Raw genomic sequence first — 72,089 nt, 5'->3', positions numbered from 1 at the left:
TATGGATGCATGGATGTTTGTGTTATTCTTTGGATTACTTTCTGATATGGCTATATTCCAGCACTACTTTACATTTTCCTTGTTCAAATTGCACCTGATTTGGTCATTGGGAGCTCTCAGTTTGCTCCTGTGTTCCTTTGATACATCTTTTTCATGTATGGATCTCTTTGTTTTGTTTTGTTTTTGTGGGTTTTTTCTTTCTTCTTCTTTTTTTAATTTCCAGTTTTGTGTTTTCTCTTGGTTAGCATTTCCCTATGTCCCAGCATTACTAGATAGCTCTGTCTCTTCTGGTCTCTTACTGGCCCCAGTCCTAAAGATTGTTGTTTCCCCCAGAAACCTTGGTTCCATTTATTGGAAAGTGGTGTTAGAAACCAAGGTCTGGGTGCCAGGTGTGCTCACTGTTTCAGAGGTGTTGTTGCTTGTAGTTCTCAGCTGGCGGAGCTGGGAATGCATGTAAGTAAACTAATCAGTATGTGTGCTTATCTATGACTATTTCAATTTGCACACATCTGCATCTGCATCAAGGCAAATGTCTTTAATTCAGAGCCATCACCACTGGAGTCACCTTTATTCACCTGTAACCTCCTCTCCAACAGCAAGGAGCCTGGCTCCTCTCCTGCCACCCACCACCCATTCACAGGACTGTGCAGTTCCAGTATGCATGTGTGCTGGTTTCAGAACTGTTAACCTGCACCCCATGGGAAATCAGCTGTCATTAGAAGCTGTGTCTACGTGTAGAACATTTATCTGTAGTCTTCCAGGTCTTGGCTGTTCTGCTCTGTGTTGTTCATTCTATTTGAGTGTGTGACTCAATCTGAAGTAGCTACTGACCTATCTGCAATCTCACTAATTCGACCTCCACTGTGTTGAGTCTACTCATTAGCCTCCCACCACCGCCCCCCCACCAAAGATTTCTGCATCTCTTTCACTGAGTTTGGTTTCTCAAATTTAATTGTGATTCCTTCTTGGACTTCCACTCTCTGTGCTGACAGCACCCATCTGCTCTCACATATTTTCTCTCTTCCTATTAGAGTCCTTAACATATTAATCACAGTTCTTGTATGGTGATGACTCCAGCATCTGTTCCATATCTGAGTCTGGTTCTGGGGACTGTTCATCCCTTGCCTTTGTCATGCCTTGTATTTTTTGTGTTGAAGCCAGACATGTGGTATTGTGTAATAAGAAGGGACCTCGGGCTTGGTGTGAGGATTTATGTCAGTCTGGCCAGGACATGTGCATGCTTAATGTTTGCTGTTCCCCTGGTGCCCTCGTCTTTGCCTAACCCTTGACCCCAGGCTTCCCTGAACACTCCCCAGAGAGAGAGGGTCTGTGTTGCCACATAGAAGCCCTGCTCGTGTGCAGTGAGGTTGGAGGAAGGCAGGCATGTTTTATTCAAGCTACATCTTGTGTTGGTGCTGACCTGCATCTGGGGCTGTGGCTTTCACATAACTTCCCAGTGCTGCAACCCATTCTGTCCTGGGCCCCACATGCTTGCTCTGAACCCAGGCTCCTTCCTGATCCCCTCATTGTGTTGACTATGATGGTAGGAAACATGTATCTTCTTTGAGTGAGATGGGAAGATGAGGGGACTCTAGAGTGGGAGAAATCTTTCCCCAGCTGCTATGACAGCCTCCTCCCCATGGGATGGGCTTCTGTTGTGGAAAAGGTTCTGAGCATGCTTCAGCATGTTGTTCTTCCCCTCCTATGGCCAGAGCCAGAAAAGATCTTGACTGTGAAAACCTGGTGGAAAAACAAAACAAAACAAAACAAACAAACAAACAAAACAAAACAAAAAAAAAAAACGGTGGGCTTCTTAGCCTCCTGCAATTCATCAGAACGAATGTGTTCCTACCAGTGGAAGCTTAAGTAGCTGCTATTTGGGGCCAGCTCAACCTGTCTGTCATTCTCCGGATGAACCTCTCTCTGGACTTCTGGGTACGATTTGTCCTAACCTTCCTTCTCCTAGTTTCCAGGAAAAGTCTTCAGCTTGTCATTTGTTCAGTTTGATCTTATTGTAAGGATGGGAGTGATGATTTATAGGTTCCTTACGTGTCAGAGTGCCAGAATTGTGTTGTAAGTGGTGTTGAAGTTTTGCTTTCAGGATACATTAGCTTCTTCAAAGGAGGAGAGAATGTTCTCAATATTTCCAAACCATAAATCCAACTTTGCTTTTGAAGTTAATAAAGTTGAATTTATGAAGTTATGACCTTAGGAATAATAATGAAAGCTTTGGTTATTATTTGTTTTAATAAAACATTCTGATTTGATGATATGACCTCTAAAATCACCCCAGAGTAAATTTAATTAATGTTTTCCAGTCTATCCTGGTTCTTACTTTGTTATTCTAAGTATATTTTTTTCCAATAAACTTTTAAATTTTAAAATATTTTGGTCTAAATTTTAAATTGGATTACCCAACAGACTGTAGGAAAAACTCCAGGGTAATTTTGATAATTGTGCAGAGGAATGAAGTTTAACTTCCTGGAGGAACATGTTTCTGTTCATTCATTTCAATGCAATTCAATTCAAAAAATACACTGATCTCTACCTTTGAATCATTAATTGGTTGAGTCATTTTTTTTTCATGTATCCACTATGTGCTCCCACTGGAGACACAAACATAATTAATATTGTTTCTCTGATCCAAAGGAAGGGTAAGAAGTGAGGGAGAAAGTGATTTGCATTAGAGGAATTTAGTTGAATCTACCATTCAAGGACATGCTCATTTGAAGAGAGGTGAAGACAGATTTTGGGGTAGCCAGCTTAGTACTTAGGGTCAGGAATGGAGTATTTGCCATAATTCACCTGACATGACTGATGAAGGGGTGAGTGAGATTCTCACAATACATAGGATGGGGAAAGAAACAGGAACAGAGGAAATAATTTTTGTGGTCAGGCACGAAATGGTGCAACAAATCCAGGGTCTTTAAGTACAGCAGAAAGGCTGAACTAGGATTCGTGGGAGAAATGACAGGGGATGATGCTGGCAGAGATGGAGAGGGGTGGTACAAACATGGGACTTCTCTGTCCTGCTAAGTAATTTGAGTTTTATCTTGCAGGCAACAGGAAATTGTGAATGTGTTTCAAGCCTGAATAATCTAAGCAGACTTGGATGTTAGAGAATCTTCCTGTAGTGGTGGTCATGAGGGACAGTTCATGGTGGGAGGGGTGCTTAACTCTGTGCTGATGCATAGAAATAATGAACAGAAGATTTTCAAATAGTATGAGGAGTCCTAATAATGTTGACAAATAATTAGACCACTAGACAATCTGCAACAAATGTTAGAGGAATAGAATAGGAGAACATGGACATGAGAAGGTGTCCGTTCAGTTGGATGATAGGGTGTCATGCAGAGATATAGCTCAATGATATAAACAAGTAAAAGGATCCAAATGGGAGAGAAGAGGAAGCCCATTCTTATGGTGGTAGGAATCTAATGAAAGCAGAAGAGATGATTGACCTAAAATATCATCATCTGGCAACCGTCAGTGAAGATTCTTTAGATAAGAAACATCAATGGTTGTCAAAATTATTAATAAAGAAGAAGAAGAAAAATATGATATCTATTTAATCTCAAAGTATCTTCCTCCAGTGATTTGTTAGTTACCAAGGGCAACATAGTAACATTATAGCAGAGAGCGTCTTGATCAAGGGGTCACTTGATCAAATGCACGTCACCTTAAGGGACAAGTTGAGACCAAATGCCTTCATATACTACACATGGGCAAGACTCCAACTTGATGTCTGTGATATCTCCTCCAAAAATGCACAACCGGAATCTAACCAGGAGGAAAGATCCCATAAACCAAAATGGGAGGGTTCTTCACAGTAACTGGCCTGTGTTCTGTAAAATGTCTTGGTCATGAAACGGTTGCAGACTGTGGGGAACAAAAAAGACACGATTCAATGTGAAGAGGACCTTAGGTTGAATCTTGCATCAGATAAGAAGCATTATGGGATAATTGCCCAAATGAATAAAGTCTGTAGGTTAGACCACAGGGTTAGATCAATATTAACTTCTTGATTTTGATAGTCACACTGTGGTTAGGAAATAGAAAGTCATTATTGTTTTAGAGATTACATGCTGACATTTGAACAAGTAAAGAGTAATCATGTCTGCAACTTAGGCTCACGCTTTCCTCAAATACGTACGTACAAGCACATACACACCCCTGATGGTAGAGTGAGTATAGTAACACGCTATCATGTGGCGATTCTTTTTTGGCAACATTTTTTGTAAGATTGAAAGAAGTGTGTGTGTGTGTGTGTGTGTGTGTAGATCTTTGCAATTGTATCCCCTGTAGTTTCGCGTGACTGTCACCAACCCAAGATTCAGAACAGTTCCACCTCAGGGATCTTCATGCTCCCCTCTAGAGCAGGGTCCTCCCACCCTCCTCCTCCCTCACACCTGGCAACCACAATCTGTTTTTCATCTCCATAAAATTATCATTTTAGGAGCACATGGGTGGCTCAGTGGTTGAGCGTCTTCCTTTGGCTCAGGGTGTGATCCTGGGGTCGTGGGATCGAGTCCTATACATTGGGCTCCCTGAGGGGAGCCTGCTTCTCCCTCTGCCTGTATCTCTGCCTCTCTCTCTGTGTCTCTCATGAATAAGTAAATAAAATCTTTAAAAAAAATGATAATTTCAGGGAGTGCTATATGGATGGAATGGGACAACGGGTAACTTCTGTGATTGTCTTTGTCCCTGACGTTAGTCCCTGTGACATCCATCCATGTTGTTGCTTACACTGATTGCTCTATTTTACTGCTCAGTGTTGTTCCAGGCATGGTATGGAACCTCAGCTTGTTTAATTGTTCACCCTTGGAAGGGTGTTTGGATTGTTTCTAGTTTTGAGCTGTTATGAATAAAACTGCTATAAATGCTAGTGTGCCGCTTGTTGTGTGAACATATTTTCCTTTCTCTGGGATAAATGCCCAAGAATGCAACGTTGAATGCATTGTCATATGGGAAGTGCGTCTGTAATTTTGAAAGGAGCTGTCACACCACTTCCAGAGAGGCCTCACTGCTACATTCCCCTGAGCAGTGTGCAAGTGAGCAGTTCTCCACCTCCTCAGCACCTCCTGGTTTGGAGGCTGTTTTCACTCAAGCCAATTCTGATAGGTGTGCACTGATACCTCATTGTGGTTTTATTTTGCATTTTCCCAATGCTCCACTGCTGAACATCTTTTCATGAACTTGTCACCTGAGTATCATCTTCAGTGAAATTTATTTTTATATACTTTGCTTATTTTCTAATTGGATATTTGCTTTCTTACTGTTTAATTTTGAGATTTATTTATATATTCTTGGTATCAGTCCCTTGTCAGATCTGTGGCTTACAAATATAATGTCCTGGTTTGTATGTTGTCTCTTTATCTTAACAGGGTACTTCACAGATCCAAACTGTTTGATTTTGATGAGGCCCCATTTATCAAAATTTCTTTTTATACATCATTCTTGATGTAAAGACTCAAAAATCTTTGCCAGGCTCTAGATTCCAAAGATTATCTTTTGTTTCTCTTTCCCCTAAAGTTGTATATTTATATTAGGTTGGTGATCAATATCAATTGAGTTAATTTTTGCATAAAGTATGAAGTTTATTTAGAGTTCCCTTTTTCTTCTTTTTCTTTCTCTTCCTCTCCTTCCTTCCTTCTTTTCTTTCCTTCCTTCTTTTCTTTCTTTCTTTCTTTCTTTCTTTCTTTCTTTCTTTCTTTCTTTCTTTCTTTCTTTCTTTTCTTTCTTTTCTTTATGATTCCAGTTAATCCAGTACTATTTGTTGAAATCTACCCTTTTTTATTTTATAGAATTACTCTGTCCACTGTTAAAGATCAGTTGGGCATATTTGTGTGGGTCAGTGTCTGTCTGGGTTCTCTGTTCTGTTCCTTCATCTGTGTGTCTGTCCTCTGCCGATACCACACTGGCTTGGTTACTATAGATGTATATAGGTTTTAATATTGGATAACATGATTGCTCTCACATTATTCTTTTTCAAGACTATTTTAACTATTCTAGGCCCTGAATCTTTTTATATAAATTTTAGAATAGGGTTGTTTATGTCTACAAATACCTTACTGGGAATTTGACAGCAATTGCATTAAACCTATAGATCAATTTGGAGAAAATTGATGTCTTTACTCTACTGAGTCATTATCAATTATTTATTTATTTATTTTGCCTTATTATTCTGGTTAGAACTTCCAGGAGAACATTGAATAAGTGTGGTGAGAACAGACACTCTCCTATTTCAGGAAAAAGCATTCAATGTTTCATCATTAATATGCTAGTTGTGTGGTTCTGTAGACATCTTTACCAACTAAAGGTCTGTTCTCTGTTTCTAGTTTGCTGAGAGAATTTTTCTTTGTATCATGAATGGACATTAGATGTTTATCAGTGCTTTTTCTGTTTCAATTGATACATGTGTATGATTTTTCTTCTTTAGTCTGTGGATCTAATGCATTACAGTGATTGCTGAATGTTGAACTTGCCTTGCATATCTGGGAAAAATCCACTTGTTCATGGCATATAGCTTTTTGCACATTGCTAGATTTGATTATCCGTGGCTTACAACTTGAATTGTTAGATTTAACTACTTCCAGATTAATCGAATCTCTCATTAGAGGATTCCATTACAAAATGGACAACTTGAAACTAAGTGATAGAAATTTTACAAAACAGGGTCCATGTATCAAACAGATGAGCTAGATTAAATAGTTCCTTTCTAGCCCTAAGATGTCTGTCATACTGTTATGTTAGAGGGGAGTACATAACACCCTTAGAATGAGTGCTCTCTTAAAATCTTCTTGAAATAACTTAGACAAGAAATTATGAGTTGAGCTAGGGATCACTGAATTGAGGTCCTACATGATCCCTGGAAGAAAGTTGTTGGGAGCAGTGGTATTTTTTCCTGTGAGACACTGTAGCATATGAGTGAGTTAGATGCAAACAGTTTCATGGGAATTCACAGTGGAATCAGAATATCTGATGTCCAGAAATGCAGATATGGAAGGGTTTGGCAAAGAGAAATCTGTGGGCCCGTTGGAGGAGAACAGGTATCATATCTGTATCATATACTCATACTATTCATCCATGGGGGTAGCAGCAATGGTGTATGTATTTTGACCTTAACAACTTTATCTTCACATAAAGTATTTAATGAAGACATCTGGATTCTTTAACATGAAATTGAAAAACTCGAACTTTATCAGACTGTTCAGGAGGCCCATAGGATGATCTATGTCTCTATCGAGGATGGTTTTTGTTTTCTTAAAACAGCACCCAAAGGGTTTTTGACTCTCATTCAATTAAGACAGAAGCATAACTGAGATGAAGTTTTTTATTTTATACATTTTTCAGAAGAAACATCCTTACCATCACCTGTTTGAATGACTCATTCTCTGCATCATCAGGGAACCAAAGGAACCCCACTTGCTTTGGTCCCTGGAACACACTGGAAACACTCTCCCCTCTAATGTCCACATGGGTCACTTTCAAGATTTTTCTCATCACCTTCTGGTAAACTCCTTTTTGATTGTGTAACTTTAAAGCTATAATACTTTTAGTGTGACTGACTGTCTGACACACTATATTTTAATTATTTATCTACTTATTTCTTATATCCTTCCCTTCCCAATTTAGAGTTAAGATCCACAAAGGTAGGATTTTTGTCTGTTTTGTCCACTGATGAGCTCTCAGGATTGAGAACAGGCTGGCAGCAAGGAAGGGTGTCAATAAGCATGTTTTGAACTAATGACCAAACAAACGAATTACCAGAAATACAATAAGCCAAAGTATGAATAATTTTTTGATGGGAAGTAGGATTTATTGGAGGGCATGAATAAGGAGGGGGTAGCACAGAGGTTCTCATGAATGCAGAGCCCACCACTTGTTCAAGGAGCTATGATTAAGAATGTATTGGATCCCGTAGCCATCTGGATGAACCGTTTTTCAGCCACCATGTTGTCAAAGTCATCTGTATTTAACTGAGTAATGCCCCACTTGTTGGAGATGTAGATCTAGGGAGCAATGGAAGGAATGGCATCAGAAAAGGTAGGACCAAAGCACAGCTGACATACTGGGGCCAGGGAACTTGCCTTGGCCCTGTGTAGGGCCTCAGTCACATGCTCCTTGTTCTTCAGCTTGATATGGATGGGCATGATGACTTGGCCAGTGTGGACCCTGGCCACTGTGCCCTGAGGCTTTTCAGAGATACCCTGTATACCTATCTGTAGCCCACTGGGGATGGCATGAGGTCAGACATGAAGGTCCACTCGAAAGGGCTGTCTCCAAGGTCCCTTAGGGCAACCCATACAATCAACTGACTGCAGACACCACCAAGGAGGCCACTGTCTGTAGGCATTACTCGCTGGGCCCCCATGGAGAAAGAGCTCCATTGGTTACAAACAAAGTGTGAGTATCCTTAAAGTGGGCAGTATGATTCTCCTTGCTTCTTCCTCAAAAACTGAGGCAGAGAAACAGATGGTTAATTTTTATCAGTTGTTCAGTTTGCTCCTTGAAAACTGAAAATACCAGTAGTGCTTGGGATATAAAAAAGCCTACATGAATTTGAGCAGGTTTTATACTTTAATGTTGATATTCGGTGACATAATTCTTACCATTACTCTCATGGTTAAGATTTTCCTTCATCAAATAAGTGAAGAAGTAGTGTTAGTTCAGAAAAAGCAATGTATTTCTATGTCATCAAGATCTGTAAAAAGTACTATTAAAAAAAAAAGTGTAAGTTTTTAGCAAAAGCAACCACATGATTTAATGAAATTTATTTTATCAGTTCTTCACTGGATGAGAAGCAATGGCCATTTTGCACAAGTTCATTAAGATAAGTAGAGATTGGGGGCAGCCCTGGTGGCGCAGCAGTTTAGCGCTGCCTGCAGCCTAGGGTGTGATCCTGGAGACCCTGGATCGAGTCCCAAGTCAGGCTCTCTGCATGGTGCCTGCTTCTCCCTCTGCCTGTGTCTCTCCCTCTCTCTCTCTCTCTCTCTCTCTGTGTCTCTATGAATAAATAAATAATCTTAAAAAATTATATAAAAAAAAGATAAGTGGAGATTGTACTCAGCCTCAATTCGAGTGGATCTCTGGGGGAATTTACAACAATGTGTCCCCTTTATGGACTTCCAAGTACCAGCCTCACAACAATAATGCATCTCACAATTGGACTTGAACTGGCTTCTTTCTAGAAACTGTGGGAGAAGCTACATTGATGATTTTGCCTGTAGGTAGGGATACATCCCAGTCTGTGCAAAAACAAACACTTCACAACACACTAAAGACTCCTTTTATTGGCCTTATCAGTACTACTTACTGTTGTTGCTGTTGTTTTAGAAATTTTACTTAACTCTTTCGAACCCAGTCTCCACCTCTGAAACAGGGATATTGGTCACAGTGTCCTGCTGCGAAGCGAGAGGGCAGACTCCGGGATTCCTGGAGGTACAACTCTGTGCTGGGATTCCTCCCAGCGCTTTCGGGTCCCAGGCAGACCTCCTTCCTTCCCTGTTGTCTTCTTATTTGTGCCAGGACCCAAGTAAAAGATCAGTAAGAGTAAGTGGCTGTGCCCAGGTCAGGAGTTCTCATCCATGTAATTGGCTTTTGGATTATTTGAGGTTGTAGAGAGCCAGATGGAGTCACAGGATCAAGCAGTGATGTAAGCAGCCAAGACCAGATATCACAGAAACCAGAACAGGCTGGAGGTACCAGGAACTGATAACCAGCAAAGCCAAGAGAGCCTGGAGGAACTGGGGACTGCTACTCTCTGGAACCAGAGGAGTCTAGCAAGACCCAAGGCTGGTTAAGCCCCTTTAGAAGGGAAGAGTTCTGCAACAAACTCTCAGACTCCCCAGACGCTGTCCCTTCTGTTGGGCTGGCGAGACTCGGGACCTCAAAACGGCCGACCCCAGGCCAGCAACCTCCCAACAACGCTGCCTTGCTGCCCTACCTTAACTTATTATTATTTTTTATTTTATTTTTTATTTTTTTAGTTTTTATTTATTTTTATTTATTTTTTTAATAAATTTATTTTTTTATTGGTGTTCAATTTACCAACATACAGAATAACACCCAGTGCTCATCCCGTCAAGTGCCCCCCTCAGTGCCCGTCACCCATTCATCCCCACCCCCTGCCCTCCTCCCTTTCCACCACCCTAACTTAGCTTACAAGACCTGTAACCCTTGCCCTAATCGGAATGCTGCCCTGCCCCCATCTTCCCACCACTGAAAACTCATTATAGACCCCCCTGCGGTTTGCCTGGGCATGACTTCCCTGGCCTGAGACTTGCCTGTTCTCTCCCTCCCCTGCGGGTCGTGGAGCCTAGAACCTCGCCGAGAGTGCGTCCCATTAAAAGCTTGTTTCAACCAACTTTTGCCTGGCCTCTCTATTCCATTTCACGACCGATCAGATTAAACCTGACACCTTCCACATCTGACCTCATGTGCAAGGCAGCTGCCCCCACAGCTCTGCCCCGAGACCTCTGCACAGACATCCTGCACAGCCCAAGTGTAGCAAACAGTAGGCAGGGAATGCTGAGGCCTCACCTCAACTGTGCGCTCAGGGACTGACTTCATGTCTGGCTTGCTACTTTCCTACCTCTTGGTATATCCTGTTTGTTGCATGACTTTGTCTTGTGCTTTGCTTTGTGTGATGGGTAGGAACCCAAATCACATGCCTAGTGAAATGCCATTGAATTTGGGATCCTGAACCTGCTTTATAACTGTGTTAAGTTTGTTTTATGTCTGAATAAGGCAGACATCATCGAAAGACACAACTCAAATCTTTGCCTTCATAGTGGGCTTGCAACCCAGGCAGACCTCTTGCTCCTTTCCCTCCTGCAGCCTATAAGCCTGTGCCAGGGGGCAGTCCCTTAGAACACCGAGCTCTTGGGCACATGGGTGGCTCAGCAGGTGAGGGTCTCCCTTTAGCTCAGGGCATGATCCCAGGGTCCTGGGATTAAGTCCCGCATTGGGCTCCCCTAAGATTACAAAGATATTGCTCTGTTTTCTTCTATAAGTCACAGGGCTTTAGGGGATCCCTGGATGGCTCAGCAGTTTAATGTCTGCCTTTGGCCCAGGGCATGATCCTGGTGTCCTGGGATTGAGTCCCATGTCAGGCTCCCTGCATGGAGCCTGCTTCTCCCTCTGCCTGTGTCTCTGCCTCTGTCTCTATGTGTCTCCCATGAATAAATAAATAAAATCATAAAAAAAAGAACACTGAGTTCTCAACAGAGTGACCTTTTGAAACTAAAAGTATTAAATACATTAAATTTTATTATGTAAATTATTTCATCATCTATATCTTGAAGCATAGTAATAAGATTTATTTGTTGAAAGGATAAAGGAATGAATTCTAGTGAACACAGTACAACATTTTTAAAGGCATGTTTCTGAGGAAATCAATTTTTTTTTAACATGAATGAAATATGCTATTAAATCCCATCTTTTTGGAGCATTAGTCATTATTTATGTATGTATGTCTCGTTTTACTTAAAATATATGCTCCTAATTATTTTTCTTTTTAAATAGTGAGTTCTTAAATTATCAAGTTTCCTTTTTCTGTGAATTTACCACCTTGAATCTGTTGTTACAGCATTTCTCTGAATGAGAAATTATCCATGTCGATGTTATCATGGGAAAAAATGATACATATAAAAATTAATCAATACACTCCTTTTAAGTTTGTTTTGATTTAACCAAAGACACTTTTCTGTAATAAATACTAACTTCCTACAAAACTGATCCCCCAAAATAATTAAATGTGGTGAGATTGTGTGTGCCAGGGCACCTAGTATGGTCGCTGGTACTCGTGCAGATTCCAACTGAGAACACACTTCCTGCACTGGGGCTGCTAGCTCCCTGAGGCTGGGCTGGCCACGCACCACTGTCCCCTCCTGATCTGCAGAGCTTGCCACCTTGCAGCTCCAGGGAGGATGAAATAGGCTGACGTGGGAAAAGCACTTGGAATAGTTGTTGGAGCATAACAAGGACTCAAAAAATGCTAATCAGGTGATAGTGATGATGATGATGATGGTGGTGATGACAGTGATGATGATGAAGATGATGATGGTGATGAAGATAATAAAGATGATGATGGTGACAACAATAATTATGACAGTGATGATGGTGATGATACAATAATGAAGACAATGATGATGATGAAGTTGAAGATAATGATGATGATGATGGTGACATTCCAGGCCCCTGAGACAAGTTGCCAGAAATTATTACTTGTAGTACTTTCTAAAGATCACTGATCTCTATTCTTGATAATGCCTGAAACCCATCAATCTGAAAAAATGCATTTGTGACTTCCCACATGGACATCGGGTATCATAATAAAGGTAATGAACAGGGCAGGTGGAGATAGGACATTTTCTGAAGTCTCCAAGGGGCACAGGGGGACTGTCACACTAAACAGATCCTCTCACTACATTCTGCTGTGCTCTAAATACTATTTCATCTTTTATTTGTTTTATAATGGATGTGAATGGCCACTGCTCTTTGGTCCTGCATCATGGCGTGAGGCCCGGTGCACCCTCACCCACGAGGCTGGTTAACACTGTGCCCCATCTCCCGCTTTCTCCCCATCTTCTGAGGAAGACCGATTCTCTCCGGCTCAGGCCTTCTTCTGCACCATCTCCTCTCCTCTCCGATCTCCTCTCAGGTCTATTTGTTTCCTTTCTCTCACTTTCCCTGCATCCTTTCCCTCACTTAAGAAACATGCCTGAGTGTACCTCACCACTCCTGCCCTATGTCAGCTACCTCTCTTTCCTGGTTCCCTTTCTTTATGAGAAAGCTTCTTGATGGACAAGATGACAGTGAGCACCTCTTCTTTATAAATCATTCATCTTTTGGCTTCATGCCCTTGGCCTTGGTCTTCTTCACACCAGCATTTCTACTGAGACATCATTCAAGGGTGCCCTTCTGTTGACCCAATCCAAAGGACTTGCTTACTGTCCTTCCTGGAACACTTAGCCCATGCTACCAGCTATTCTGCATTTCTTCTCATGTTTCTGATTATCTTGTGTGTTTTCTCGTGCTGGTTTGTCTTTGTGTGAATATCCCTTAGATAGTGATACTGCCTAAGGTAATCTGTGCTCTTTTTCTGTCTAAATGTCCTCCTGGAGTGATATCAGTCACTATAATCTCTATGTTGGTTACAGTCAAATATATGTCTAGCATCCATCAGTCCTCTGTGCTCTGTATTTGCATATGAGAATGGGTTTAATGGCATGCCTGCAAAGTCTGGTTTGAAGGCCATGCATTGCAGTCTTGATATTGTCATACCGTCTTTCTTCTGAGGTCACTATGCTCTCTCTTCATTAGTTCCCAGTGTGAGAACTTCTTTAAATAGATATATCATTGTTCACATTTGTGATCTTTATCAGCTTAGATTATTGCATTTAGGTAGCTTTTGTTTACTTAAATCAGACTATATTGAGTTCAGTTTTCTTTGTATAAATAGTTAAAGCTTTTTCCCAAATATTTTTATTAGAGCATGCATTTTTTAATTAATTTTCCAAAAGACACAAATGAGTGTGGATCCACTGAAAGTACCTCATAATCCTAAATTAAACACCATTCACAGTAAAGAAAACTAGCCAGGATTAAGGATAGTCTTGAGTAAGACAGAGTGGTCTATTGGGAGACCCAACAGGCAAATATCACTTCATTATATTACACAAAACTTCAGAAACACACTGAAAATTCTATTAAAGATTTAGAAGTTTGACATTATGCAAAAAATAGCATATTCTCTTGCATAAGCATATATATTTATGCATTTTACATGTCAGTGCTGCATCTTTAGGATTATTTTTATGCTTATGTTTTAGTTCTGTTTACTTCGTAATTTCTAATGTCCTTATAGACTGTACCAAAAAATCTCTGTACTAACCTTATAAATAATGGTTATTTATGCTGAAAATCCTTGGGTTTATCTATGAATTCTTGTTCATTAAAAACTCTATTAACTTTGTTCTATTGTCGCATTTATTTCTGTGACTTTAAGACAATATTTTATTTTCCTGTGTCATGCAGGAACAGCAAGTGTGATGACAGGTGCTATGTTTGGAGAGGGGTGGTGGGGGTAATTGGCAGATTCTGGGACTGAGGCTAAATATTATACTCTGACATTTCCATCCTCCCCTTCAGAGTGGAAAACAGTGACTAACCAGTAGGGAGGAAATTGAGAGATGCAAGAGGCAAGGGTGACGCTGCATGTAGAAGTCTGTCCTGAGAAGCTGCTCCTTAATCAGTAAATGTGCTTATACTTCTCTTGACTTCATATGTGATAAATGCTATCATTTCTTCCTTGAGAATTCATTTATTCAACATGCAGTGCATCACACATGGGAAGAATCAGTAAAAACAATGATGATGGTGATATGGAGAAAGCACCTGCTTATCTCAAAACTTTACATCGGAATCCTAGAGGCATAGCCCATTATTAGCTGGTGAAGGAGAGCTCTTGGCTTACTATTGCAGTGCCTGCAATCTTCAACCCTCTCCTCTCAGATTCCTTAGTCTGGTTCCCTTGGGCCACTGAGGGGCCTGGGATAGGACTAGGTCTGTGAACTTGGGCAGCAATAATGTCATGTCTTATTTTCACCTTCCCTGAAACTCATCTCCTCCACTTATGACTGTGGAGGTTTCGACACCACCCAGGTGTCTTTCCCAATCAGTGTTTATGGACATTTCCTACCACATTGTAGCGCACAGATGTGTACTGACTTATTGTTTATGCTTATCATCACTTCCAAATTCTTCCACCACTAGATCTTACTATGTAATATGTTGATAAGGAGACACATATGTTGCTTTAATTCAGATTTGTTTCTGCAAAAATGCCATTGAGATTTTGATGAGGATCCCCTTGCATCTGCAGGTCCACCACCTTGGGTAGTATGAACGTCCTAACACCATTGTATCTTTTGATCCCAGAGCACAAGGTGTCCTTCCATTTATGTGCATTTCTTTTAGCAATGTTTTGTGGTTTTTAGTCATAAAAGTCTTCCTCCTCCTTTGTTACATTTATTACTAAGCATGTAATTCTTTTTCATATAATAAATAAACTTGCTTTCTTAATTTCCTCTTAACTTGGTTATCCTTAGTGTATAGAAACACAATTGGGTTTTGCATATTGCTTTTGTATCTTGCCACTTTGTGGATCTTGTTCAATGGTTTTAACAGATCTATGTGTGTGGTTTTATACATGAAAGATCATGCCATCTGTGAACAGAAATGATTTTACTTCTTTTCTGATTTGGATAGTTTTTATTTTTTTCTCTTGTGTCACCACTCTGGTCAGAATTTCTAGTACTCTGCTATTATTAAGACTGGGATGTATGAAACTCATAAACATAAATACCATGAGGATCATGTTCATTCAGGGGTATGTTATTCAATCCTATGGATGCCACACTCCATGCGGTCTCATCTCAGATGGGTTTCAAAATCGAGAAATTTTTGTGCATTCTTTTTAATGGAAAACCACAATTTATTTATTCACTTTAAACTTATGGCCTCAGATTGAATAAAGTCATTTTTGCCTTAATGACTTTCAAAAGAATGAGATCACCAACAGTTTCCTAAAAGTCAGAGAGCTTCCTGTGTGTCTCTTTGTTGGAGCCTTTAGTGCAGGCTGAGGGTAGAGGCCGTGGAGGGTCACAGTGCAAGAGGGGTCAGCAGCATCAGCACAGGGATGGTGACAACTATGTACATTCACAGGAGCGTGGCCTTCAGAACTCAGTCAATGAAAAGTCGCAAAAGTTTTCAATCTGATCGGAGCTATGTTTTAGGAAGATGTCTCATTCAGCACTGAAGAGAATGAATCCATGGAAGCCAAACAAAGAAAGGTGACTGGACTCATCTGAATGTGGTTTTCCCAACATTCACTCCTCTATGGAGTTCCTACCTTTTCCTTCCCTTTCCACCTTTCTTCTTCCTTTACTTTTTCATGCCATTTTATACTAGTTGCTTTCTTCCTTCCCTCTTGCCACTACTTTAATCCACCAAAAACACCACCCATTGTCAATGACAGCTGATGCCATGGAAGCTGGGCTGGTTCTCCATTCCTACGTGAGGACCACCACTCTTAAAGGACCTAAGAACTCTTCCAGAATGGTACTGAAAGTAGGAAGGTGTGGCCACTTTACATAAAAGTAAAGCCCAAGGACAAATGTGAGAATTAAAAGTGTAATAATCTTTCTTAAAAAAGGAATGTCTTTACATTTAATTTAAAGGAAGGGATGCCTGGGTGGCTCAGTGGTTGAGTGTCTACCTTCGGCTCAGGATATGATCCCAGGGTACTGGAATCGAGTCCCATACCAGGCTCCCTATAGGGAGCCTGCTTTTTTTCTTCCTGTGTCTCTGCCTCTCTCTGTGTCTCTTGTGAATAAATAAATAAACTCTTAAAAAATATCATTGGAAAAACATGGTTGAATTACTTCATGAAAACTCTCAGCTAAAATAAAGTAAAGCCCATTGATTTTAATCTTAAACCCCAAAACAATAAATACTAGGCAAATAAAATAACTATGAAATGCCAAATTGTCTTGAGGATAATAAACATTTAGCTTGAACCACATTGAGTTACTCTCTACCCTGTCTGGTTGTAGGTCAACAACTTGAAAGCAAACACTTCCTATTCATTTCCTATCATCTATAAATGAATGTTTTTGCTTAATGGCTTTATCCCTATTCAATGTGGAAAACACACACCTATTGATTCACACACCCAGATTTCCATTAGAAAGCAAAATGAGCATGGATTTCATGTTCAGTCTTTGTGGGGTGACAAGTGGGGGATGAATTGGCACCAAGCTGGCCATGTGGTCCCAGGCACCGTAGACAGTGCATGGAGAGGACACAAGCAAGGCACTGACTCCCCTATTTTGGCAACAGTCCCCACTGTTTGAGATGGATTGTAGCACAAGGAATAATGCCCACTTGGAAAAAGTAGTTCCAAACAGTCAATATGGAAAACATAACACAAAACTGTGGTTTTAGCTGCAAAGAGCTTGGCCCTGAGGCCAGACAGATGTGTGTATTATTTTTCACCTCTCACTTTCTCATAACCTGGAAGGTTTTACTTAACTTCTTGCCCTGTCAATGGGCTCATCTATAGAAAGTGGCTAGCAATACCAGCTCTGCCAGGCTGCTCTGTGGACCACCAGTAACATATGTAAAGCATCTGGCACATGGAAGGTTCTGTATATACTCCTGTAAAAATATACCATGTGTTAAATATGCTTAAAATATGTGGGCTGTTCCCTGTATCCTGGAAGGGAAGTGGGGTATTACAAGGAAGTGTGAAGGAGCACTTTGCTCTAGCATGAGATAGTTTTGCCAGATTCTACTAAGTTTGAATTTCCATAAACAATTATTATTTTTTAAATATTGAGCATGTCCGTGCTGTATTTGGGACTTGTACTAAAAATTTTTCATTGCTTTTTTGAGGTCAAATTCAATTGGGTGTTTTGTACCTACTCTGGCAACCCTAGTAGGGGATTATATTAAAAGATAGTATTTATTTATTTATTTATTTATTTATTTATTTATTTATTTATTGTACTATTCTGAGATCTAATTCTTTTCTCAACAATATCATGCTGTGTTGGCACAAGAGGGACAGCGCTGCAAAAAATGAACTAGATTGATGGCCTGGTTATTTGGATATTCCTTATTCCTCATTTATAAGATAGAGATAAGGATATAGTTTGCTATACAGGGCTGTATATTATTATGTTTAAATAAATTAATAACTATAACAGACTTGAAAAAGTGCCTGGTGTGTAATAAGTGTTCAAAACCAATATATTAGCGTTTTGATATATTCACTTTTTTGACATTTTAAGATTCTTAAAATTTGGAAGTTTCTTTCAACTATTAGCAATTTGCTATCACTTGGCCTGGTTGGCCTGCCAATCATAGCTGTTCAAGGAGCCATGACTTCAACTGAGGTATGTGCATTATTTAAAAAAAAAAAAATGCTTCATTCCTTAGGAGCAGAGAATTCACAGGTATAGCAGAGAATCTAAAAGAAACGTCTTTCTCATAGGAAGAAATTCTGGGCTCAAGATAGGGTGAGGCTTTCACAGATAAAAGTCATCAGGACACCTGAGTAAGGTGTGTTAGTTCTTACTGAACATGAACACAAACTTGGACAGCTGAATAGGTCGTTTAAAAGTGGAGTTCTCAAAAATGGGATTTTGACAAGATATATGCAGACCCATGTTTATCTCAGCAATATACACAACAGCCAAGATATGGAAACAACCCAAAAGCCCATCAATGGATAAGTGGATAAAAAAAATATGGTCCGTATACACAACAGAGTATTATTATTTTTTTTTACAACAGAGTATTATTTGGCCATGAAAAAGAAGTATATCTTGCCATTTGTGGCAATGTGGATGGACTCTGAGCACATTGTGCCTAGAAGGTTAAGTCAAACAGAGAAAGACAAGTACTGCTTGATATCACTTATTTGGAATCTAAAGTTAAGCCTATAACAATATATATATAGAGAGAAACAGTGATATCACCAGCTGTTGGAGCATGAGGGGACAAGACGGATGGTGTTAAGGGTATAAACTTGTAATGAGTGGTAAATAAGCCATGGAGATCTAATGCACAGAGTAATGAATATTGACAATAATATTGGACTACAATGATGTGATGTGATAAATATCGACCCAATGGTGACCACAACACAATACGTAAATAGAACAAAGTAGCATACTGGACACCTTAAATTTACAAAATGAAATATGTCTAATTTACCAAGTAAAAAAAAATTGGAGTCTTCCATCATAACTAGACACAGCTACCTCTTGAGGCAACAAAGCATTTATATCTTCTATGTTTATATTATATTTATATGAAATATATGTATAATATATATATTTACATTCCACATTTGAGGGTTTGCAATATTTCTCTTGTTTGACTATTGCACTTAGCATAATGCCTTTGAGATCTATTCATATTGTTGCAAATGGCAAGATCTCATTCTTATTTATGTGTGTATGTAAAGGTATATGTATACCACAATTTATGTATCCATTCACCCACTGATGGACACTTAGGTTTGTTCGGGTCTTGGCTATTGTAAATAATGCTGCATGAACATGAGGGTGCAGGTATCTTTTTGGATTAACATGCTTGCTTTCCTTAGATAAATACCCAGAAGTGGAATTGCTGGAATTCCTCATATGGTAGTTTTATTTTTAATTTTTTGAGGACACTCCATACTTTGTACCATAGTAGCTACATCAATTTACATTCTCATTTACAGTTCACAGGAGTTCCCTTTCTTCACATCCAGGCCAACATTTGTTATTTCCTGTCTTTTTGACAATTGCCATTCTAACAGATGTGAGGTGATTGTGGTTTTGATTTGCATTTCCTTCATGGGGAGTGTGGTTGAGATCTTTCCATGTACTGGTTGGCCATCTATATATATTCTTTGGAAAGAGATCTATTTGGATCTTCTGTCAGTTTTTTTTTTTTTTTCTGTTTTTAAATTGGATTCTTTTTGTTATCAACTTGTATGAGTTCTTTAAATATTTTGGATATTAACCCCTTGTCAGATATATGATTTACATATATTATTTCCCATTTAGTGGATTGGTTTTTCATTTTGTTGATGGTTTCCTTTATTGTATGGAAGCTTTTTAGTTTTGTGTCATCCCACTTTTTTGTTCTTGATTTTGTTGATTTGCTGTTGGTGTCAGATTCAAAAATCACCTCCAAGACCCATATTGGAGCTTACCATCTGTTTTCTTTTAGGAGTTTAAAGTTTCAAGTTCTCTGTTCAAGTCTTTTTTAAAATTATTTTTTATTGGAGTTCAATTTGCCAACATATAGCATATCATCCAGTGCTCATCCCGTCAAGTGCCACACTCAGTGCCCATCACCCAGTCACCCCACTCCCCACGCCCAACTTCCCTTCCACTACCCCTTGTTTGTTTCCCAGAGTTAGATGTCTCTCATGTTCCATCACCCTCTCTGATATTTCCCACTCATTTTCTCTCCTTTCCCTTTAATCCCTTTCACTATTTTTTATATTCCCCAAATGAATGAGACCATATAATGTTTGTCCTTCTCCGATTGACTTACTTTACTCAGCATAATACCCTCCAGTTCCATCCACATCAAAGCAAATGGTGGGTATTTGTCGTTTCTAATGGCTGAGGAATATTCCATTGTATACATAGACCACATCTTCTTTATCCATTCATCTTGCGATGGACACCGAGGCTCCTTCCACAGTTTGGCTATTGTGGACATTGCTGCTAGAAACATTAGGGCGCAGGTGTCTCAGTTTTCCACTGCATCTATATCTTTGGGGTAAATCCCCAGCAGTGCAATTGCTGGGTCGTAGGGCAGATCTATTTTTAACTCTTTGAGGAACCTCCACACAGTTTTCCAGAGTGGCTGCACCAGTTCACATTCCCACCAACAATGCAAGAGGCTTCCCCTTTCTCCACATCCTGTCCATTATTTGTTGTTTTCTCTCTTGTTAATTTTCCCATTCTCACTGGAGTGAGGTGGTATCTCATTGTGGTTTTGATTTGTATTTCCCTGATGGCCAGTGATGCGGAGCATTTTCTCATATGCTTGTTGGCCATGTCTATGTCTTCTTTGGTGAAATTTCTGTTCATGTCTTTGGCCCATTTCATGAAGGATTGTTTGTTTCTTTGCTGTTGAGTTCAATAAGTTTTTTATAGATCTTGGATATTAGCCCTTTATCTGATAGGTCATTTGCAAATATCTTCTCCCATTCTGTAGGTTGTCTTTTACTTTTGTTGACTGTTTCTTTTGCTGTGCAGAAACTTTTTATCTTGATGAAGTCCCAAGAGTTCATTTTTGCTTTTGTTTCCCTTGCCTTCATAGATGCATGTTGCAAGAAGTTGCTGTGGCCAAGTTCAAAAAGGGTGTTGCCTGTGTTCTTATCTAGGATTTGGATGGATTCTTGTCTCCCATTTAGATCTTTCATCCATTTTGAGTTTATCTTTGTGTCTGGTGTAAGAGAATGGTCTAGTTTCATTCTTCTGCACGTGGCTGTCCAATTTTCCCAGCACCATTTATTGAAGAGACTGTCTTTTTTTCCAGGGGATAGTCTTTCCTGCTTTTTCGAATATTAGTTGACCATAGAGTTGAGGGTCCACTTCTGCATTCTATTCTGTTCCATTGATCTATGCATCTGTTTTTGTGCCAGTACCGCAGTGTCGTGATGATCACAGCTTTGTAGTACAACCTGAAATCTGTCATTGTAATGCCCCTAGCTCTGGTTTTCTTTTTCAACATTCCCCTGGCTATTCGGGGTCTTTTCTGACTCCATACAAATCTTAAGATGATTTGTTCCAACTCTCTGAAGAAAGTCCACGGTATTTTGATAGGGATTGCATTAAATGTGTAAATTGCCCTGGGTAGCATTGACATTTTCACAATATTAATTCTTCCAATCCATGAGCATGGAATATTTTTCCATCTCTTTGTGTCTTCCGCAATTGCTTTAGAAGCGTTCTGTAGTTTTTAGGGTATAGATCCTTTACCTCATTGGTTAAATTTATTCCTAGGTCTCTAATGCTTTTGGGTGCAACTATAAATAGAGTTGACTCCTTAATTTCTCTTTCTTCAATCTCATGGTTATTGTATAGAAATGCCACTGATTTCTGGGCATTGGTTTTGTATCTTGCCATGTTGCCAAATTGCTGTATGAGTTCTAGCAATCTAGGGGTGGAGTATTTTGGGTTTTCTATGGACAGTATCATGTCATCTGTGAAGAGAGAGAGTTTGACTTCTTTGCCAATTTGAATGCCTTTTATTTCTTTTTGTTGTTTGATTGCTGAGGCTAGGACTTCTAGTACTGTGTTGAATAGCAGTGGTGAGAGGGGACATTCCTGTCATGTTCCTGATCTTAGGGGAAAGGCTCCCAGTGCTTCCCCATTGAGAATGATATTTGCTGTGGGCTTTTCATAGATGGCTTTTAAGATGCTGAGGAATGTTCCCTTTATCCCTACACTTTTGATCAGGAATGGGTGCTGTATTTTGTCAAATGCTTTCTCTGCGTCTATTGAGAGGATCATATGTTTTGTGTTTTTTCCCTCCCCAAGTTAGGGAGTTCTCAGCTATCATTTGTTCAAATACACTTTCTGGTCCTCTGTCCCTTTTGGCACCCTCTGGAACCCCAATGAAACATAGATTTTTTTCCTTCTGAGGCTGTCATTTATTTCCCTTAACCTTTCCTCATGGTCTTTTAATTGTTTTTCTCTATTTTCCCTCAGCTTCCTTCCTTGCCATCAGCTTGTCTTCTATGTCACTGACTCATTCTTCTACCTCATTAACCCTCATCGTTAGGACTTCCAGTTTGGATTGCATCTCATTTAATTGATTTCTAATTTCGGCCTGATTAGATCTAAATTCTGCAGTCATGAAGTCTCTTGAATCCTTTATGCTTTTTTCCAGAGCCACCAGTAGCTTTATATTTGTGCTTCTGAATTCACTTTCTGACATCGAATTGTAATCCGAATTTTGTAACTCTGTGGGAGAGAGTACTATTTCTGATTCTTTCTTTTGTGGTGAGTTCTTCTTTCTAGTCATTTTGCTCAGTGAAGAGTGGCTAAAAAGTAGTTGTATTGGAAAAAAGGAAGGAAAAAAAGAGAAAAAAGGGAAAAAGCAAACAAACAAAAACAAAGCACAAAAAACAACAACAAGAACAACAAAAGACAAGAAGGGGTATCCTTTAGTTCTATATACTGTAAATCCCTCGACTCTCCCTGGAACTTTCCAGCACTGCTTAGTGTAGAACTTGCTCTTCCGCTGTCCTTCCAGCTGCTCTTCTGGGGGAGAGGCCTGCTGTGCAGACTCTCAGGTGTGTGTACCTGGGGGAGCTGCCCCACCCCTGCCAGGTGCATGGCTCAGTGGGAGCTGTTTATCCTGTGAGGCCCCTGTTCCCTGGCAGCCCGATCCTCCCAGGCACAGGGTAACACCAGGAGGTACAACCACAATGGCGGAGGCCAGTTCTCCAGCCCTGGAGTCAGCTCCTGCAGTAAATACCGCAGTCTCCCAGTCCACACTGGCCTGGATGCTCCGGAGGTGGGGGGTGCTGATCTGCACAGCTTGAGGGTGCCCGGCGGCAGGAGCGTCCTCGCTGTCCTGTGCCCTTCCAGGCTCTACCTTTCCTGGGGGCAGCGCAGGATCCTGAGCTGTATCCCCCGGCACCCTGGGATCTGGGGCCTGCGCTGCTGGAATCGTGCTCTGGGGGCTATGCAGCCCCCTCTGCACAGAGCCGCCACCTGAGCTGCTCCTGAGGCCCCACTGGGTGCGCCGCAGCCCTTTACAGTGCTGGGCCCACGGTGTGTGATGCGCTCTCCCCCGGGTGCACCTCCTTTGTTAGTGCCTCTGGGAACCTGGGGGCTCCACTGCCCCTCCTGGGATCCTGCCCGAGCTCCCTTCAAGCGCCCTTCTAACCGGGAAGACTTTTACAATTCCTGTTTCTTCGGGACTGGGCTTTCCTGTTCCGGAGGCTCTGGCCACTAGGCCTTAGCCCGGCTCCTCGTGGGGGTCCCTCCTCCACTGGATTCTTTTTTATTTATTTATTTTTGTCTTCCTACCTTGTTAGAAGTGCGAACTCCTCTCTGTAGCATTCCAGCTGTTCTCTCTTTGAATCTCAGGCTGAACTTGTAGGTTTTCAGGATGATTTGAAAGTTATCTAGGTAAGTTGGTGGGGAGAGGTGATTTGGGGACCCTACTCTTCTGCCATCTTGCCTCGCCCTCTCTGTTCAACTCTTTAATCCATTTTGAGTTAGTTTTTATGTAATGTATAAGATAGTGGTCCAGTTTCATTCTTTTGCATGTTGCTGCCAGTTTCTCAATACCATTTATTGAAGTGACTGTCCTCTCCCCATTGTGTATTTGGCTCCTTTGTTGTAAGTTAATTCACTGTATATGCATGGGCTTATTTCTGTTGCATCAGTCTGTGTGTCTGCTTTATGCCAATGCCATATTGTTTTAATTGCTCTAGTTTTGTAATGTAATTTGAAAGGGAGCATGATGCCTCCAGCTTTGTTCTCTTTCTCAAGATAGTTTTGGTTATTCAGGATCTTTTACAGTTCTATACAAATTTTTCTTTAAGATTTTATCTATTTTTTCATGAGAGACACAGAGAGAAAGAAAGGCAGAGACACAGACAGAAGGAGAAACAGGCTCCTTGCAGGGAGTCTGATGTGGGACTCAATCCCGGGTCTCCAGGATCATGCCCTGGGCTAAAAGTGGTGCTAAACAGCTAAGCCACCCAGGCTACCCAGGTCCATACAAATTATATGATTGTTTTGTTCTATTTATTTCAAGAATGCCATTGTAATTTTAATAGCACTTGCACTGAACCTGTTTACGGCTTTGGGTAGTATGAACATTTTAACGGTAGTAATTTTCCCAGTCCATGTGCATTAGATATTTTTCCATTTATTCACACCTTTTTCAGTTTCTTCCATTATCACCTTATAGTTTTAATACATAGAACTTTCACCTTCTTGAGTAAGTTTATTTCTAAGTATTTGATTTGTTTTGATGCAATTGTAAATGGGATTGTTTTCTTAATTTCTCTTTCTGATAGTTTGTTATCAGTGTATAGAAATGCAACAGATTTTTGTATATTGTTTTGTATCCCGTGACTTTACTAGATTCATTGGTTAGTTCCAACAGTTTTCAATGGAGTATATAAGGTTTTTTATATATAGTATCATGTCATCTGCAAATAGCGACAGTTTTATTTCTTTCCTTCCAATTTGGATTTCTTCTTTTTCTTTCCTTCATTCTTCTCTATTTTTCTTTCTCTTCCTCCTCCTTCTTCTTGTTTTCCTAATCACTCTGGACAGGACTTTTCTTGTTGTTGATCTTAGAGTAAAAGTTTTCTTTTCACTATTGATTATGATGCTGGCTATGGGCTTGCCATTTATAGGCTTTATTATTGAGGTGTGTTCTTTCCCAACCTATTTTTTTGAGATTTTTTTTTAACACAAATTTATGTTGAATTTTTCAAGTGATTTTTCTGCATCTATGGAGCTGATCATTCATTTTGTTAGGGTGGCCTTTAGCAGATATTGAACCATCCTGCCCTCCCTGGAATAAATCCTACTTGAACATGGTGTATGATCTTTTTAATGTATTGTTGAGTTTGGCTTGCTACTATTTTGTTGAGGATTTTTGTATCAATGATATTTCAGAGTCAATAAAAAGGACATTATTTATTTTATTCTGTAGTATTGGTGCTGTGTGGAGAATAATAACAACATCTCCAATGCTCTGAAGACACAGTCTTCATGCAGCTTGCATTTATTGAGCACTCATGCTGTACTAGGCACAGAAGTATGAAAAGTGATACAAAAGCAAAAAAGGTAGATGTGAGCCAGCTGTATTCTAGGTCAGAGGCTGGCAGATGTTTTCTGTAAAGGGCCAGATGTTAATATTCTAGACTTTGTGGCCATACAATGTCTGTAGCTACTACTCAGCCCTGTGTCTGTAGTGTGAAGGCAGCAGTAAATAGTACTTGGATGAGAATGATTGTGTTGCCAAAACTTTATGGACTGGAATGTGAATGACCTATGATATTTAAGTGTCAAAAAGTATTATTTTTATTGGGCTATTTTTCATCCGTTTAAAAACATAAAACCCATTCTTAGCACTCAGGCTGTACAAAAACAAGTGGTTGACTGGATTTGGCTCACAGGCTGAATTTGTCCAGCCCATGATCTGGAAGGTGAAAAAAGCCAAACACAAACAAACGGGCCAATGAAAGATGTCATACGCATTGAGAGGAAGCACACAGGAGGGGCTGTGACAGAGACTGAGAGACAAGGTCTTTCACATGAGAAAGAGACAGGAAGGCTTCTCCAAAGGTGAAATTGGCAGGAATGATGAGAAGTGGCCAGTATACAGATAGCAGGGAAGAGCTTGTATGCAGAGCTCAAGGCAGAAAGCTGCTGGGGATGCTGGGGCAGTGTGGGAAGATTATGACAGAAACGATGCTGTCCAAGATCAGGAAAGCAGGCTGAGCCCAGGGAGAGAGAGAGAGAGACAGGTGCAGGTGCCAGGTGTGTGTGTGCGGGGGGAGCTGTTGGGAGAAAGGGAGTGGCAGACACCTTCTGCAGACAGGGGTCCTCGTGTTGACCTCAGATGTGGAATTAGGTCAATTTGCATCCACAAATAGATACTTGCTGGAGTTACTGACCTAGAAACAGGAGGAGTGAGCATGGGGGCAGGTGATGATTCAGCACTTGCTGTGGGCCAGGACGGCACTTTTCATGTCACTGCAGATGAGGGCTCAGACAGGGGGAACTAGACCCAGAGGAACCCAGTGACTGACTGCAGTTTATTCAGCTCCCAAAGCAAGTTCATTGGACTCTAAAGCCCGCACTGTTCCTTCAGTTGCCGAAAGGAATGAAAAAGGAAATAATTGTCTACAATAGTGATCGTATCTCCTATTGTGCGTGAGAAAAAAATAAGAACAAAGGAATAGATTTGAGGTGGGAGTGGAACAAAGTTTAATTATGAGCTACTTTTATGTCTTTATTTTTAAAATGTGTTCTTGTATATACTATTCACACTCTGAGATGACAGGCAAGGGAGTGATCTCAGGAAGACATTTTGGAGCTCATGCAAGGCTTACAGCTTACTCATTCTTCTAGAAGATGACAGTGCTTCTCTAGTGGATGTGTTCCCCACAGTTTCAAATGCTTTAGAACAAAAGATCAACCTCTCCCTTCCCTGATTATTTTCATCTAATTTATTTTTCTTTCCCTAACAGATTTCCAACATGGCTCTGAACTCGGATTTCTGTGCAGAAACTCATGGTTTTAGCGAAGATCTAAGTCTTTTTTTCTAAGATCTGGTTACAGACTAAAATTTTTTGCCACTCCTAGAAATGTAAGGCCCTAGCAATGTTTAGGGCTTTGGAGCACCTAATTTATTTCTCCAAGCAGTCCTATTGAACAGCTGGAGGCTGTGGCCATGGAGGATGGGTGTCCCAGAGTAGAGAGCTACACGAACCCGACTATGGCCACCCACCCATGGCGATCAAACGTTTCACTAAGCAGAGTTTTGAGAAGATCATGGCCTGTGTCTTATCTGCGTAAATATTTCTCTGTTACACTGATACTGATGAAGAGCATCTAGAGCCTGCTCACTAAAAAGCACAAAAATAAACTGTCACCAGGGGGTGGTGATTTGGGAAAACACAGCAGGTCCTCATCTGTGGATTCCCTATTTGTGGATTTGCTTACTCACTAAATTCTATTCGTAATCTCAAAATCCATGCTCGATGCTCATTCACAGCCATTCAGATACCCCCAGAGCTTCCAGACTGCCCGGCTCCACCTGCTGCTGCACAGGACAGTGCTCAGCTCTCTTGTCTCAGATCTCAGACCGCAGACAAGGGTCCTACATCATCTTTTACGTGACACATGTTTTCATTTTGCATTTTTGTGCTTTTTTTGTTGGTGATGTCACTGTTGACAATATCCCCCAAGCAGAGGACTGAAGCGCTGTCTGTGCTTCCAAGGGCAAGAGGGCTGTGATGAGCCCATGGAGGAGATACTCTGTGTAGATGAGTGTTGTTTGTTCCTGAGTTACAGAGCTGCTGGCTGTGGGGTCAACGTTAATGAGTCAACAATTTAAGTTAAATAAAGTGTCTTTAAACAGAAACACACATAAAACAAAGTTGTGTATTCATTGATTTATTAAAATGTTGTGACCAGAGGCTCCCAGGAACCTAACCTCATGCTTCCCTTGGGAATAATTGTTCAGTATTTGCAATTTCAGTGTTCATGGAGATTTTATAGAAAGTAGCCACCATGGATAATGGGAACTGACTGCAGCTCTTCCCACAAAGAAAGGGGGTCAATGTGCTCTCTCTTGATGCCCTGTGACTTCTGAGGTTGGGTCAGGTTGAGCCTGGTTCCTTGGAGAAACTTTCTGGAGGAAGCCAGCCACTGGGCAAGAACTCTAGTGACCCTAATATTGCCACATAGGAGAGGCCACATGTAGATTTCCCATCTAGGGGCCAGCTGAGCCCAACCTTCCTGGACATAGCACCAGATGTGTGAGTGAAGAAGCCATCTCAAAAGGGGGTCCCTGGCCCAGCAGTTTCAGCTTAGCCTTTCATGTCCTCCTCAGCTGGTCTCAACTTCCTGTCTGAGTCCCTAGAAATCATGGAGTATTAGGGCATCCTCTTCTGTGCCTTGCTCAGATTTCTGATCTATGGATCAGTGGTTGTTGGTTTATGCTGCTAAGTTTGGAGTGGTTTGTCACCCAGCAAGAAATGACAGGAACAGATGGTAATGGTCCTAATTTAAACACATCAAAACATATAGTGATATAATGATAAAAGCAGGCATATCTAGCAAGAAGTGCCAATTGAATTTGACTAAACATGCAAGAATAATCTTAGAGTGATTTTTAAGTCACTTGTGGGATTCAAAGAACAGGTAATTCAATAAATAAAAGGTGCACAGGGGAGGGAAGTGTGGGCCTTTCTTTGGTCTCACAGCTGGTTGCCCCATGACACATCGCTGTCCCTGAAGACATGTACCTACTGGTGCGGCCACGAGGGGCATTCCCTCCTTATCCTGAAACCAATAGCTCACCTCTGTGTACAGAGGAAGAACCTGACATACAGAGGGGTAGGCAATTTGCACAAAAAGACACAGTCATTGGGTGGGTCTTCTCAACCTGGAGGATTTTTGATGGATCAGGATTTTTGATGTGACTTGAGCCCGTAACTTTCTGTTTGGTCTGTTCAGCCAGTGATTGTGCACGAAGGTGACCCTACATGAGCCACATGAGGCTGAGCCTCGGGTGTGCTGAACAGATGTGTGGTGGGGTCTTTGAAGGTCAGAAGTGAGGTTGGGGCTGGAGATGAACATTCGGTAACGTGATGTAGATACTATCAAAGTGGAATTAGCCACCTCGTTGAGAAAGGGTGACGGGACTGCGTTGGGCTGAAGACCAGCTTGAGCAAAACCAGAGGCCAGTGATGGAGGTGTGGGCTTCCAGCTGTGATTTCAAGCAGCAGGTAAAGGGGGGCCCCAGGGTCAAGTGTCTCTGGCAGCACGGATTTCTAGTGGTTACTAGAAACTGCTCTTTCAATCCATGAGCTCAGGAAGGCTGGCAGCTTCCCTGTGCTTGGGTTTAGGATGATCACCTGCCCTGAGCTCCATCCGTGTGGAAGCAGCGCATCGTCAGGACAATAACAGCCAACTTCCCAGTTAGAAACAGAAACATGGTGGGAGCAGCGTGAATAGTGGAAAGCATCGCAGGAGTAGGAATGATTTTCAAAGACAAAACATCAGCTCCGAAACAGAAGGGAAGGCCTGGTCTGTGCAAGTGAGAGACACAGGATGGAAAGGAAATGACAATGTGGGGGCAGCTGGGTGGCTCAGCAGTGGAGTGTCTGCCTTTGGCTCAGGGTGTGATCCTGGGATCGAGTCCTGCATCAGGCTCCTCATAGGGAAACTGCTTCTCCCTCTGCCTCTCTCATTGTGTCTCTCATGAATAAATAAAATCTTAAAAAAAAAAAGGAGAGAGAGAGACGAAAGACAAGGTGAATAAGTGACTGGAAGAAGGGCAACCACACTGTGAGTGTCTCAGCCTCACACTAGCTGGGTGTGCTGCTGGGCTTGGGGGACGTAGGGACCAGAAAGCAGGTGGGGTGACAAGTGCTCCTTGCCCCAGGGTCAGGCTTGCCCTGGCTCTGCAGCTTGACCTGGGGTGCAAGGCTTCACCCTCTGGCCTGCTGAGCAATCGAGTGGCAAGTAATACTGCCTCAAAAGATTGCTGAGGTAAATAAAATGAGAATAAATAATCCAAGAGAGTGCACACCAGCAGGAAGTTTTTAAAGGACCAACGAACATTTATATTTTAAAAAAACTGAGGCATAAGCCCATGGCCTCCCCAGTGCCCTTTGGGGATCTGTTTGTGGGTTGAAGATGCTCTGTACCCTGACTCCTCTTGTCCTGCAGTCCAGGTGGCCACACGTGGCCCTGTTTCTACAACCGCCTTTGGACTTAGAAGATCTGCAAAGGATTTCCTTCTCTCTGTCATTTAGAAACTTTTCTTTCTAGAGAGGGAAATAAAATAATAAATTTGCTCTTAGGAATTGAGAAAGATATGTATAAATATATTTTTGCTTATTTTATGTGCCATATCTCTGTTAGGCACTTGACATGTATTTTCTCCTTTTATTTGCAAAAAAACTCTGCAAACACAGTTATCATCCCACTCTAGATATCAGAACACGAGAGTTTAAAAAGATAAATTATTTGCACTTCTCAAATGTTGTGGAAGGTGGAGCTGAAATTGGAAGCTGGTTAAGTCTCCGAAACCCCGGGTCTCTTCCCACTGCCTCATGCCACCTTCCAGAGTGGCCACAAGACATGAAAACAGGCATCATGTGGACTGGCTCTCACCCCTGCAACACTCCCCCCCCCCCCCTCCCGGCTAATTGTTGTTCTTGTGGGCATGTCTGCTCTCAGGCCCAAATCATGAGAAGCCCAGAGTCTCCAAGTCAACTCTCCATTATGTCAGTATGTCAGGGTTCGAAGGTGCAGAAAACTCCGGCTTCAGAGAAAAGTTTCCTAGAGGGTTTTGGTGGTAAGACTGTGCCGGGTGGGCAAGGTGCTTTGTCCAGCGAGGTTCAGTGTTATTACATCACAACCATCTGTGTTTTGTGTATACTTCCTTCACCCAAAGGATTAATACGAAAACTTCAGTTTAAGCTATTTCCCCTGGTTTCTTCCCTGCTTCCTCTGCAAATTAAATTGTGAATAATCACACAAGGCCAAAGAACATAGACTTTGACATCCAATTAAAATTGATATGTAGCCTACTGAAAAAAAGCTTATCATCAAAATGAGTGCCTTTCATCAGCCCCGAATTACACATTTTGATTAAGATAAATGCAAATTATTTAAACAAGAAAAACAGAGAACCTCAAGCTGTAGAGGTAAGAGTCACCTCTCGCCTGAAGATAAAACCTATCTGTGAATCCCAATTACATCACACCGAGTTAGGATTTATGCTACCTTGAGGATGAAATATGCACATCGCCCCATTTCTCCTAACTTCTCAGTATCATCCCTCAGAAACGACCAGCAAGGCGCTGGCTTAGAGAGTCCCCGAGTTAATGTCTGTACTTATTAGCAGCTCAGGACCACTCTGGTCTCAGCTCCGAAGATTAGAAATGATTAACCTGCAGGCATGTGATGCTGACCAGCCGCTGACAGAATGAAGGCAGAGTGAGTTGGACCACAGTGATTTCCTTTTTTTTTTTTTCGTTTTTTGTTTTTGACAATTTAGCTTTGAAAATAATCCTTCTGAAAACAAAAAAATCCAGATGCTTTCATCATTCTAATTCCTTAAGGACACAAGGATAATAAGGTACACATGCACTAGTTCTTGTCAAAGTCTCCTCCGATCTAACAGAAGATAATCACACCGTGAAAAATACTCTCTATATCTTTACAGAGAGTAAGCATGGAATAAATAATTGTCGGAAGGCTGAATTAAGAAACTAATGAAATAAGGATCAAAATTTCTGTTTCACTAAGAAATAGAACTTTGAAAAAAATATTTGAGTCTAATATCAAGAATAGTCTTCCTTTGGATGGTTTTTCTAAAATTATTTTTTTTGGTATTATGGATAGTAATAGGTATGTATTTATGGACATTGTAGGGATGAAACAGTGTAAAACCAAAAGACACTCTTTATATACTATCATTTTTTCTCATGTACTGCTCTTAGGGCAAAGTGGTATCATTACTGTTTCCATAGGAACAGTAATTTTTTGAAAGTCAAAATGAATGCTGAGAAGGAAAAAGCACATAAGGAAGACATAGTCATTCAAAACATTGATCTGTGCCCCGCCCCCATAATACTGTGTGGAATATTTGTTGCATTATTCATTTGTATAAGAAATAATAAATAACATGAGACTGTTCAAAAGAAAAACTGCCCAAAGCTTTTTCAGCTAAATTGATTTTATAGTTTTGCAGCTTCTCTACATCCCCAAAATGTCCCCTCCAGGGTTGGGTGAGTCAGAACTTGGTGCAAATTGCAATTGAACAATGGAACCGACAGTGCGGTCTGTGACAACAGGACTAAGGTCCCCACCTCTATCATCTGCCTTCCTCCCATGCGGCATGGTGACGCCCACTGCTTTCTCTGAATCAGCGCCCCCCTGCTCCCTGAGAAGGAGCTCTTGGCCATTTCCCCAGCGGCCCGATGCTATGGCTGCACTATTTGTTTGCCGTGGATGGCATGCCTTCCCGGGTGTGCAGCGAACGGCGCTGCCCCTGGTTATACATGTGCACCTTTGAGGCTCAAGCATGTGAGCAGGCAAAACATGTGCATGCAAATCTCCGGGTTACGCCACCAAAATGGAGTTTGTTGGGTTCACTTAGAGCTTTCACAGTTGTTGAAATAAGAAGGATTGGCGTCTTCCTACAGAACTTCTAGAAAGAGAGTACACTCTTCTGAGATTACGGCCTGGGACCCAAAGTCCTGTGAGAGGTGGCGTCGGGTCCTGTGGCTGCTGTTAACCTGTCACTGCCCACCGGGAGGCTCACAGCAATGATATTCATCCTCCCAGTGGGGCCATGTCCCCTCTAAGGACTCTAGGGAAGAACCGTCTCCTGCTTCATCCTGCATCTGGAGGCTCCTTGACATCCTTGAGTAGCTGTGGGCATTCATTTCTGCGAGTTCTGCCTCCTGGTCCCCTGGCTTCCTTCCCCGCCTGGTCTCTGTGCCCCTCCGTCCCCTCCTAAGGACACTGGCCATATCTGCTAGGACCTCATTTTAACGTGATTACAAGTGCCAAGCCCTTCTTTCTAAATAAGGCCACCTTCACCTGTACCGGGCGTGGGGGTATACTTGAACATATGTCTTTGAGGACACATGTCAGGGCTCCCTGTGGTGGTTCTGAGACGCTGGCAGGAGTGTGAAGGGAGAGCCGAGCTTTAGAGAGGTTTGGAAGAGGGAGACCTAATGGTGACCTGAGGCCTGGGCTACCCCATGGGTGAGGATGGGGTGCACACTGGGAGTCAGCACCGGGGAACACCGGTGTCTGTCATCCCCCTAAAGGGCTGACTTCTCTTCGTTCCAGACAGCCACAGGGGAAGACAAGAAACCGTGTGGTCCTTGGGGTGAGCGATGGAGTGAATAGAAGAACAAATAAGTCAGCAGTTGCAGAGCTCTGGACATTCTTGTGATGGACATCTACCCAAGTGGAATGCGGGCAAGAGCATATCCAGGACACGGTCTTGTCTGCTGCTGTCTCTGACATACCTGAATCAAAATAGTGGGAGCCAGTGTGCAGCCCAGCCAGCCTGCCAGGGCTCGCTGTCCTGTGGGAACTCAGGGTCACGCACTTAGGGTGCTGTCCTCTACCTGCCAGCGGTCCTCCTTCACAGCCTAGAGGCTTCTCCTTGTGGAGTGTGGCAGAAAGTGTTGAAAAGCAGCTCTCTGGGGGTGCCCGGGTGCTCAGATCCTGATCTCAGGGTCGTGGGTCTAGCCCCACGTCAGACTGTGCTTAGTGCAGAGTCTGCTTAAGATCCTCTCTCTCCCTCTGCCAGCTGCCCCCCCCCACACACAAATAAATAAATCCATTAAAAAACAATAGCCTTCCAAAGTGCCCACAAGCTTGAGCCTCCATAAGGAGTGGGAGCGAATTCATCTTTCCCCACATCATCCAGCCAACGTGTGTGTGCTTTGCAACAGTCAACAGTGCCAGTCAAATTTCAAATTTTAATTCATTTTTTTTTCTGATTCCTTCGGAAATCAAACATAAAAATTAACTGCCTTAAGTCTGCCAAATGGTCATTGGTATGGCTTTCTTAGTACAGTCTATGTGTGAGAGTATACTACTAACATTTCCTATTGAGAGCCTGTTCAGTATCCTTTTTATCTTATTTTCATTCCCTTTTATGAGTTTCAATTTTTAAAAATGAGACTTGAAAGTGTTGAAGTTTAGAGAATGCCTTAGTTATTACAACAAATTTGTACATGTCTACGTGGACATGGAGCTTGACCTTGACACACATGTCTATTGTCTATTGTCGCTTTATTTTAAATGTTCCCAGGAGGGAAGTTCTGTGGAAACCCCATGTAGCTGTGACAACTGGTGAGGGGGGTGTGCCAGCGACACGAAGGTCAGTGATGAGCCTAACCCAGTACCTCCCTCCCCGAGGTAGTGCCTCGGGTGCTCCCCACCCATCCCTGCAAATTCACCCTCTTCCCTCGTTTCCACTTGGGAATCTTTCCGTGCAGCCCACAGTTACCAAGTGTCCATCACGCGCCACCTCCTGGAGGGAGCAACATCTGCAAAATCTATCTGGAATTGTTTTTCATGAGAAAATCGACCTCTTACTATTGATCTTCTAATTCATGCATGTGGACTATATTCAGTATCTGATTTCTTTCCTCAGAGTTTTAGAGTTTCTATCTATGTGTATATTTTATTAGCTTTACATCTCGTTTCTCGGTGCTCCTGAAGACGGCGTTTCTGAAATTTTAAATTCCAACTTTTATTAGATAAATATCTGAATTTCTGCTATTAAATGCATTAGGCATTTTCTTTTCTTTTCAAAAAATTGTTTTGCTTGCTGTTTTGGGGGCACCTGGGTGGCTCAGCGGTTGAGTGTCTGCCTTTGGCTCAGGTCGTGATCCCAGGATCCTGGGATCAAGTCCTACATCGGGCTCCCTGCAGGGAGCCTGTTCTCCCTCTGCCTGTGTCTCTGCCTGTCTCTGGGTCTCTCATGAATAAATAAATAAAATCTTAAAAAATAATAAAATGGTTTTGCTGTTTTTAATGTAGATGCCTCTCTAGCTAGATCTTCTAACCTGCTTTCTGTCTGTATACACGAAGGCTATTTATTTCCTTACATTGATTTTAAAATCTGCTCCTGTACCAAATTCTCTTATTTTGCATATGCTGTTTCTGTCAGGCAGTCGACTTACTTTATTTCTTTCCTCCTAATTGCTATGTCTCTGATCACTTTTTCTTTTTTAATGCCTTGTCTCTAATGTGGGTGGAAGTTCTTTCCTGTTAAGGCAGGTGCTGTCTTTGGGTGAAGCACATAAAGAAAGAATAATCATCAGTTTCTATTTATTGAATATTTTTAAGAAAAATGAGTGATGGAAAAAAAAAAAAAAGAAAAATGAGTGATGGGTTTTGTCAAATATCTTCTATATATCTAGGAAAATCATATGACTTTTCTTTACCTCTGTTGCGATGATGCATTTTGTCAGTAGACTTTCTAATACTGAGCCACTCATATTTCTGGAATAAACCTCCTTGCTCATGAATCACTTCTTTTTAATACGTTCTAACATTGTGATTGTTAATATTTTATTTCAGACTTTTGCATTAACATCTCCTGTGTGAGACTGGTCTGTGTTTTCCTGTTTTGTGGAAAAGTCTTCCTGGCATGCTTTATTTTCGGAAGAGACATTATTCTGTACTTAATTCTTTTTCTTAGAGTAATTTGTATAAGAATGGATTGGGATTTTTTTCTTTTGATTATTTGATTATTTTTAAGTGAAATGAGTTTCTTTCTTCCTTTTTTTTTTAAGAATTGTACCAGGATATATATATTTTTCTAATTTTTAAAATTTATTTATGATAGTCACACAGAGAGAGAGAGAGAGGCAGAGACACAGGCAGAGGGAGAAGCAGGCTCCATGCACCGGGAGCCTGACGTGGGATTCGATCCCCGGTCTCCAGGATCGCGCCCTGGGCCAAAGGCAGACGCTAAACCGCTGCGCCACCCAGGGATCCCCCAGGATATATTTTTGATGGTTTCTGGCTTCACAGCTTTTGAGTCCCTTTTTTGTTGCTGGTATGTTGTGTTTTTTTTTTTTTTTTTTTTTTTTTTTACCTTTTTTATATGGCTTCAAAATGTGGTATATGATATGGACTCATAATTTCTGAGAACCTTTTCTCTGGACTTTTCCTTCCTTTTATCTACACCTTCCCTATTGTCTCTGATCTGCTCAGTAGAGATTTTAAGTTTTGCTCTAGAAACTGTGTCTGGTGGGGGTTGGGGTGGGGTTGGGGGTGAAGGTGGTGCCAGGCAGGCGGTGTCTGATAATTTAAGAGGCTAGTGGGAATGCAATCTACTTTCATAACAATCTAAGATAGTCGTATTTTCCAACATGTTCAAGAGGGCATATCTTGCTACAGGAATTATTTGAAATAAAGTCTTAAAAATACTATATCAGGTCTTACCAAAGGAAGCAAATACGAAAAGACTACACCTCAGGATGCCTGGATGGTTTAGCGGTGGAGCGTCTGCCTTCTGCTCAGGGCATGATCCCAGGGTTCCAGGATCAAGTCCCACATCAGGTTCCCTACAGGGAGCCTGCTTCTCCCTCTTCCTGTGTCTCTGCCTCTCTCTGTGTCTCTCATGAATAAATAAATAAAATATTTTTAAAAAGAGGATCCCTGGGTGGCTCAGTGGTTTGGCGCCTGCCTTTGGCCCAGGGCGCGATCCTGGAGTCCCGGGATCGAGTCCCACGTCAGGCTCCCAGCATGGAACCTGCTTCTCCCTCCTCCTGTGTCTCTGCCTCTCTCTCTCTCTATGTTTATCATAAATAAATAAATCTTTAAAAAATATATTAAAAAAGAAAAGAAAAAGAAAAAGCCTCCATCTGAAAATATACCTGAATATGAAAAGTTAACTGTCTTCACCCCAAGGATCCGTCCCCGTGAGTGATGGATTCCTGTCCCAGTCCTGGTCCCAGGACGACGTGCAGCCCCCACTCTATGACTGTGAAGTTCTCCTTCCCCGGTTACTGTGGTTCCACAACGTTCTGATTTTCTGTCTCCTTTTCCCTCCTTTTCTTCTCTCTCCATATGGGTCTCTTCCCTCCTCTGCTCTCAGTGTGCCAGACATTTAGTTTATTGCAGTCCTGGCGTTCTCCTTTTCTGGTGACTGTATGAGCTCTTCTGGTTTCAGCAGTCTATACCTGGATCCTGGATATACACCTGCCCAGACTCTGCTTCCTGTCTTCCCGCTGTCAGCTGAACAGACCATCCTATTCTTGGACTTAAAATCCAAGTGTATTTTTGTCTTCAAACCTGTCCTTTGTCAAGACATCTCTGTCTTGAGACATAAAATCTTTGGAAGCTGCCTGGGTATCCTCCTCTCTCCCACAGTGGGTCCCTGCAAGCCATCACAGAGTTACCTGAACGTTTAGTCACATTCAGTGTTATGTATTCTCCAGTTGCCTCATCTAGTCTAACCCTCCATTTCTTCAAACTCAGACTAATATATCTATTATTTCTCCACTGTGTTCTTATTCTGCTTCTACAATTGCACATTGTGATCTCATTCATTTTCCTAAGCTTCGCTCTTCAGGATCCTGCACCTCTAACCAGTGTTTGTTCCTCATAGAATAATTTCCAGACTCCTCATTGTGGCGTGCAGGGTGCCCCACAGTCTGGCCACAATCCATTCTAACCTTTACCTTTTCCCTCATCCTTTCAAAAGGAAGACCTCTTGACCTCAACTTCCTTCTGAACATTCCAGGCCATGTGCCCATGGGATATTTCATGCTGGCTCTTTGTTCCTCCTTCCTTTCCCTGGGACAGTAGCCACCGCAACCTTCATGAAGAAGGACCCTGGATGTAAGAGGGACTCGAGGAGTGGGAGATGGCCAGGTGTCCAGAGCTCATGCTCCTCAGTATCTTCCAAACCCAAACGGGCCAGCAGCCTGGTGGACCCTCCTCACTCTACCTTCAAGTCAAATTTTCACAGTCAAACAAAACTTCAGTGAGGCTTTGGGGCTATGGTTCCTATAGTAACAGGGCCAGTTTCAGGTCTGATTTATGATGTCAGATGAGACTTCTTGACACCAGCAATCTCAAACTTACCCTTTTCAAAAAACTCAAATCAAGTACTAACATTTAAATAAACAATAACTTTATTAACACTATGTGCTGTCATCTTTTCTTCTCTAACCAGCATCCATGACTCCAGTCTCCTTCACAGTTGACATGAGATCCCCTTCCATGTCCTGTTGCTCTTGGAGGACATGCTTTGTGGTCCATGCTCTGCTATCTCATGACCCAGCATTGTTCCCATTAAATTCCCAAATACTGCTGGCTGATTAAATAATTATGAGTTCATGGGTGGTAGTCATCCTCACCAACTGTGTTCCCTTAGTACTCATTAGGGATCCCATTCTCTAGTTTTCACCATCAATGTCAGTGTATAAACTGAATCATCTGGTGTTTGGCTGAGTTTGCCACCTGCCATTACATTCTATTATTTTGTTCATCTGCAGGGGGAACTTATCTTGTCCTTCCTGGAAGTAAAGGTTATAGTCCTAGGTAAAAAAAACATGAATAAAATTAGTTCTGACAAAGGTGGAGTGGAAAGATGGGTGAATTGCAGAGGACAGGCATTCCTTGCTGCTAATACTGCAGATCAGGGCAGGGCCCCTCCTCAGCCAAACTAATGGAGACGCTTCCATCAAAATCCAAACAAAGACTTTATCATGCTTACACCGAATGTTCTTTTGGAAACTGCTCTAGCATTTCATCCCTGTAGCTATTGCTGCATAAATACATGTATTTGGTTGTTTCAAAGGAGAAAATGCCTTTGGTCAATGCGTCTTACCTTTACTTCACCATAGTAGACACTTCAGTTGAAAGGGAACATGAGGGCTCAGGGTAAGGTGCACCAAATATGTTCTGTGGCGATTCTACTGTGGAGGCAATGTGTGTGAGTGTCATTCTATGGGCTAGGTAGAGCTCCACAACGTCCCCAGAACAGCTACAAAACCCACAGGGCACTGGGAAATGAAGTTTCTGTGAATCTCTTACAGTGAAATCTGTTCTAAACTAATGTGAAGCTATGTCGAAACTACATCCCATGTGTAGAGCCGCTGATGATGAGATGCTGTCCCAGACCCTACTGGGAAGAGATGTGGTACGAAAAACATGTTAATTCCAAAACACATCTATCCCCAGGTAGTTGAGCAAAGGGACTATAGGCCTGTCACACAGAAATGTGGTTGAGTAACTCAAAACTTACAGAAGGGTATCAAATAGAAAATACAATATTCTGGTGCTCAACTCAATCACTTGTCAGATAAAACTATCTCTGGGCACCTGGGTGGCTCAGTCAATGAAGTGTCTGCCTTCAGCTCAGGTCATGATCTCAGGGCCCTGGAATCAAGTCCTGCATCAGGCTCCCTGCTCAGGGGGAGCCTGCTTCTCCCTCTGCCTCTGCTGCTCCCCCTCTTGTGCTCTCTCTCTTTCTCAAATAAATAAATAAAATATTAAAAAAAAAAAAACCTATCTCTAATACTGGTCTTCTGGTGAGTTATCACTGTGATTGTGACTGGTGTGTTTATACACTTTATTTCTTGGCTTAACCTCTTATATGATGACTTAAAAGGTGGGGAACGGAGTGTGTGTAAATCAGCATCCACTTACTGCTTTAAGTATTTATCTATATTTCGGACTTTGTCGAAAGTACCCAGTAACTCTTAACATCCACCAATTAGAATGAAGACATCAGCTCCCTTCCACCTTATTTTTCATCTCTTTGGTCCCACCTACTCCTGTTTAACTTCTATCATTTGTGTCCTTTTAAAAAGGTATCAGTACCTTAACATCTTAATTATTTTGGTAATTTTGAATATAAATTCTAAACTAGAAAATTGATACTGTCATAAACACTTATGAACATGTGGAAGTCTTCCACTTACTGAACCATGTACTATCATGGTAATATTGGGGAATAATACATAATTACCCTGTAAATTAGTGTCATTCCCGACTAGTTCATGTGTCAATGCCAGATCCTTTCCCTTCTCCCACTGACTCTCTCCTTATCTACCTAGCCTTCCATTGGTTGCCCCAGATTATAACGTTCTACGCTATTTTATTTGTCTATGGGCCATCATTTTCTTATAAAAAAGACACTGGGCATTTTCCTATCATTTTCCAGTTACTTTTGTGTAATAATGGAAAAAATAAATGTAAATAAGATCACTGTTAAAAAAAATCATTTTATTGTTTTAAAGGTTTAGTTTGGAATAATTACTCAGAAAGGGAGGTTTTTTGGTGTGTTTGTTTGTTTGTTTGTTTGTTTTTTTCCTTTAGTTGTTTTTTAATGCATTTTTTGTTTGTTTAAGATCTCCGTGTCTTGGGTCTCATGGCTACTTACTTAGGTTTTTGGACAAGTCTTGAGCCTGCACTAATTTTTTTTTTCCCAAATGGAACAGACAAATGATCTAGGATAACACATGTCTGAAATTGACTTTATTTGTGCTGAGTAATCCGTTATCTGGGCACTAAATTGTAGTTTCCAAATCCCTTTTCCCTATAACCTTAAAGACACCCACCTCATTTTTAAATGTCTACAGCACAGGCTTTTCCCCCTGTATTTGTTGTTGTCTTTTTAGAAAAAAACAATGCTGTCAGCAAATGTGTGTCTTGAACAAGTCAGTGGTCAGGGAGTGAAGGGCACTTGCTCCAAGGGGAGCCCATCCCGGAGAGTCTGGGCTTTATGATTTCCCCTCAATGAATCCACACCCCTGTTTCTCTAACGACCAAACACACATCACCATGTCTAAACTCAACGTCAATTATTTGAGTTACTTTAAGGGAAACGTTATTTTTAAACTTTTTTTTTCTCTATAAGCTTTATATGATTATATTTTAGTTACTGCAGTGAAACCAACAATTTACAGAAGTAAAGTTATTTGTTTTGGCTTCTCCAGAGATGAGACAGGGAAAGGAATCTAACAAGAAAAACCGCGAAAATCCCATGTACCTTACATTATAACATGATTTTAAACTATTTACTAATTTTAAAGGTGGATACATTCTGTATTTCTATGGTTTCTGATTTTGTATCAGTTACATACATCTAGATATAAATATCTTTGTCCCCTTGAAATTAATCATTTCAAAAAATGATTAATTAGTATATTGAGGGCTGATGGCAATCTTTGGGAAGAAACTGTAGGCTGCAAATTGTTACTTTCAAACCACAATTTCCTAGATATATATTTGCTTTTAGTTTTTATTTTATTTTTTAAAGATTTTATTTATTTACTTGAGAGAGAGAGAGAGGGAGAGAGTGCACAAGCAGGGGGAGCAGTGGAGGAAGAGGGGGGATCAGAGTCCCTGCTGAGCAGGGAGCCAACGTCAGGACTCCATCCCAGAACCCTGAGATCATGACCTGAGCTCAAGACAGACAGTTGCCCATGTGAGTCACCCAGGGGCCCTGTATGTATTTGCTTTTAGATGAACTTTTTAAGAAGGGATTTCCATATTTAAAATTTACTCTTCTGCTAATGAGGAGTTTGAATGAAGTGAGAATCCACTTTTTTACATAAAGCCTTATGCAATTGCATTGATCCTTCAGGTTAGTACAGATTTAGTGAATTGTGTGCTATTTTCACAGTGTACCCACATCATGGGTGCTCTTATGGCCTGTTTTCTAGATGAAAACACAGAAGTACAGACTGGTCAAGTGATTCCAGAGTCCCAGCTGACAAAATGCCAGAGTGGCTCTAGACGCCATCCTCTTGCCGCTCTAGACCTCATGCCTCATCCCACCTTCCGGCGAAAGTGAAGTTTGGGGTCTTCCCAAATTACACGGTGAAGTTAATCAGCTTCTAACAGCAATCATAGGCAATTTTAGATTTCCCTTTTGTAATGCAGGACAATCCATATCCTTCGTATCACAATCCCAGGTGGGCTGACTCGCTGTAAAATGGCCTTAATGGAACCGTCTTCATGTCCATTAAGAATAACCTGTCATCACTGCACACATACATTTGCAATATTTCCAGAATCCATTTTGTACTTTGAGATTTCAGTTCTATTTTGCCAGGATGCTAGAATCTCACACTCGAGGGCAGACTTCACAGAGAACAGGTGGGACACATCATGATTTTAGCCCAAGTGACTTATTGTTGATGAAATCAACCCAAAGAGGATCACAAGGTTCTTTCAGGATGTTTGCTTCTCGGCTTCTCCACCTTGACATGGTCCTGAACTTGTAACACTGTATTTTTTTTAGCATATTTATTCTTTTCATTCTTTTATTCTGTTGGGTGTTCTCAGGCTGGTCTGGAGGCCATTCTGCTACTTCTCATCCTCATTCTTTTTTTCAAAATAATCATTTAATTATAGATTAAACATTTATACCATGAATGAGAAGCTATTTTATTTACTTTATGTGAACAAGCCCGTTTAAATCTCACAAGAATGTGGTAAGCTCGGACAGAGAAGTCCAAAGCACAGGGAGGTTGAGTCACCTCCAGCCACCTCCAGCTGAAGCAGGATAAGGTGCTAACCAATCCCGAAGGAGGTGAATTTCCTTCACAAGGACAAGGGGGGATTGGCTCTGGGAACTATGGGAGAGACATTTATTGCTGAGAACAAAGGTACTAAAACAGCAAGCAGCCAGTTAGATGCAAACCTAACCCAACCCATATCCACCCCCTGGTGTTGGGAGGCAGAAGGATTGGTCACCCCTGCTCCAGCGGGAAGGAATGTAGCTCCTGGGTTGGAGGAAAGAGAGTAGGGAGTGGTGTCAGAAGAATCCACACAGCCTCCTTCCTGCTGCACCTCAAGGGTGCAGGACACCCAAGCAAACACCCCTGCAGGTGGAGAACAGGCCTCATCTCAGTTGAAGTGCCTGTGACTGTCCAGATTCTGTGGGCCAAGGGCAGAGCCCAGAGACCAGCACCTGGTTGAGGCAGAGCTGGGAGGGCAGGGCCAGGAGGGCAGAGTGGGGCAGCCTCATCTCTGCGGGGAGGATGTTGGCCTGGACTCCCTCAGCCCTGCGTCCTTGAGGCCTGGCCGGAGCTGAGCCCTGAGCCTGAGTGCAGGCTGCCATTTGGGAGTGGAAGGGAGGTGAACAGCCCTCATGCCAAGTGGTGTGCAGAAGACAGAGGCGGGGGAGCCCCTCCATGTTCCCGCCTCCAGGTCACTGAGGGCCCAGTGGAGGGAAGGGCAGGCTGGAGCCCCGAGGGCTGACTGGTGACCTTGCCATCACCACAACATGAAGGAATCCTCATTGTAAAGACACCGGGACCCACATGCAACCAGAGCACTTGACAAGGCAAGACTTCGTTTCTCTTGTCAAGTCGGGATGAGGACTCATTGAGGCAACTGAGTCCCATTAGCACAGCCAAGATAGGATCTTGCTTTTGACCAGATTTGATTGAATATGCTACCTAACATGTATTTGTAGGCTCCTGGAGGGTTACGGCATGAATGAACCCATCATCCTTCATCATGCCTCCGGCACTGAGGGTTAAGGCTGCAGGGGGACACGTAGTCTGATTCATGGAGTTGAAGTCTAGTTCCTGTACCCTGCGGTTAGCGAGCCGGGGGTGTCGGGGGGCGGCTCTCTGTGCTGTCTTCCTGCTGAGCTTCTCCGAGGGGTCCACCGGCTGCTCTGGACTCCACACCCTTATTCTGGGGGGTGTTACTGATAAGTCAGAAAACGAAGTTTGACTTAAAATGCTTCCAGAAATACCCATGTCTTGTTTCCCGAGGACACTGAATGCACACTGGTGGGCAGGTCTGGGAAGTGAAGTTGTGTGAAGTTATGCTCTCTGCCTTCTTCTTCTGTCTCCACTTTGGACCACATTTATTGATTTGTTTTAAATCTGCAGTATTGAGATGGAGTCTTCCACTCAGCAGGTCTCTGAGAGGTGCTGGATATGAATGTTGCAGTAAATCCACTTGTTCCCACGGTGCCATGTGTGTAAATGAAAGGCACTTTCCATCCCAAGCAAACATTGATGACACGGTGGCTCCAAGGTAGGATACTTCGGGTTACAGCATAACCCCTTTTTCCATGCTCTCAGAATTTTCTGATGGCCTTTTATGTAGTCACCTTTGTTCCTTTGGACAGATGTTTGCTAAACATTCACTATATTTGAGTATTAATTTGAAATTGAGAGAATGTGTAAGGAAAATGCTTACCTTTATGTCAACCCTCACAACCTCTTAGACTCTCATTGGGGAAGAAACAACTTGTTCGTGTGAATTGCATAAGATACAGAAAGGTAAATGCTTAATGTCAAAAGGAGCAGGCTGGACATGGTCCACAAGCTTGAGGGAACTGTGGCTTTCACCCCCCTGGTGTGCTCTGTGGACCCGGTTCTCCTGGATGAATCCAAGTCCAGCCTTTAATTTCTCACAAATCTGGCCTTTCTAGTTGACATTGAAGTTGAGAGTCAATACATAAAATTGGAGTTGGAGAAGGGAGTGGTCAGTGCAGGCTGCAACGACTCTCCATGAGCTCTGATGAGGGAGCCCCGGGAGCTGCGGCCTTGAGGGAGAAGCAGGCAGAGGGGGCACATCATGTAGGACTAAGCCATCGGAGGTGCTTTCTACAGCTTCTTAAAGACGCAGTTGAGGGTGTGATGCATGTGCTTCCAACATGGATCCACTGTCTGTGCGATGTGACGGGCAGTCATGCCCTCGCTATGTACCAGAAGGCGTTTCCATCTGCTCTTCCCCTTCTTCCTCCTCCCATCTGTGGGAGCACCCAGTAGGGGTGTCTGCACCAAAATCCAGTTTCGCCTCCATAATCCTGGTCTCCTTTTATTGAACACACTGTGTTAAAGCCTCAAAAAGAGGTAGTTCAAAGGATTAGGCAACTGGACCCAATTTAAATATTTAGAAAATGGGGCCTCATGTGCTCCATCAGTGGAGCATCTGCTTTCAGCTCAGGATCCTGGGGTCCTGGAGTTGAGCCCCACACCCGGCTCCCTGCTCAGCCAGGCGTCTGCTTCTCCCTCTGCCTCTGTCCATCCCCAGCCCCTGCTGGTGCTCTCTCTTTCCTTGTCTCTCTCTCTTTCTAATAGATAAATAAAAATATTTTTAAAAAAAATTTAAAAATGAGTATACTCGTTCTCTGGAGTTCTTTGTGTGCTATGTCCTCAATTATCCCCAACTCCAACCATCACTGATGGGAAACGACACTCCTCCTACTGCACGTACTTCTTGCAGTTGGATAAAAACATCGCAGAGGTTAGCAATTAGAAGCACCTTAGTCCAAACGACACACTACTTTTATTTTTTCACAAGGAGAGAAAATCCACAGATCAATGTAATCCTGTTGCCCTCAACCTGTCCCTTTATTCTGCAAATACATTACTTGCAATTTTCATTCAAAATCTTTTTTTTCTAACAATCTTTTTCATCTTGGGCCCTAATTACTTAGGTGTGGGGTGTTTAAACAAAGGGAGCAGGGTAAGTCCCTGCGTTCATGACAAACCGGTCTTTTGGAACCAGCGCCTGAGTGCAGGTCGCGGCAGAGGTGCCCCGTGTTGGGGGCCGCCCCGGGGCGCAGGAGCCTTGTGGAGGACACCGCTGAGCTTAGGGAAAGGCCACAAAGGCCGCTGGTATGTACTCAGGAATAGCGCTGACACGTGAGTGCACTTCTTTGTTGCTCCTTCATTCTCAACTCCATTTCTAACAGAAAATAGTAGCATAAATATTTGTCAGCACCTCCACTTGTCTCCCATTTCTTTGTAAACTTGGATGACCCAGGCTTGGAGAAGGTCTGGACGTCATGATACTTGAGACTGAATTCTGTCCATGTGTGGAAGGTGCACCTCTGTTATCGTGGTCACGTTCCGCTCAACATCCTTTCAGATTGAGTTGAATTACACGGAGCGTTCAAATCCATAGGATAAAATCTCTGAAATGTCAAGTAATCACAACCACGTGGCCCACATCTCTAAAGCACAGATTTCCAAAGATAATTAGATGAGAGCCTTTGGTCTGCTGTTATTTTGCTCTCAAGTTTTTTGGTTTACCCACATTTTGTCCTAAAAAGTCAAGCATTTGTGCAGAGCAAACTATGTCAGGAAAACCTCCTCCACTTTCTCCCCTGGAGGTTGGGAACTTAACTGCCATGGCCACTTTGCTCACACTCTTTCTTGGGGTCTGCACAGTTAATCCTTGACTTAATCAGCCCTCCCTAGCATACCAGGGGGCCTATTTTCTTGAGAATCTCCTTTAGAACTAGGCAGAGCGCTGAAAACTACACGCAGATCATTTCCACGCTGGCAAAAAGCGCTCACTATATTTTGTAGGTGAGATTACAACGCAGCAGACACCGTGTGGTTTGTTCCTGCTCCTGCTCCTGGGTTCCTTTAGTCTTGGTCTTAATTATTATACTAAAAAGGGGTAAAAATTTTAAAGGCCCTCTGTTAGATGTCTATGTGGCTCGGAGAAGATTCTCCAGTGAACTCAGTGCTTCACAGTCTGGGATTTGAAGACATTAGAATTTTATAAGGGGCAGGGAATCCTCCTTCCTGTCTCCTCTGCGGCGTCTCTCACACACCCAGCTGCATGCAGCCATGTGCTCGAAGCTCCCACACCCAGACACACACGCACACACACAGACATGCAGCATTTAGGCTTACTCTCCCGTTGTCTTGTAAATAGTCCCACCATCAAAATACTTGATGCATTCATTTTCCAGAATAACAGTTGACACATCTTTTTCTCTAAACTAATTATTTTGACCCCCTACAGAAATAACAATTAGCTAATCAAGTTACATACAATTTCTAAGTTTCAACTTAAAGTTTCATTTTTATTTTTCTGTTGTCGTTACTGTTAGAGTCAATTAAAAAAAATAATGCATAGTGTGTCCAAGCCACGGCATGATCTCTGTCTGTATCATGTGATTGGAGTGATAACACAATGGTAACTGAACGTGTATTAGAAATCTCATAGCTGGAAAGTCAGGCAGCAGCCACATGTGATTATGGCTTTTCCTTTTTGTAGGCTTCTCCCCGCATTATGTGATACATCCCACAGGGAAGTTTCTTAAAATAAAATGGCATTCTAGGATGTAAGACCATTGAGCAAATCACCTGCAAAGGGCAATTATAATATCTGTTTGTACAGTTTTCTAGCGAGAACTCAATGGAGTAAAATGACCTATTCCTGTCCTCAACACACAGAAGGTGCTTGAAAAATATTTGCTGCTTTCACAGCAGTTTCTTAAACTAATGCATATTTTGGGTATAGGTTATAAGACCTATAACATAGGTTATAAGATACTTTATACAAAAATAATGAGGCTCCTTTGGTAAAACACATTTTAATGTTTGGAATAAAATTTGTTTAATTCATATGAGCCATAAAAGAAGATCTGAATAAGCCTGATCATAGCAGTGCCATTACTGGAAACAGGTGGATCTTTTAGTGATTTGCTGAGCATGTGGAACTGTGTCAGGCTCCCAGGAACGGGTGAGGCTGGGGTGGGGACGCCCCCTCCTCAAAGGTAAGCAGTCCCCAGGCCTGGCCTGCAAAGGGCCTCACCACCCCCCAACTCCCTTTCTGCTACTGTGGCTGCTGTTCAGTACTCTCCCCTTGTTCCCAGCATTAGCATGAATGTGAACATGCCCCTCTTCATAGAAAGATTGCCACTGTGAGAACCCACTGCAAGAAATACAAACACATAACCTCTTAGGACCTCTGTGTGTGTCCTGATTTTTCTGATTTCCCTTTCATTTTCCCTTGTATTACCTGCACTAACTCTGGGTTGCTAGAATCCGCTCGTCCTTTTTCACCTGCGATGGCACCATGTCTGATTCCGGAGGAGCATGGTTCAGGCAGCTGACCCCACTGGGGCCTTCAGGTGGGCTAGTCACTCATAAAAAGCCTTCACTTTCACACATCCAGACATGGACTTTCCATCCATTTATGTGATCACCTGCAGAAGAAGGTAATTCCCACTGAAATTATTTTTTAAGAGGGCAGTGCCTTCATTGGTTGTTGAACAAAATAGGAGAAGCCTACCTTTGGGGGGGCGAGGTCTCCTTGCTTTCCCTGGCTCTGTGTCAGTGTCCTCTGTCCACCTTCTCTGTTCTTGCCTGTGAAAGCAGGGACTGTGTTGCCATATGCGCACTGCCCTTGTGAACAGATTTAAGGAAACATATGATTGACACCAGTGCTTTCATGTGCCCCACTCTCCTCTGAATGTGTGTGTGGCTGGGCCAGGTCTCTTTCAGTGAATATTTTATGGTGTCATCGAGGGAGTCAAAGGGCAAATAATGCATTACACGAGCCGTATGAGCTCATCAGCAAATGATGAGCTCTGCAGCAAGGGCTTGGATCCGGCACCTCTGGGACTCTGAGCCTCTCTATCTACTCAACAGCAACAGGTCCTTGCACAGAGAGGGCAAATCTGCTCCACGTTCAAACCAGCATGGGTCCCCTGTGGGCCAACTAAACTTGTTTTTCAAAGGTGCCACAACTCTTCAGAATTATTTAAAATTTAGATTCAAGATAACAGATATCCAGAAGTTTCCCAGTGATGGGCTTGCTTTCCACAGCTCATGTCCGCAGACCCACAGGGGTCTTCCGTGTGTCCTGGCAGTTAGTTCTGAAGCTCTGTCCATGAAGGGGGGCTCTAACCACCTCAGAGGTGAGTGTGTTCAGCTGTGCCTGGTTTCCCTGGCAACAGACATCTATAGCTATCTTGAGTGACCTACATGTCTAAGCCGTCTATGTCATCCAAAGGAAGAAGCTTGCTGAGAAGAAGAGATACATATGGCCATTAAATCATTAATTCTATTTCAGCCACTAGCAACTGAGTGTTTGCTCCCCACTTGGTTGTGAGAGAAAAGTGAAGTGAGTTTCTGCCTCAGAAACAGTGACTGTAAGAAGCCATCCTTACCGGCTGCCCTTGAGATGAACTTCCTAGGATATCACCATAGCTTTCATTTTGAAGATTGGCCAATAATGAAATGAGTAAGAAAAAAAATCTGAGTAAACCGAAAACAATAGCTTTTTTCCTCTTTGTGGAGAAATTAAGTACTTGTGGGCTTAGAATGGCCATAAGAACATTCCACACTCCTCTAATGGAACGTTTTTTTCAGAAAGAACCAGAACCAAGCTGAGTCATAGCAACCTGAGAAGTCAGTGCCTCTTTAGAATTTTCTAAAAGGTTTATGTTCCTTGCCTTAAACCTTTGGACCTTAGTTATTTTCCATCACAAAAGATGAAAGTAGGACTAATTCTATTAGAGGCAATTTTCCCAAACATTAACTCTTATAAGTGGTGGGCAACCCACCATCATAATTAAAAGTGTTTACCAAGTGTTTAAATGCACATTCAACCACTGGCTATTCCAGCCATAACCAAAGATAGGTCTCCAGTCTTAGGACACCACTGAATGTAGGGATGACACGGAACTTGGAAACCTCCGGCAGAGATCAGAAGGAGACTTTGTCAATACAGAATTTATTGTTTGTAGCCTGTTTGTCAATGGACCAAGTCTTGAATCTGGCTTTACTCTGTGCCAGACAAAATCCCAAATATTGTAGGGTGAAGAAAACACTGTGTTGTCATCTTTGCTGTCAAGAAGGATGCCGCAGACCCTTCTGGAAAGATTTCGGGAGCAAGGCCACATAGAGAGCCTTGGTGGGGGTGACAGGGCTGAAAGAAAATCACAACCTCTTGAAGTGGCGGGTGATTCTGAGACATCCACGCACAGGGCTGTTTTCTTGTTAGGCAGATACTTGGTTCTTCAACCACTGGGTTATCAGCACTTTTTGATCTATGCCCTCAGGACCACGTGTTAATTGATAAGCTTATGAAGGGCTCACTTTTTAAATAAGTTGAATTTATTGAGACAATGTAGGAGGAGAATCAAAAGTGATGTTGAAATTCAGGAAGTAAAGATCCCTGGGTTTGGGGACACTTAATGGATGAACACAATGTTTAGCGTACTTTTTAAGGAATGGGTAGGGCTGGACTAGACCAAGCAGGGCACAGGGTGAGCCAGGATCCAAACAGCATTAGTGAGTTAATGCAGAGGAATTACCATGGCATTTCCAGGGAGCAAAGGGCTCCATGTGCCCCAACAGCGGGAGACAGAAGCAGAAGACATAGGGAAGGAAAAGGAGTCTTGCCACATTTGGGAGAGCATTCCAGGATCCGCCAGGTTACAGTAACTCAAACCAGGGAACCGTAGAAGTAGTAAAAGTAGACAAAGTCACGTGTGGATTTAAGTTCCAGTCTGGCCCCCCAAGAGGTGCTGGGCTGATGCCTGAGGATGTGGGGGCGCAAAGGGAGACGCCCCGTGTGAGCCTGCTCACAAAGACATCTGCCTTTAAAAAGTAACAATCGGTTTGGGAATACTTGTGGGAAATTGGGATTATCTGCACAATGAAATAAAATCAATCCTGATAGGTCATCCAGTTGGCTTTCTCTCCCCTCCTTCTAGAAGTAACAGATGGGTGCATGTGGCTCACCTGGGGTGAGCTATGCTGCAGACCCTGGATGCCACCTCTGCGTGGCCCTTACCGGGGGGGGGGGGGGGGGGGGGGCGGCAGCTGCCCTGCTGACAGAGCAGAAGGTCCCAGGGCTGGATCCCTGGTGGCAGTGTTGTGGGAGGCAGAGGCAGAGGCAGAGGCAGAGGGAGGCCTTGGGCTAATCCTGGTCTCTGGCGTGGGCACCAAACATGAGGAGATGGAGACCTCCTGAGAAGTGGGATCACAGGGGATGCCCCCAGAGTCCAGTGTCCTCGCTTTGGAAAGAGAGAGAGTATGCTGGATGATCTGTGCCCCACCCACACCATCTGGGACTTGAGGTCAGTCCCACACGTGGGAGGGGGGAGGCCTGGGGAAGCAGAAATAAGCAGCACACCTGTGAAAACCATCTCGGCCTCTCATCCCACACTGAAGTGTTCTGCCAGGACCAGCGCACTTGCCCGTCTCCCCTCCACCCCCTGTGTCCAACCATCCGTCTCCCCACTGCCCCTCTGGCACTTCCAGCTGTCCTGTCCCTTGCTGGCTCCTTCCAGCTTAGAGGGGGTCAAAGTCATCCTCCCTGCGATTCCCACCACCCACCACAGCCACAGCCATAGTGCTGTGCTCCACGCCCTTTGCCAGGCGCCCACTGAGCTCCTGGACGAGGCTGTGCCCAGTTGTCACAGCTTCTCTGGCCACAGACTTGTGTTCACGACACACCTTTCCTGGGGCTTCCCTTCTCCCCTCCTCTCAAGACCCCCACATTGCTCTCCTGAGGAAAGCCCCCACCAGAATCAGGCTGTGGTTCACCTCCTGCCCTCTCGTGAGCCCCCCACCTCCCATCGTTCAGGTGGAAGCAGGTACACCGTTCCCTACCCCTTGATAAGATCATTAACCCAATGATACATTCAGAAGACTTTTATTAAATGCACACGGGAAGCTTGATCATAATATTTCCCAGTTTTTATTGTTATTTATTTCTCTCCCTTCTAGACAATGTGAACCTCTCCTGGGAAGAAAAAACTCAACTTCTATGTAGTCATAGTAATGCTTACAGCCACTATTATTTTACTAGCAGTATAATTCCACAGTGTAGAGCCCAGACATCTGACAAGATGCATTTGCAGCTTGGTTTACGTCCCTGGAAAAATGAGCGAGCCACACTCAGCCTGTGTGCTGAGCCTTGGTCTGTGGTGTGGGGTTGACCCCATCATTCGCCTTGTGAACTTCGCTGAGGCTCACATGGGTCCGTCTATAAATGATGTGCTGCCAAGTAAGGCTCAGTAGTACCAATTAACTGTGATGATCCCCAGGATCCCTGGGTGACTTTTGGAAGCCCACACAAGGTTTCCTCAAATGGGTTCCGTGAAACAAGAGCCATTGCATGTTGTAGGCACAGACCCCTGGGTGTGATGGTAGCGTTGCAAGATGTCTTTGCCTTTAGTGCTGCTGTTCTTGGTCGTAGAGCTTCAGAGAATGAAGAGGTAGACCAGACGAAGAGTGGTGGGCAGCAAAGCAATGTTTATTAGCAAGAGTATAAAGCTCCTGGAGAGCAAGGGGGTCCAGAAGGGCTGCCTTCAGAGTACCTAAGTTGAGGGGTTTTTATGAGATCTTTTGTGGAACTCTCTTAAGCAACCAGGGTGCACGGGGTCGTGCCAATCAGGGCTTTGGTCATGTCTCTATCGACCTAATAGGTTCATGTCCATGTGCAGACAGTCTTTTTGGCTGACATCTGAGTGAGTAAGGGACAGACAAGGCTAGGTGGGGAGAGGTAGATAGGGGGCTATGTGATCAGGCTCACAGAAGTCCCAAAAATGCTGAGATATAAGGAAACCGGAGATAAGGGAGCAAACCAGGTCACCCTGCCCTAGGTGTGGGTGGAAAAGATATTTTTTTAATGACAGTTGCCTGTGACTTAACAAAGAATATCCAGACCCCAGAGGAAGCCATTAAAGATGTTCTCACCAGTCCTTACTCAAACCAGAATGTCACAAGAAGGATAAGGCCACTGGTTCCTGGGTCAGTCCTAAATAAAAGATTGTCAGTGGAGGCCCACGTGGGCAACCTCTGTTGGGACCTCTTCACTCCTGAGAGCTTCTCTGTATCCTCGATTAATGAACTTCTATCGCTTTACTCTCCTCTGTCTGTAAGATTCATTCTTGGACTCTTGAATGAAACAAGAACCCAGCTCTTGGGTGAGACAAGAACCCAGCTCTCCCACTTCATGGGGGCCTAGGCCTTAAGAGCCCCTTGCCTGTGATATTGTCAAATGCTTTTGTGGTTAATTGTCTTATTTTAGGACTTTTTGCTGAAGTCATTTCTTCAAAGACCACAAAGCAGGATGTCAGTGCTCTATCCTTTTAGCTGTTCTGACTCCATGTCTTCTTGTTGGGGACCCTGGCCCTGACTCCCTGACTGTCCAATTAACTCCTAACAGTAGGTCATTGTAGATGATGGAGCAGCTGCTCACAGCATCTTTTATAAGCAGGTACATCTGTTTTTTTTTTCTTTTTCTTTCTCATTTTCATAGTCAAAATGGAAGGAACTGGGGCACCCAGGCTCAGTCAGTGAAGTGTCTGCCTTTGGCTCAGGTCATGATCTCAGGGTCCTGGGATCAAGTTCCACATCTGGGAACTCCATCCTCAGCAAAGAGTCTGCTTCTCCCTCTTCCTCTATGTACCTTCTCTTTCTCTCTCTCAAGTAAATAAATAAAATCCTAAAAAAAAAAAAAAAAAAAAAAAATGGAAGTAACTTAAAAATAAGAAATTAATGATTTGGGACACCTGGGTGGCTCAGTGGTTAAGTGCCTGACTTCGGCCCAGATGTGATCCTGGAGTTCCAGGATCGGGTTCCATATTGTGCTCCCTGAAGGGAGCCTGCTTCTCCCTCTGCCTGTCTCTGCCTGTCTCTCTCTCTGTGTCTCTCATGAATAAATAAAACAAAATCTTAAAAAAAAAATAAAAAAGAAATTAATGATGTAAGGAATATTCTGGTAAACTAGTTTAGCTTTGAAGCTAAAAGGCAGAGCTCTCATGAACTAGCTGTAGAAGCTGGTATAGACACAAGTAAACACTGAGAAAGACTCAGTGAAGTTTTTTTTGCTAAACTTCCACACAGAATTAATAATCATCCAAGATGATTATTGATACATCGATAGCAATTGTATATTCCGGTACTTGAGGGGAATACCTAACCTATTGCTTCAACATGAGAGAATGTTTCAGGATGTGATTTGAATTGATGTGTTAATACTGTGCCTTGCTTCTTAAGAAGACAAATGCTATGAAATTAGGTGATAATCCAGAACAATGGTTCTCAAACTTGTTGGTCTGAGGACCTCCTTTCATTCTTAAAAACCATTGAGGATCTCAAAGTAATTTTGTTTATGTGAGTTATATCAAATGTGAGAGAGGCCCTCTAGGTAAATATCATATCCAGAACAGAAGAGACTAAGTAAGATAATTTTTTTTGCTCCAAATAGAACAAAAATGTACAAGTTTACATTAAGCAAAAAGGAACTTTGCAAATTGTAAGATTACCTTTGGGAAAAAGAAATGTATTCCCTTAAAATAAAAATTCTGCATTTAACCTACTTTTTCTTATTATTTCTTTACTTATGTGTTGAGGCATTTTGACATTTAAGTAGGCATTAAAATATGCTTTGGAGAATGAGAAATGAGAAAGTGTCCGCTAACATGGGCATGACCTTCCCATAGACCCCCGTGATGGACACATCCTCACCGGACCACTTCCTGTGATGACTCCAGCCAGCAGACCACGCACACCTCTAACTGTGTTACTATGGAGGCTGACTGTGTATCAGAGCTTCCCCTTTGGATGTAATTCTCTTTCATTTACTAAGGCAATGTGACTTCCTCCACCGAACTGGTCATGCCATAAAAATAAACTATATTTGATTCATTTATCACCAAGGAAGTAAAGTCCAGTTGCTAGGCATGGCTTTGTTGCCATGGGAGCCACATGGAGAGGCTGCTTTAGTTATTAAGTTACTTCCATCCACAATTAACACTGCGCAGCCAGGTCTGACGTTCACTGAACACAGCTTTGCTTTTGATGAGGATCTCTGACCGTCGCATGCTGTTTCCACTTTCTTCCTCTCTCTTTTCAATCTGAGACTCCTCATTGAGTAAAAATAACCATAGTTTGGGGGCACCTGGCTGGCTTGGTCAGTGGAGTGCGAGGCTCTTGATCTTAGAGTTGTGAGTTCTAGCCCCAGTTGGATGTAGAAATTATTCTTTTTTTAATTTTTATTTTAAAAAATATTTTGGTTATTTATTTGAGAGAGAGAGAGCACAAGCGGAGTGAGGGGCAAAGGGGCAGAGGGAGTGGGAAAAGAAGACTCCCCACTGAGCAGGGAGCCTGATGGGGGCCCTGGGATCATGACCTGAGCCAAAGCAGATGTTTCACTGACTGAGCCACCCAGGTGCCTCTAGAGGTTACTTTAAAAAACAAAACCTTGGGGATCCTGGGTGGCTCAGTTGGTTAAGCATCCAACTCTTGATGTCAGCTCAGGTTGTGATCTCGGGTCATGGGATTGTGCTCAGCATGGAGATTCAGCTTGGGACTCTCCCTCTGTCCCTTCCCTTCCCTGAACTCCTGTGCACACATGGGCTCTCTCTCTCAAAATAAAATAAAATAAAATAAAATCTTAAAAAAAAAAAAAAAACCTCCATCATTTGACCAAACTGCTAAGTTATTTCCCTATATCATGGTCGATGCCCTTCCGCCCCCGCCCTTATCCGTGGAAGGTGATGTGGGAAACCAAGGCAGGAAATGTAGATCAAATTAAATGTCCATAAAACCTGCAGCCCATTGACAAATACTTGAGGCAAGCAGCGAGTAATGTTCCTTCTGGAAACTCCCAACTGTCTTAATGTGAATGCTTTGCTGGAAGGAAAAACAACCTTAGCTTGACAATAGCCAGGCCTCCAGGATCCTTTGTAGTCCCTCAGCATCTTCAAGTCCTTTTAGAAATCTCCCTTTGTCTTTTCCTCTCTCCCAGCTCCCCAGGAGGGAATCAGTCTCCCCTCACAGCCCTACTCTTCTTGCTCATGGGTCCTGTTCCTTGGTTTTCATAAAACCACCTTTTTTGCACCAAAGACGTCTCAAGAATTCTTTCTTGGCTGGTGACTCTAGACCCCAGCACTTCAAACCACACCATGACAATGTCTTAGCACAGTCTTCCTGACCCATTATCCTAAACATTTAGAACTTGTTTTCCAAATGAATAAATATTTAGCAGTGCTGAGGATAAACATCCAAGAGACTGCTAGAATTTCCGCCATTCACTGGAAAACCCAGTCTTCAAGGAAGTGATGTGCCTCGTGGAGGCTGGAGGGAATGCACGAAGCTGGGGAGATCTGACTTGGTTTTCCAATAGTCACTGTCCTAGAAACTCAAGTCAGGTCTCCAGGCTTGTCCTCATTTACGACCTCACTCTTGTTAGGATCTCACATACAATTAAGGTTCCCATGGCCTGTTTACCTCATTGTTATAAACTTCTCTCCTGGAGGGATTTCTGGATAACTTTGTCTATCCAAGAAATTAAGAAAAGAGATTATTCAAATCCTCCTTGTCTCACCTTGTAGGAAGTTTGAGACTTGAGCATTTCCCATACTAACAAAGGCTGTTTGTTGGTGTGCAAGTGGGGAGGGGAGGGGAGTGTGTGTAAGAGGGGGAGGAGGAGGCTGCAGGAGGCAGTGAGGCCAGCCCTGGTCCTTCCACTTACCCATGAGTAAAGGACAGGTGAGGCTGGGTAGGGAGGCACAGGTAAGGCCCACGTGACCAGGCTCACAGAAATCCCAGACATGAAGGAATGTTAGCGATGAGATATTAACCAGAGAGAGGGGAACATAACAAATCCACCATGTTGGTTCTAAATATAGACAGGATATTCTCACAATACTTACAAATCCACCAGGTTAGTCTTACATGGTATCAGCAGGTATTTATCAGGGTCCCTGGTGGGTTTTCTTTAAAAGATCAACCCTAAAATCTGTCAGTGGGAACCCACTTGGGACCCCTCTCAGTCTAGAGAGTTCCTCATCTTTCCTTTGTGTTCTCACCTTCACTTAATAAACTTTCACCTCACTTCACCCTTTTGTCAGGACTCCATGAAGCAAGAACCCTGCAATCCTGCAACCCCACCTTGCTCAGCCTCCCCGGACAGTGACCTCTTGCAGGGACACATGAAGTTGGGGTGTGCATAGAATGGCTGGTTAGCGGTCATCCTCATGTTCGCACTGACAGTTATGAACTTGTTGTCAATGTTGGGGGTTCCAGCTGGTGTTTCAGGGGTCCTCTGTCAGGAGAAAGTGCCACCCACTTATGTCCACTTCATGACCAGCACTTGGCCCTTTCTGATTCTCCCGGGACTGTAGCTCCTCAGGAACCATCTTCACAAGATTGTTGTATCCCAAGTTTAAAACCTGTGTGTATGTGCATGCGTGTATTGTGGTCTGGAGACTCACTTGGGGTCCTCCTAATCGAGCACAACGATTATCTGCTCTCCTGCTGCATATTGTCTGAGAAAGCGAAGTTTAGTGTTCAAAGAATTGTTAATAGATTGCTATTGTTTTACTGGCTAATAGAAGATTCTTCTTATTTTTTTTCATAATACTCAAAATTTAAGAAGTGACTCAGATTTCTACATGTCTCCTCACCTTTGAAAGAGGTAATCATCACAGAATTCCTAAGGAACTTTAATCAGAAGGCATTACTTTCATTTCACAGACACAAATTCTAAGACTCTGATAAAAGCAAAGAAACATTTGAAATATCATTATTATCGTGTTACTGATGGAAGCAACTCCAGAATTAAAACCCTTAATGACAAGTGTATGGCTTTCACTATGACACCGTGTAAGGTAAAGGGAAACAAAATGTCATGCTTTGTTTTGAAATTTTTGAAAAATAAGTGAGAGACGCCCGGGTGGCTCCATCGGGGAAGTGTCTGTCTTCAGCTCAGGCCATGATCCTGGGGGCCTGGGATTGAGCCCCGTGTCCCAGGCTCTCTGCTCAGCGGGGTGTCTGCTTCTCCCTCTCCTCTGCCTCTCTCCCTTGCTCACACACTGTCTCTTTCTCAAATGAATAAATAAAATCTTAAAAAAATAATTGAAAAATGTTCCCTTTCCTTCCTTGCTTCCTTGTCCTTTCTTTCGTCAACACAAAAACTCAGATTTGTAAATCTCATATTTTCATCTAGCTACTGACAACATGCTGGACATTTGTTTTCATGTCTAATGTAAAATAAGGACATAAGCAACAAATAGTAGATTGTTCTCAAGTGGCTTCTGTAATTGTGCATCGTTTCCCAGAATCTGAAACACCGCCTGGAGCAACCCCTGGACATCTCCATGTTGCACAGTGCGGGCTGTCCTTTAGTGTCGGGCACCACCCATCTGTCCATCTGCCCATCGGTTCTCAAACTAGCACAGCTGCAAAGGTTGCAGTTTTGAAGTCTTTGCATGCCAGCCAAACAGATCTTTCTTCCCACTAATCTTTTTCTAAAGCTCGTGGTGATTATTGTTATTCAGATCCTTTCAAATTACACGTAGAATGATTTTTTTTTGGGGGGAAGGGCACATCCCTTAAGCTTCTTCAGGGGGAATCGGAATTTATTTCTAATTTAATTGAGAAGAGTCCACATATGTTCACACCAAGTATTGCCCTCATGCATCACTCTTCTTCCCATGGCTTCTTTACATGTTTGCTACTTTTATTCTGAGGTTGGATTAAAGAAAAATCAAACTCAGAGTGTGTGTTGTTGACATTTATTACCAATCGTACTTCCTTATTTCATCTTCACTCTGAGACGGTTTAAAAATGCTTTCTTGCTGTTTCTTCATTTATAAATATAAATAATATACCCATTTCTATTTTTCTCTAGCTTTCAAAAAGGCATAAAAATCACTGAAATTCCTCAATGATATTCATTTTATTTTTTTTAAAGAATTATTTATTTATTTATGATAGACATAGAGTGAGAGAGAGAGAGAGAGGCAGAGTGTGTCACGCAGAGGGAGAAGCAGGCCCCATGCCTGGAGCCCGATGTGGGACTCGATCCCGGGACTCCAGGATCGCGCCCTGGGCCAAAGGCAGGCGCTAAACCGCTGAGCCACCCAGGGATCCCCCCTCAATAATATTCAAAATCATATCTAATTTATTGAGTCAGTTCAATTTATTTCAATCTATATTTATCTTTCCAGCATGAAAAAACAAACATTTTGTCAATGGCATTTCCTAGCTAAGGAAATATGCAAAATTTTTCTTTCTCTTGATGTAGTTTTGGGATAGAGGTGAGGTTTGGTGGGGTGAGATCCAGAGCCAATGACCAAGAAAGAATTCTTGAGACATCTTTGGTGCAAAAGAGTGGTTTTATGAAAGCACGGGGACAGGACTCGTGGGCAGGAAAAGCTGCTGCCCTGAGCTTGTGAGGAGAGTCTGATTCTATGCTGGGGAGCTGGGGGAGGCAAGGAAGAGGGAGGTCTCCAAAAGATTTTCGTATCTAAAGAAGACGCCCAGGATACCTGAGGCCTTGCCATTGTCAATTTAAGGTTGTTTTTCCCTCTAGCCAGGCATTCACACGAAGACAGTTGGGAGCTTCCTGAGGAACAGGACACCCTGCCCACTTCAAGTCTCTGTCAGTGGGCTGCATGTTATGAGGACATTTCATTGTATCTACATTTCCTTCCGGAAGCTAGGTTATTGATAAAAATGCTTTGTTCTCAGAAACTACTAAGACATTTGTAAACTGAGGGAGACTTATGTCTTGTAGGATTGTGATCTCCATAAGTTAACTATTTGTTTTTCCTTTCCTTAGCTTTGGGTGCAGGGGGGTACCTGGGGAATGTCCCACATGTCCTACCTGGGGGTGGAGGGCCACAGGGTGTCAGTGTCAGCTTTGTCCTCAGCTCACCTTCTGCTCCCTCATCACAAGGAAAAGGCATTCTTACCAGTAGCCTAGCTTCCAGAGGCCCACAACTCAATTTCCTAGAACCCTAACATCACCCTTCTTTCCATGGTGATGAGGGAAACAGAGGCAGAAGGGGATGTAAACAAAGTTAAATTTCTTTATGACTTGCAGCCTGTTGACATGGACTCTTAATCAGAAGAGTATAACATTTCTCCAGGAAGCTCCAGACTGTCTTAATGCAAATGCTTTGTCAGAGGGAAAAGCAACCTTAGCTTGACAATAGCCAGGCCTTGGGATCTTGTGAGTCTTCTTCAGCACATGCAAGACCTTTTGGAAACTTCCCTTTGTCTTTACTTCCCCCAGCTCTCCAGTATAGAACCAGCCTCCTTTCAGAGCCCCAGGCAGCTGCTCTTCCTGCCCTTGGGTCCTGTCCCTGTGCTTTTATAAAGCCACCTTTATGCACCAAAAACATCTCAAGAATTCTTTCTTGGTCTTAGCTGTGGGCTCCCGGCCTCACCTTCTGAAACCACCTGAATAGGAGGCAGAGGAGGTAATGCTCACAGACAGATCCCACAGACAAGTCACCAACTCTGCAGTGTGGTCCTGTCTCTAGCAGGGCCTAAGGGGACAATTCTGGCTTGTACGACCCAGGAGTGGCGGTACTTGACTCGACTGTGGTTTCTCTCCAGGGGTCACGGTCCACAGAACTTGCACGGATCACCTTAGAGGTTGCAGCTTAATTTGAAGCGTAAACTGCACAGAGCTTTGCCTGGCAACTTGCTCCAGTTGGCTTTGAACAAAAAGGAAAAATCAAGTGACCCTCGACCTATCCTCTCTCTGTCTACCCATTAATAATGTATTAATTACACTTGTGGTGGTCAGAAGAAAGTGCTCATGGTGTGCGCTTAAACGATTTAAACACCTTTTTTTTTTTTAAAAAAAAGATTTTATTCATTTATTCATGAGACACACAGAGAGATAGAGGCACAGACACAAGTGTTGTGCCCAAGATTGTGAATCCGAGAAACCACGAAACCACCAAGGAGCCGAAACTGATGCAAACACACGAGGGTTTATTTACAAGCTCGAGCTTGGGTCCAAGTGTACCTGACACAGGGGAGCAGGGACTTGGACCCCGAGGTGGGTTTCAGCTTAGTTTTATGGGCTGGTTTAGGGGACCTCCAGAAGGTAGAGGAGGAATTTCTCAAGTTCTGTTTACATTCTGATATGGGGCTTTCAAGGGCATTGAGCTCTGTTCTCATTCTGCTATAGGGCTTTCTAGGACATTAAGCTGTAAGCTGTTTTTTTTTTTTTTCTTTCCTGTAACTGAAGTAATGTAAATTCCAGCTCTTATTCACAGGGGTCTGGGATGGCTGTACGTGTGCTAATGCTGAACTTAAAGTGGAATGGCCTTAATTTTCTCGGCCTCCACACCAAGCAGAGAGAGAAGCAGGCGCTACGCAGGGAGCCTGACGTGGGACTCAATCCCTGGTCTCCAGGACCACGCCCTGGGCCGAAGGTGGTGCTAAACCGCTGAGCCACCCTGGCTGCCCAATTTGAAGACTTTTATTTAGATTTAATTCTTATCACAAATTTTCATTGTATTTTAATATTTTAATTTCAACCATAGGGCAGCCCGGGTGACTCAGCACCACTTTCAACCCAGGGCCTGATCCTGGAGACCCGGGATCAAGTCCCATGTCAGGCTCCCTGCATGGAGCCTGCTTCTCCCTCTGCCTGTGTCTCTGCCTCTCTCTCTGTGTCTCTCATGAATAAATTATAAAATCTTTAAAAAAAATAATTTCAACGGTAAATTTGGATTAATTGCATCCTGGATAGAAACCTGTTTGCGTTGAATCCCAGAGCAGTTTCTAGATGTGTCTGATCTGCATTGCCCAAGACCTTGGATTCTTCCAGAGGATGTAGATCCTCCCCCCCCACCCCCCACCCTTCCCTTGGTCAAGTCTCTGTGGGTGGGGCTGGAATCTAAAAGTTTAACTGGTTTTGGTTGATTCTTATGCAAATCACGGTTTGAGGTGACCTGACCCTGGAATCCTATCTTTTGCTTCTCCCTTTCTCTTCTTGGATCACATCCTGGTTCAGTTCCCCAAGGTCTGGCAGAGGGAGGAACCTGCTTCCTGGAAGTTGTGGTCTTTCCTAAAACCAGCTTATGCATCAGGTCTTAAAAGCCTTTTGTTTTTTTCCCAGGAGATGAATGGACTTTACTGATCATCCTGTTGATGGAATCCCAAGCCTTGTCATTAGGATATTGTTTTTAAGATTTTATTTGTTTATTCATGAGACACAAAGAGAGAGAGAGGCAGAGACACAGGCAGAGGGAGAAGCAGGCTCCTTGTGGGAAGCCCAGTGGGGGACTCGATCCCGCAATCCAGAGATCAGGACCCGAGCCAAAGGCAGACACTCAACCACTGAGCCCCCCAGGCATCCCTGTCATTAGGATTCTGCAGAATTATGGGCCCTTAGCCGAGACTAACCCAGAGCAAAGCCATTCTAAGATTTGTGGTCTGGAGTCCCTGCTTCAAATCCCAACTCCACCAAGTCTGGGTGAGTTTTTAAGCAGGGTACTTTGAGCCTCTGTATTCTCATCTGTAAAATGGGAACAGTAGTACATTTTAAGTTTTTGAGCCTATAGGGTACTTGGGATGATGTCTGTGGCAGGAGACCAGATATTAAACATGAAGGATAAGAAGGCAGTTTTTCTCTTAACCCTGTGCTTTGATGCAAGAATGTTTGCCCCGAGCCGTGTGTGATTCAGAGAACGGAACCATTTCTGTAAATATGCAGCCCGGTCACTGCGTGTCCAGCGGGGGTGCGATGCGGGCCGAACCAGACACTCCCCCCCCCTCCCCAGGCTCCTTGGCTCTATCTCCACCTTCCAGAGGCGATTTCGTCTCCTCCAATGACCTCTCCACAGGGCAATAAACCACCGCAGGTAGCCCAGCAGCAGCCGTGCTTACTCCGGGCGGCAGAGCTGTTCTTGTCTCACGGAGTCCGGGGGTGAATCTCGCCGACCACGGAGAGTGAGGAAAGCAATAGAAGTTGATTAAGCAAAGATAAGAGAAGCTCTCAGGAGGGAGAGGGGTCCTGACGCGGTTGCCACTGCGGGTGTTTTGGCTGGCCCTTTATAGGGAACCTGAGTTGACGGCCTTGAGATTTCTTGTGCTGTCCTGAGTGCATGACCTCCGACTGTTTCTGAGTCTCGGCAATTACTTTGCAGCTTTCAAAGGAAGATGTTCCCTGATGTTTTGGGGCCAGGGGGCCAGATTTATGTCCTTGTCTCTGTTTTTGTTGAATTGTTCTCTGTTTTTGTTGTATCTTGGTGTCCTTGGGATTTATGGGGGCCTGACTCTGGGGCTTTCCCCTTATCTTTCCCTGCCCAGCCCTAACTGTCCCTAACTCATTATTTGACCTTTCCCTTGACATTTCTCAAAGTTGTTGACATATGCATTAACAAGTGGTAGGAGTTTTCTGGAGCACAGATGCCCTTTACCCTGCTGCTCTGTGTAGATGCGACTTCGCAGCCCCTGGACTCGGTCACCGGGACCATGAAGGACCACAGGCTGGGAAAGATGAGGATAGGCAGGGACTCGGGATTTGAGCAGCAGTGTGGTGAGTTCCTGGGCTTCCTTTCTGTCCCCATAGCCTCTGGCCCTGGTGCCAAGGGACCTTCATCCCAGCCACCAAGGAGCTCGTGCAAATGAAGTGAACTGAACACAAGCTTGTTTGTCTCCAGCCAAAGGACCAGGAATGTGGAGACCCCAACAGAGAGATTGGAGATCCCTGAGGTCTCAGGGCATGGTCTGACCATAGGGGAGCCGACCCGATGTCTCCATGTCCCCAGCAGGTGGCCCCGGGAAGTGTCTTGCATCCAGTGGCAGCTTGAGGGAGACTGAGACACAGTGGCCCCAGAGGCATTAAACCCTGAAGGCTCTGCTAACAAAGGTATCCCTGGAAGGACAGCCCGTGAAGCCGGCTGGGAGCTGCAGCTGCCCCTCGTCAGGGTTCGCCTGCTGACTCAGAAAGGCTGAGGACGACCCCACAACAGCCCAAGAGGCCGGGCCACAGTCAGAAGTCAGTCCTCATGTCCAGGATGGGGAAAGCACAGCTACATCAGCATAAGCAGATCCCGAGAGAAATCCAAAGTTGGGATTTTGTGGGGAGGATCTTAAACAGTGTTGTGAACATGCTTCACAACCCCCAGTAGAATCTCCAAAACAAGCGCAAGGTGGATGGGCCAGACAGACAGAAGTGACCAGATCAGATGGAAACTGTGGAGCCAGGACATTCAGGAGCTGCAATGAAGCCTTGTGGGGTGACCCCTCCCCTGCTGTGGGAATGAGGGTACAGAGCTGGAGCTGCAGCCCCTGGGGGCTCTGTGTCACCTGCTGGAGAAGGTGCCCCCCTCCCCTCGGGGGTGAGGGTACAGAGCTAGGGCTGCAGCCCCTGGGGGCTCTGCGTCACCTGCTGGAGGAGGTGCAGCCTCCTGATTTGAGGTGAGGATTGTGATTTGAGATTTTGATCTCAAACCACAATCCTCCATAGCACCTTCAAGGAGCAATCTGCTCATAGAATTACAGGCTCTTATCTGTACCTCCTTGTTTGAATACATGAAACCAGAATCCAAGGAGGTGAGTGGATTTACCTGAGTTCACCATGTAGTGCTGGTGCCAAGTTGCCTTTCCTGCATCCATGGGCTCTCACCTCTAGTGCTGCCCACACCAGCATTTCTTACACGTGACATCTGCTAGCTCTAACACAACCTCTTGTTGGGGGGAAATTGAAAAGGCATTGGAGATCCTAAAATGGTCCCACCCTGAAGTGACACCATGGGTGGGTCCTACGTCAGAGCAGGGGATCCTAGTTAGCTAAGATTTCCCCAGGGAATCCAGCGGATAAGGTCACCAGAGAAAATACAGGATGCTCAGTTAAATTTGAATTTCAGGCGAAAGATAAATATTCATTTAGTAGAAAGCTGTCCCAAATATTTAGTATCAGCATTTTAGAATTATTAGAAGTATAGGAAACATAAGAATGGAGGCCATTCAGTGTTGTGCAGCTGTCCCATCCATGCTGGGGGTTACTGGGCACGCATGGCATGCAGGTACGCACTGTGCCACCCAACGTGCTCTGCCAGGGTCTGTTTCTTTTTTTTTTTTTTTTTAAGATTTTATTTATTTATTCATGAAAGACAAGAGAGACAGAGAGAGACAGGCAGAGGGAGAAACAGGCTCCATGCAAGGAGCCTGATGTAGGACTTGATCCCAGGTCTCCAGGATCATGCCCTGGGCTGAAGGCAGGCGCTAAACCTCTGAGCCACCCAGGGATTCCCCGAGGGTCTGTTTCAATTCTGTGTGCAACTCCGGGATGTGAGTCTTCATCACCTATGGCACAGACACTCTGAGGGAAAGTGACGCACTCACCCCTACCGTGTCCAGAAATCCCGGCACGGAACCAAGCTGCCTCCTCTCCATCCTGCATTTTACCTCTGTGGTGCCTGCTGCATCAAGAACACTGCAGACGGGACAGCAAGGCATCTGGTGTTTCATGATGGCCCCAGGTCACCAAGAAGATGTGAGAATTAGGAATAGCAGACATCTGTGCTTCATATTTTAGAGATGCCGTGTCTCCGATTCAAGATGCATGACCTTTACATCCTTAAACTTAAAAGGAATCTAGAGATGGGCTGATTCCAACACAAGATCCCCATATTATAGTTTAAAACACAGCATTCAGCGTGGACTGGTGACTAGCTCAAAGTCACAGGTGCTTGGTGGAATTACTGGGCCCAGAAACAAGACCCCTTGGCTTCCCGGAGAGTAACTTTCCCTCAAATTATGATTCACAGACCAAACTGCCCTAAATGCTCAACAGAGAATCCCAGGAGCAAGCCAGGCGGAGAGCAGGGCAGAGTCACCCTGAGAGTCCCAGGCTCAGCAGAGGTTGGATGGTGAGGCTCTGGGTCAGGCAGGGCACGCTAGGCTGGAGATGCTCCTGTATGTGAACAGTTGATGTTTCAGTGTCGGGAGGTGGGAACTATGATGGCTCAGGTGAGTCACAGGGAGAAAGCACCAGTGTGAGAGGCAGGGGCCTGCGCCCAGTCCCCGTGGTGTCCAAGGTCCGATGGCAAGTGCATGAGGTGGAAGGTGGCAGCGTCCGTCTGCTGCACAGCCCACCGCTCATTCCCGCCGGGCCTGGTAACTCGCCTGCCATTCCCTGCCTTCTGATTTCGATTTGCTCCCTTGTCACAAAGGTAACAGCCCCAACTCCACAGCAGTCATTATTTCTGTTTCTGGACTCCCAAAGCTCTGGCCAAACACTTGGTGAGGCCATCCCTTCTCCTGGTGGGAATGTAGAAGCTGTGGCTTCGTGGCACATGGATACCTTACCAATGGTCGTTAGTACTGAGTCTGGAGATTGATGTAAGCGCAGTTCTTGTCCTGCAAACTAAATGCTAATTTTTGACTCCTAGTGAAAGCTTTTCTCCAGATCCACATCCCACAGAAAGGTGACAGAAAGTCACCACCCTATGCATGATAAAGGTCCATCATGCATCATCCGATGGTGTTAAGAACTGGTCGTCACATCCCTCAGTAGAGTTAAAGTTTCCTAAAAGTTAAAATTATATTTCTAGAGCAGGGAAACAAACATTTTTGGGCACTTAACTGCAAATATACGTCATTCCTCTAATTCAAGTATTGAATCCACCTGAAAGGATTACATTCTGTACTATAAACATTCTGTTGTTCTTTGGCCTGGCTATTATAAAGGATGGAATAAATATCAAACACGGCAACCTAAAATGGAAAATTTCAGGAAAATAGGGTGCCATTTCCTCTGGTTTGTTTGAAAAGACCAATTAGCCTTTGCTATTTTGGATTTATTACATTTTTTTAAAAAAATATACACCTAATTGTGTAACGTTTTGAAGAAAACATCTAGAGTCACCTAGCTTCCCTTTAAACTCATTTTAGTGGCTCATAATCATTCTTAAATTTAATCCTTTTCGCCAATCACTAATTATCAAGTGACATTTGTGAGCAAAAAACACCCTAAGGACCATGAGTATAAATGAGCCTACAGGGGAGGTCACAAGAGAAGGGGATATGTTCTTATCATCAACAGCACTGGGGAAACTCCCTCTTCCTAGCAAGCAAGGGTCCATGTGTAAGAGCAGGTGGCACGACGGGCGGTCTTGAGAACAGAACAGGTCACACTGCCTCGGGGGCACCCTTCCTTCTGAGGGCCATTTCCTGCAAGACGCCGACTGCCTGGGATCCCAGCCTGAAGGACGTGCACACAGTGCAGCCAGAAAGTGCACACAGTTTGTGGCTGAGAAATCACCACTGAAGAAAACTCTAGAAGAGGACCAGAGATGCCAGGGGATGTCAGACCAGGGCCTGTTATACAGCTTAGCATTTATAAGTGCTGAGACAAAGTCCCTAAAGGGCGAACCATGTGCCAGAGCCATCCAGCTAGTGGCAGCCCCAACAGACGTGTTCAACAACTACGGCGACTACTTTCCGTCTTGTAAACAGGCATCTTCAAGGAGACAGTTCTAAAAGACAGTACCAAAGTACGATGTGGTCAGGCTCTATTGGCACTTGACCTCTGGCTTCCTGTTTTGTTTTGCAAGAACTCCACAGTCTACTGTTTCCTCCCCGAAGAATTCCTGGTTGTGCCTTCCTTGCTTGTGGCGTTGAAAGTACAAGATTCCATGGTGGAATTCGAGGTAGGTTGGGGAAAACAGACACTCAACTCCACTGACTTTGCTTACCACCTTCAATCTCCTTAAGGACCTCAGATCTTTTAAACTGCTCTGTCGTTGGCTTGCCTGTCAACAAAACACTGATGACCATGTTTCTGTGCAGCCGTTCTCAGAACCTTTATGTTCAGCTGAACGTGACTGAAGAGCATTGGCTCTGTTTTTTGTTGTTGTTGTTTTAATAACACAACAGTTTTCTGCTTAGAGGATGCTCTACAATGTGTAGTCCCATCTTTGGGATTTTTATAACTGAGATTTAACTGTACTAATTAAAATATGTATCTGTGTCTACAAAAATATAGATGAATATTTGGTAAGTGTTCTAAACAAGATATTTAGCAGCCAAGAGAGGCTGATTATATTACTAAGACCTGGAATGTAGACTTTGGCCATATCTCCACTGATAAATGTAATTTACTATAGAGAAACAAGATGAAAATGAATTTTTTTTTGTATTAATAAGAAAAAGTGTTCATTAATATTTATGTCAGTTAGTCAAGCTTATCCTAAGTATTTAGAAACATGAGATTCATATATATTCCTGTTTCCAGGCATCAGATTTCTGCCTTAAGTCTGTGGGTAACACTTTTCTCTTAAAAAGCATAATCGTTTTGCCTTCCTTTTATCATTTGTGGTTTCATGCTATTGCTCAGCTATAAAATATCTTTTTTTATTCTTAAAAGCTTTTATTTATTTGTGTGAGAGAGCATGAGCAGGAGGCAGAGGCAGAAGGAGAGGAGAAGCAGACTCCTGATGGAGCGGGGAGCCTGACATGGGGCTGGATCCGAGGACCCCGGGATCATGACCTGAGCCGAAGGCAGATACTTAACTCACTGGGCCACCTGGGTAACCCCTCATCTGTAACATATCTTGTAAGGCTCTGAAAGTATCTGGAAATTATGCTCTGAAAATAAAAGATAAATAGTATTTTAATATATTAATAATGATGAGTGCCTTGTTATAGACCTTTGTTGTTTCAAAAGTGTTTTCAAATGATTCCTATTTTAGTCCTCATGGTACTCTTGGGAGGTAGGCCAGACAGACACCACTGCTTCATTTCCACTACGAGGACACTGGCATTAGATAATCTTGGAGAAGTAGCAAGTTTCAGAGGCAGGAGCTCATACAAATACAAGCCCAGGGCCTCTTTCCTATAAATCAGGAGGAACTCAACTTAATATGAGTGTAACTGCACATGACCCCGCGGAAATCTGAATTGTATTGAGTTAGATGGTAATGTAAGGGACTTTAATCACCACCAGGGAGGTGGGTGCCAATGCCATCCTTATGTCCTAATGATCAAGAGTGAGCTCCTAAGAACTTCAGAATCACATGGTCTGTCTACACAACTCTTTAAGATACTGCCCCGAGTTAAACCTTCATGTTCACCACCTCAGCTGTGGCTCTGTTTATCTCAAGAGAGGTTACATGTGCTACAACAGAAATTATCTCCGTCGCTTTGCCACTGTGACCACGATGACCAGTCTGCAGAGGGAGTGATACTCACTAAAGGGTGGACATAGACCAGGGGCCAAAGTGAAGGGGAGCTGTGCGGGCTGAGTGCTGGGTCCTCAAGGCAGTCAGAGACACCCAGGGGTCCCTCCATGTGCAAAATACACAATTTGCCCAAGAAGAAAATTTGTGTCATATTTAAAACCATAGTATGGAGAAAATCCATCATCTTCTCTAGCTTGTATATCTGTAGTTATCATGTCTAGTTAGTGTTATGGGAATTGTCTCTGTGTTCACTGCTATTAATATTTAAATATATGAGGAAGACAAAACAAATTAATATACTTTTTTTCTTTTTGAGAGAGAGAGTGTGTGCTTGAGGGGAGAGGGTGAAGAGGGCAGAAGGAGCAGAGGGAGAGAGAATCCTCAAGCAGATGGCCCTGTTGAGCGTGGAACCTGACACCAGGTTCGTTCCCAGGACCTGAGCCAAAATCAAGACTTGGATGCTTAACTGACTGAGCCACCCAGGTGCTCCAAAACAACTCAATAAAGCAAACTTTCTATTATGCCAAAATGAGAAAGGTATTTAAAAATCTCATTTGGGTTCAATCCAAACCATCTACATTTCTTCTTCTTCTTTTTTTTAATTTTTAATTTTTAATTTTTAAATTTTTCTATTTTTATTTTTAATTTTTTTTTTTTTTTTTTTTTTTTTTTTTTTTTTTTTTTTACAGGTAGAGGGGCAGAGTGAGAAAGAGAATCTTTAGCAGGCTCCATGCCCAGAGGAGATCCCTGCAACATCAGGCTCTGTGCTCAGTGGGGAGCTGCTTGAGATTCTCTCTCTCTCCCTGTCTCTCCCCTCCACTTTTCTCTTTCTGTAAAATATACAAACAAATCTTAAAAAAATATATATATATATTTAGTTTAAAAGGATATACTTTTATATCAAGCTTATCCTAAGTATTTAGAAACATGAGATGACCTCTGGCTTCCTGTTTTGTTTTGCAAGAACTCCACAGTCTACTGTTTCCTCCCAGAAGAATTCCTGGTTGTGCCTTCCTTGCTTGTGGCATTGAAAGTACAAGATACATATATATATATATATATATATATATATATATATATGTATGTTCAAGAACCTTAAAAGGCTATATATAAAATAATTGATTTTGACAGTGGAATATAGAAATTTTGAGAAAGATAGTAAGTTTTATGATCTATGACCACAGATTCCTGTTGTGTGTATTTAAGTCATGTGAAGGAATTGTTAGAGCATTCATGAGATACAGGAAGGATTAGGTACACATCCAGGTGACAGCTGAAGCCACATGGAGCTAATAGCAAAGCATGACTGCAACAGGATGGAGCAGCACGTGGTCAGAGGGGAGTCTGTTCTCCTGTCTACTTGAGCTTCACAGACTGTGCTCACCTGGTTTATTAACACCTGTCTTGGCATCTTCCTGCTAGATGTGGTTTCTGTGCACAGGGTCACTGCTGAGTGCAGTTTGAGAAATAGTTACTAGAAAAGAAATACACTGCTTCCCTCAGCAGTCAGTTTCAAAGCTCAGGCAAAATTTGCACATGGAGCTTGCCTGTGGCCGTCCAGGCACCTGCTACCCTGGGAGTATCTGCGCCTTCCCATTGCCCCAACACTGGGTCCTTCTGGACCACCCTGTCTGTGCTTGAAAGCCTGGGGTGCTAACTTGCACCGTGCATCTTGGAACCAATGTATGCTCACTTGCTTTTCTCTTGCCTTTTGAACACAGGTTTGGAATTTAAAACAAATGAATTCTGTCTAAGAGAGTCTAAAGGAGAGACATTGACATTAAAAAGCTGTTTTGCCTGGCAACTAAACACTCAGTCGCAATCACATGTTTTCACGGACACAGCATGATTTGATTCCTCTGTCTTGACCATTTCTACAAGTACCTTACAGCTAGAAAAATATGAAAATAATCATCTAGTTTATCCTTTTAAACTAAGCAGAGAGCTTTTCACACTGACGTGTGAGAGCTAAAATGACTCTGATAAAGTCTGGGACACAACGGAACTAGAACTCTGGTCTCCTAAAGCCATTTTAAATTCAAAACAAATTGCTAATACTGCATATTTAGGGTGAGCCTTTTGCCAAGTCACAGGGAACTGTGTGTGTCTACAGTTTGATATTACAGTAAATAACAAAAATAAGCCAGGAAACATCAGTATTTCTCATCTGAAAAAGTAGCTTTTATAGGAGGGTAACACATATTCCTGCAAGTGAGTTCAAAGAAACCATTACCATATAGAAAATGAACTGCTTAAATCATATGTAATTAAATAATATGACATATAATGCATTGTCAATAGACCACATTCTCATGCAGACTAATTATGGGTGCTCAAGAAGACATTTCTTGGAGATAATAATTTTATATCAGGTAATTAAAACCACCTGCATCAATGTCAGCAATCAATAAAACTGACCAGCATGTCTAATTGCACATTTTAATGTGCCCAATTTAAATATTTCATAAATCCTTTATTCATGTTTTACTGAATATTCATCTTTGAAGTCTGGAATAATTGTGATATACAAATCTATATCCCTCAGTGAATAAGCTCATTAAGGAGTTTGGTATTCAGAATTCGGATTCACGTCAAGTTGCATCACTAAGTATTTCTCCACCCCGTCATGATTGAGGCGTTGGGTGGGCAGGTGTGTGAGGCACACTCCAAACTTTCAAGGAACTTGTGCCATCAGAAGACCCTGAAGGTGTGTGCCAACGTGCATAACGTGCAAAGCAGAGAAAAATGGGTTTTCTCCAGAATTTATTTCTTTATTAATTACCAGACCCAGGAGCATCAGTAGGAAGCCCCAAGGGCAGATAAGCTAAGTAAGACCAGCCAAGCTTTACCAGCCCATGCCCGGAATCTGGCATATTTTTTTGTGTGCTGCCCTCTTGCTAAATTCCAGAACCTCTTCCTCTTCCTATTTTCTGGGAGAACAACTCACTCACAGGAGCACATGACCTTTCCTGACACATCGATTAGTGTGATGCTGGCACCGGTGCCTGTTTCTGGCACTGAGGGTATTTGAGGGTTAACTTAATAACCAAGCCCTTTCGCAAGAAAAACAATGTGCCACAGGGTGTTTGAATGGAATGGAATCCTTCACATCTTAACAGGAGAATGCCATCTATCCTGAACGATTTCTTACACACAAGTAAGTGCTTTTGCCTGAAAGAAAAATAGCCCACATGAAAATCTTTAAAATGCCAAATCCGTTTTCCTCGACTTCTCAACCTAGATCATTAATACAACAAAAAAAGAGCAATTTAGTGGTGCTCCAGTTACTCAAGACAACTCAAACACAAACACATTGCTAAATTGCTGAATTGAAAATATTTCCCCATTGCCAGTGAGTGATAAAGATCAATTGTGAAGGTAACAGTGTACTGTTAAAAATGGGGATGTTTCTCTGTCATTGTCTTGCTGAGTTGTTAACATTCTAGTAACTAGGTTCCACTGCCAGCAGCCTGAAATCGTGAGCAAGAGCTTCGGTGTCAGAAAAAGACTCATGCACATCACTGGTCAAATCACTAAATACTCCCATG

The 72,089-nt window shown here is 43.0% G+C and overlaps 1 long non-coding RNA gene, 1 other non-coding gene and 1 pseudogene across 7 annotated transcripts; all 3 read right to left on the bottom strand.

Annotated features, from left to right (window-relative positions):
- Window positions 1–7,860: 7,860 nt before the first annotated feature.
- On the bottom strand, window positions 7,861–12,570 carry LOC111099015 (annotated as a pseudogene).
- On the bottom strand, window positions 8,275–8,408 carry LOC119869905. The gene has a single exon (XR_005354890.1). It is a non-coding gene; the product is annotated as a small nucleolar RNA SNORA70 (small nucleolar RNA).
- Window positions 12,571–29,914: 17,344 nt separating the features above from the next.
- Window positions 29,915–48,936, bottom strand: LOC111092137. Of its 6 annotated transcripts, none has more exons than XR_005353271.1 (4): window positions 48,751–48,936; window positions 47,871–47,983; window positions 47,598–47,784; window positions 29,915–30,124 (listed from the first exon to the last, which is right to left on the bottom strand). It is a non-coding gene; the product is annotated as an uncharacterized LOC111092137 (long non-coding RNA). The 6 variants fall into 6 exon arrangements; XR_005353275.1 differs by lacking the exon at window positions 29,915–30,124 and adding an exon at window positions 38,012–38,392; XR_005353274.1 differs by lacking the exon at window positions 29,915–30,124 and adding an exon at window positions 38,402–38,773.
- Between the last annotated feature and the right edge of the window lie 23,153 nt (window positions 48,937–72,089).

This window comes from Canis lupus, chromosome 1 (assembly GCF_011100685.1).
Source record: "Canis lupus familiaris isolate Mischka breed German Shepherd chromosome 1, alternate assembly UU_Cfam_GSD_1.0, whole genome shotgun sequence".
NCBI lineage: Eukaryota > Metazoa > Chordata > Mammalia > Carnivora > Canidae > Canis > Canis lupus.
Note: the sequence above shows the minus strand (reverse complement) of the source record. Positions and strands in the feature narration are given on the sequence as shown.